A 72089-nucleotide genomic window follows, 5' to 3' on the forward strand; every position below is an offset into this window, starting at 1 on the left:
TTCTCCAGATTAGAAGCCACTGCTCTTAACCACTACACAAGAAGAGAGCACAGCCAGCTAGGGGAATATTATAAAAATGCAGTTAAGTGATTAAACATCTTTTTCCTTCAGTGGTAATTTCTCCAAGTTGCCTAAAGTCTATGGAAAACCAACAATAATGAATAATAGATTTCCACTAAAATTCCCAGCACTATAAATCCATGCGGCTCTCATCCTCTCCTGGCTTATCAGAAAACATGATGCTGAAAAAATTGAGACAGTGTAGAAAATGACATGACAAAGTGTATATTGACTCTTGCAACACTTTATTGCATTCTACATTTTTTTTAAATAACATGGACACAAAATATGGGTTGGATGGCAAAATACCACAATGTAACCACCCCACCTGCCAGCAAAGATGACCAGCATGCAGCCTGGCAATTGATACGCCCAAAATTCACACCCAGAGGTATTGGTGTGGAGTAAGTCAAAGGAGGAGTAAAAATAATGATTTGCCAGCAAATGAGCCAATTTCCAAGCGAGCAGTACTAGAACCAGCTATTGTAAAAAAAATTCTGTTGTTATCCAATCAACAGGGTTGGAGTAAAACACTAGGTGAGAACAAGGATTAAATTCCAGAAGTCCCCGATTCATAAAACAAAAGAGGCTTAAAAATACAATGCATTCCCCCCCCCCCTTATGAGTAGCTGGACTTCTTGCCAAACATTGATTTCACAGTGAACACTTTCTTTGAATGAGAATGTTGAAAATTAATGGTATATAAAGAAATTGCACTTGGAAGAATTCAGTGGAGATTACTTCTGAGTAAACATGGTTAGCAGTGTTTCACCAAAAATTAAAATTGGTCCCCAGTTCATCAGTGGGTCACCACAATAAATACCATTCTTCTCTTGTCAAAAAACAAACTTTTTACATGGGACCTCCCTTCCAGATTCTGTTAAATATCAGCAGATAGTCTGCATTCTATCCAAGATGAAATGACAGCTTAATAATTTTGTAACAATAAGAAACAAAGAACTCCAACTGACAGTGCAGAGATGAAACCAGTTGACTTATCTTTTAAATCTGGATCTTCAACAACAGTGAAAAGATTTGTACTTATTTTTAAAGCATTTTGTTCTAGTTATTATAAGCATTCCATTCTTCAGACCCTTATACTTATTAAAGTGGGGTTTTCCTTGTAATAAGTGGTAGTTAATTGTTTTGTGTCTTATGAGAAATTATTCCCTATCAGCAGTGTCTTCAGAAAGGCACTTATCTAAGGGGGGACTTTGGTTTTATAGTTGTATTAAAATTTGAAGAATTAAAAGCTAAATGATCAGTCTGAATGTCAAATGACAGCCCCAGAAATTACATAATCTTTTAGAACCATAAGTATCATTCATTTTCTTGTACACCTAAGCATGGCCCAGCAGTTCATTTTCACTTGAGAAGAACTGGGTCAGGGCTTGTGCACAGCTGCATCTGAATAGTGGGTATCCCGTCAGGATGTCTATAGCAGTAGGATTACACTGCTTCATTTAACGTTCATTGTTTTGTCTGAACTTACAATATGAAACAAAGTGCCTAGTAACCTTTACTAATGCTAAATGTACAGTTATTCCATTTTCCCTCTCACACCTTCAATCCCACCCTCTTAAGGATACCTTCCTGTGGTGACAGAGGGACCATGAAACGAACCTTTGATTTTGAGACTCTTCATAAACATGCAAATTAACACTTTCTTGTTAATCCATTCATTCCAGTGTTGTTAACACCATTTCCTACCTTTTGTTTGCATACAGATTTATAGGAAAGGCCTCTAAAGAATTTCAAAACGTTTTAAAACTTTGTAAAATAATAATATGGAAGATATTCATTTTGCAGAAATATACCCCCCACCACTCCCGAAATTCAGTTAATACTGCACCAATAGATCCCTGAAATGTTCCTTCGGATAACTCCACATTTTTTCAAGTTTTGAGATCGTTCAAAGATATGAACAGGCAGAACTTCTGTAGAAATGGAGGATTTTTATTTAAAAAATGGGGGGGGGATACTGCAAAAATACTTCATCATAGATCTCCGAGCATCCTGGTCAGACCATGAACAGGTTAGGGAGTCAAACTTGAAGCCTGACTTCCTCAGGTTTGATCTGGTCCTAGATTAAGTCAGGAACACAGATTCACCAAAGACAGGGGAAAGGAAATGCTCATCATCACAATCATATGGGAAGATCATGCACAGGATTTTTGTCATTGTTGCACATATATGTAAAGGGAACTCATCACTATTCACGGTTTCCTAATGTGTGTACAAACTGCAAAAGTGGCATGTCTGTGATAGTCACAAATGTGCATAAATACAGACCCATTTTTCTATACCCATACAAGAATAATGTCTTGTGTGAAGCAAACTTGATTGTAAAGTTCAATGCCTACAGCACAAATACTTTAAAAATGTTCCTCAGCTGACTAACCGTGATGACAGGCAGTGAGATGCTGGGGGGCATTTCAGACTGTCACAGGAGGGGGGGAGGGGAAAGAATATTGCATTCTGCAAGAGGAAATCCTTCCACCTGTGGAAAAACTCATGGAGTATCTTACCCAATGTTTCTACATTTAAACACTTCAATCCACTTGTAACCAACATCTTCCTTAAATAAATACATTATTCTTTAACTCCATTAAGCATCTTGCCATACTCTTCTCCAATGTGTTCTAATGGTGGTGGTTTTCCTCTGGTATAAGCAGCCTTCTACCAATCCAAGAGTCTCTTCTGCCAAAGGAAAGTGCCTTGCACCAGAGGAAAGCACTTTTAATAGAATGGTTCTGTAGAATCCAAACATCAGTAGCTAAAGGAAGGTTCATTTGAATATAGTTATGGCAAGAGTGATCTTGAAAAGTTTAGCCTGAGCCAGGCAAAATAGTACATAGGAAGAAGTGGCCGGGTCACATGGATGGAAGTTCTGACCACCACTTATTTTAAAAAAAAATTAGAACATCTTTTAATTCTAACAAGACATTCTGTTTTTTAAATGCTAGTGGGACTTACTGTCTCACATACAAAAGCCAGTTTTTAAAAAGAAAAATCTCAGGAGGGGCAAACTGCAATGGTACAATGTGTCCCCCATTTGGCCTTGGGCACTCTCCAAAAAACATTGCCCCTAAACAGCATGAATGGAGACACTTTGTGGAAGAACCTTGAACATAATGTTTGTACTCAGGAATCTGGATACAGAAAAATGTGATAGATTTTGGTAATTTAGAGTTCTCTAACATAAATGGAATTTACTGACTCCTGTACCTTATCTATGGAAGTCCAAGAGAACAATTTATTTCTTCCTAAAATGTAATAAAAGCTTTATGTCCTAAGGCTATTTGGTTACATATTGCTCTTCAAGGCAATACTGAAAGAAAATACTTGCCATGAACACTTGAAGATGAAAAATAGCAGACAACTAGACCAGCAAGGCTGGTATTGTCTACTTGGAATACCAGCAGTTCTCCAGAGGGTCTCAGGTGGAGGTATTTCACTGCCTTACTTTTTTCCTCTACTGCCTTTCTGTTATCTAGAACTGCTGAGCATCGGATCCAGAGCCTTCTGCAAGAAAAACAATGTTCTATCATGGAGCATGGCCCCACCCAAAATCACTCCATGATATCTTGAAAGTTCAAACCCCAATTGCAGGCAACAAGATAACCCTCCTTTGTGGGGAAAATAAGTCCCATTAAATATATTGCTTTTTATAGTCTGCACTATTGTCTACCTGAAATTTTCTCAACAGAATATGATTAAGGCTGGGCCCATCCAAAATACTGGTCTTGTTATCTGGCTTCATGTCTGGGGAAGCAATATGCTTGTCCTTGAGTGAGGCATATGACAGCCATGTCATCTTTAGTGGCATAAAAAATTAACAGTGGGAAATGATTTGGCCGAAGAACAGATTGGTTAATATGGAAGAGAAGAGGGGAAATTGCCAGGGTCTACTAGCATTCCTGGAAAGTGACAGCACATGGAGGAAAATATATGCACAGCAAGAACAAAGAAGGTGCTCTGACACAATGCTGCTGGAGATATTGATGAAGGGAATGTGTTTATAAACATAGTGTTTACATTACATATTCTGATGGAAACAAAGATATTGTTGCTAAGCGTGATTTGGTTTTTACCACCTAGAACAGAAAAGTTACAAAGTGAATGTTTTCAAGAGGAGTGCATAACATGATCCACCAGTTGAATTTAATCAAACCAGCCAGGTACAGTGGCCCATTAGGGATTCAATGAACCTCCTGGTTTGGTGGTTTTCCTGCCATAGCCGAGAACTGGAAAGTAGCTTTCAGGCCACAATATATGACTTGACTGAGTTCAGCTGAGTAAGTCGCAAATTCTTCATGTCTGCTCTAGAATGGGAAAATCAGTGCTCAGCCGTTACTCATCCTGTCTGCGTACACAATACAATAGATGGAGGAAAGCTTAAGCAGCTAGGACTGAAGCTATCTTTGCTCTGATTATACCCAAAAGAACAGAAGTACACAAACATCTGGCCTGCAGTGTGAATGTGACTTGATAGCATGGAAGTTAAGAGCCCTGTTTTAATACATCTTCACAGTGCATCTGCCCAAAGGGTAATTCTTTAGGATTGTGTAGGAATAGCAACCGGCATATCCCCCCTGAAAACCCTTTTCACTGCCCCAGCCAATCTAAGAATTGGGCTGCAATACTAAACACACGTTCTCATAGATTCAAAAACAACCGTGATTAGGTTTATCCAATGGTACAATCCCTAGCCCCATTAATGCTTATGAGAAATTTAATCACAGCTTGATTTAAGATTGTATCCCATGTAATCTAATTGGCTAAAGTCATCCGCCATGCATTCACGAGTCTAAAAAACATGAAGCTGGATTCTCATGTTTCACTTCTGTCATTCAATGTGTGGCTGGTGGAAGATCAAGTTTTGTTTTTGTTTTGTTTGTTTTTTAAAAAAAGGATTTTTGGCATTTAGTTTGTCATCAACTTTTCCAAAAGTTTAAAAATTTCGATGGGAACTGAAGGGACGTTTTCTGATAAAATAAAGTCCCCCATCACCAAAAAAAAAAAAAAAGACTACAGAGACCCATTTGATTTTAGAAAAAGGATGCTTTTCACAAACTAGTAGACAGCTGCACAATTGCTTCTGCCCCTGTCCTGGGGCTCTGAAAGGCCAAGCAATGGAACCACTGCTGCTGCTTGACTTCAGCTATGTGGATCAAATCCAGGCAGTTTTATGGCAAGTGGGAGGCTTATCCTTTTCAGAAATTAATGATACAAGACAGTTAAGCCAATAGTCTGTATAGCAAAGTGACCAGGCAACCCATCAAAGGCCCCACATTGAGCATAACAAAATTGGTGCTCAGCAAATACATAGTTCAATATTTTCCATTCCAGGTTGCCATCTGCAGTCTGCCACCAAAGTTCCTTCCTGTTGAACCAGAATATTTAAATAAAGTGCAAATATAAGAGTTAGGTTTCCCCAACTATTTTGAATGTTTAGTATCTTTTAATTCCAGTAAGGCGAAAGGCCAGTTGGTCAACAGTAGCAGGAGGGCTTGGTGATCTTCTTCACCATCTAAAATTTCTAGTGGCATTCTTCTGTGAAAGCCAAGTAGAAAACACAGGTGTTTTTATGCTGGACAGGTATGATAGGAAGTGGCCATGAGTACCATAAGTATAATATGCAAACACTAAACAGTGCTCAAAATAGTGCATATCTGCGGGTAAGAAGAGCATCCAGTAATCACTAAAAACAGACCATGTCATCTTTGGATCTTATTGCTTGCAAAGAGTCCCAAAAACATCGCTACAAAAGAACTGCATTGGGAAATCACTGCTCAGTCTTAATTAAGAACTGCTTCTGTCTTCCCTCCATCTGTAAGGTTGAAGAAAGAGAGGACATAGTTAATGAGCAGATCTATGCAATACAAACCAAACAATGTACCACCTTGGTATGTATATATACCACCCTTTTTCCACCTACAATAAACCACCCTTTTTCCTTGAGAAAGTTCTGGCATCTTGGATGTTAATGTGAGCTTTGCTTTTTATTTCAATGAGAATATGATTCTTTTATCAGGGTGGCTTACAGAGAAATTTTAATAAAATCAGTAAAATCTATTGAAAACAATGCAGTTTTAAAATTATCTATTGCTATTCCCTTCCCATACCTCCCCAGGCATTCTATATCAGTTTTTCAAGCCTGTGGCAGAAAGTCCTTCTGTGTGGGGGAAAGTCTCTCATACTTGGAAAAGCTGAAATGGTGGAAGGCAGAGGGAGACCCATAGTTGTTCTTGTTCTGTCCTGGCCTCAACCACAGGTCTGGTGAAAGAGCACCATTTTGCAGGCCCTGCAGAACTTAATGCAAACTGGAGCAATCTTAGTGCGCTATTTCTTTGTTCAGAAATTCACTTCCATGTGCAGGCTGCTTTTGCAGGATCAAGTCACAGGTGTGCATCCCTCACACATTAATTCTAATAAGCCACTGATATCTCAACACAGTATTATTATAATTGTACAAATGTGATAATACTGTAAATAACTGATCATACCAACTAAATTCCTGAATTTCTTTTTGGCTTCTGCTCTTTCTTCAGCATCAAAATACCATACAGTCATGGCATATCTGTAAAGGAAAGGAAATCGATTTACATCTTTGAAAGCTACCCGACTGAGAGCGGAACACTAGAATTTTCCCTCTTATACAAATATAATAATGGAACAGGGATTTGCTGCAACATTTGGAATACATTACTAAGCAACCGGATGAGTCCTTAGGTGACAGTCTAGACTTGCACAGCATAGCTCTATTCACACCAGGCATATAAATAATAGGCAAACAAAGCTGGCTTTCTGGATCTGTCTCCCTCAGGTTTTAGATCTCTACAGATATCAAGGTAGCACCAAACAGCTTACTTAAATTGGATTTATGAGATATTACCTAGCAATATTCTAAGAGCCAACCTACAGTCAAATTGAGCCTCCCAATTACCCAGGCATCATTTGTGTATAAGATAAATGTGCCACTGGGAAGTGCCACATGGGCAGCACTCTTTATACTTGCCCTGATCCAAGGGGGAGAAAATAAGAGCTAGCAGCAACCATGATGGTAGAAGGACATGTAAAAGAGGTTTAAAACTTGATTTACACAAGCCAGCAACACAAACACTTGTTGAGGTTTGCAATGACATACTGGCTGCAAAGTAATCTATTGCCTGCAAATAATTTGCTGCACGACAGTGTTGCATTTAAAGCATCCACTATGCTAAAGCTTGTTTGAGTGTAAAAGGATGGGGTTAGAAAAATATGCAGGCATTCGGAGTCTTTTTGTACAGGATTAGATAAGATTCAGCATCCTGAAGCACAATGGCTGAGACTGGGCCAACTCCGAAGTGCTATGGGTCTCCCTCATCTCCTCTCCATGTTCTTCTCCCACCCCATATGTGGCTCCCTCTGTAGGGGATAGTCTCACTTCCATCAGAATCATTCAAGTTGCCAGCTATACTTTGGTGGCTACAGAACAAATTGGATTTTATCATGTTTTTATAGTTTTATATGTACACCATTGGCTGGATGGAGTCACTGAAGCAGTCAGTGCGAACTTAAATGGACTCTGGGGAATGGTGGAGGACAGGAAGGCCTGGAGGATCATTGTCCATAGGGTCGCAATGGGTCGGACTAAATTAATTAAATCATAAATAATATAAATAAATTAAAAGATGAGCGATAGGGATGTGAGTGTTCTGCATAGTGTAGGGGGTTGGACTAGATGGCCCATGAGGTCCCATCCAACTCTATTATTCTATGATTCTATGATTCTATGAAAACACTGAGAGCCATCAGACCAACCATTTGTATGTTATTTCACAAAAAGCCACGTTTTTCACTGCATCTAACACTAAAGTGGTTAGCTCGTTTGGTCCCCAAAGCATAAAAACTAGTCAATATAAGTGTTTCAATCTCATTTAGAGGAGATCCCAGTTCTGCAGAAAAATATGATTTTACAATAGTCAAATAAACCCCAACCAAACTGGCCAGATTAGGACCAAGAGTACTATGGGAAGACAAGATTGTTTAGGAAGACGGGGATCAGCCATAATCCTGGGGCGTGTGATTCAGGAGTTCAGTCTGGGAAAGGAATTTTCCAAAGTATTTCCCCCTCCCCTCCTTGTGCACTTCCTCACAAACTGCAGCTTGTTCCATTTAAAAGCAAACTTAATTATGGCAAAGTTTAAATGGCTTTCTCAACCCCTCAAGGCCCATCATTGGCTGTTTTGGGAGGGGGCAGTTCAACCTGCCCAAATAAGGATAGAATTAAAAAAAAAACATGTAAAAGCCTTTTCTTTCACAGGCTCTCTCCAACTGACATTTTGAAAAACTCCATGCTACAATGTCATCAAGGGGCCTTTGCAACACCGTATGCTACCTTGGTAATGTGGGTGGGAAACCCTGCTTTAGGGAACCAATATTATTGGGCAAGAAATCTGATTGGAGAGTGGGAAAGTTCCTCCTGTTTCCTTGCATGTCTCCTTGCAGAGGAGCTGTGGCTAAACAGTAAAGTGCCTGCTATGTATGCAAAAATCCCAGGTTCAGTCCCTGGCCCCCCCCAATTAAAAACTATTAGGTATTACATGTGACAGGCCTTTACCTAAGACCTTGGAGAACAATGGCCAGTCAGAGTAGACAATAGCAATCATGGTCATACTCCGTGTGTATTTGTTTCATATAGTCATTGCTATCATATGCATTATGAATAGCAATCAGAAGTACAACACAATTAGTCTTTGATATATTGATTTCGAATTTTTAACCTTAAATGAGAAAAACAATGACAAACTACAAAAACAGCAAAATCAGATCACCCACAGAAAAGTTACATTCTTGCATATTGCATGTATTTTGCAGCTATCAGACATATCATGCACGGCTTTTGTTGAACATGTGGTCAAGTTTTTGAAAAGTCAGTTGTATTTCTAAAAGGCCTAATTTGGGCCTTTTATGAACATAAGAAATGATGTGGAGGCAGATTCCCCTGATCCATTTAGTTTTGTGAGTGTCACTTTGACAGGTAGAAGCTCTCCACAGCCTCCAGACATAAATCTTTCTCAGTTCTGCTACGTGAAATCCTGTAACTGAGCTGCCTGGGACTGAACAGGCACCAAATGCTTTCAGATCATATGGTCTGTTTCTCTGGATCCGAAAACCCAAAACCACACGTTTATTACCTTGTTGCATAGGAAGGCTGCACTTCATGTGGGTTCCTTCGATCTGACCAGAAGAAAAGTAGTCTGTCAAAAATAGGTTCCACGTCTGCTACATAGGACTTCCCTTCGGGGAATATTCGGAGAATCCCACCATGAAGCTTTTGGGAAAAGAACGAGAGAAATAAAAAAACTGTTTATTTAATACTTTTATTGGGTCATTCACAAGCCGGCCTTAAAAATCAATTTTCTTCTTAAATGCACAAGAAATGGGATAGAATGTTTAATTTAACAAGCAAAAATACTAACAGCAAAATGCAGCAGAGGGATATTCAGCACGCCCAACTTCCCCTCACCTGTTAAGATTAATAGAATTAGGTTTGGCTGCCAATGAAAGAAACAAGAGATTGTTTCTCAAAGAATAGTGGTGCTGATGGCATGACCTTCAGTGCCATCTTAAGAAAACATTCTGGGGAGTAAGTCCCACTGAATGGACTGAAGTGGAATTCTAAGCAGATTTGCTTAAGATGGTTCTCAAAGACAAGAAACAAATCTGGCTCCAGAAAAGGTTTTTTTGTTAATACTTTCTTATTTAATTTAACATGTATGTAAAATATATAATTTTATGCTTTACCTTCATTTGTGTATTGCAGAGATTGTGCTCTACAATTTGTACTGTCCATAAAACAAATAAGCTATTCACAGTGTGCATGGGGGGTGGGGAGAGAAAGCACCTTTTGCCAAGACTTTAGTACTTGATGTTTCCATGCACAGAAACAAAGGAAATATTAATGATGGTAAACGTCCGTGTGAGTGACAAGATGTTATGTTTTCACTGCATAGTGACAATAGTTCCTCATTCTTCTGTTACCGGCACACTTTGATGCAGAGTTAGTCCCGATTTACGCAAAGATTTCAATGGACTGACTGTAGTAACTCTGCTTGAGACTGAATATAAATAACTTGGATATATTTGCATTGTTTAATGCTGCTTGTTTAGTGTTCTTCACTACTTCCATTAGCACCTACATAAGTGCTGTTAGAAACCTTGAGATATGTTTACACGGCAGCAGCTGATGATTTCTGCTCAGTACCTTTTCTTCAGTAGAAGCACAGCAGAAAAAGAAAAAGACTTGTTTTCTCCTAGGAAATCATATGCTGAGGCCAAAAATCTAGTCTTTTATACTTCACTTTTCTCCAAAGAATCTTGAAGTGGTTTACAAACAGTTTCCCTTCCTCTTCCCACAACAGTCACCTTGTGAGGTGGGTGGGGCTGAGAGAATTCTGAGAGAACTGTGACTGGCCCAAGGTCACCCAGCAGGCTTCATGTGAAGGTGTGGGGAATCAATTCTGGCTATCCAGATAGATTCCACTGTTCCTGCTGTCTCTGGAAAGGAACAAGTCTTCAAAGCCAGCTTTGGTCCCACAGTCTCCCAAGCCAGCTATGTATATGGGGAACTGAAGCTGGCTAAGGTCTTGAGGTGCAGGCTGACAATACCATAAATGTGTGTATCTTGCATACTTGAAAGTGCTAAGATGCACATGTCTTGTATTGCTTTACATTATTCTGTAAGATGCCATGTTCCAACGCCATTGCTATCACTATTGAGTACAACTACCACTGATATAGTTTGTATTTGGGTATTACCCAATAAAAAAACCTCTGGTAACAAGCCACACTTAGATGATTCTTAAATTGCAAAAGAAGAAGCACATGGGAGTCAGTAATACTGCCAAAGGAATAAAGCTGAGGGTGATCATACAGATAAACCCTGGTTTACACATTCAATAGAGTAGTGGTCCCCACCCCCGGTCCAGAGACCGATGCCGGTCCATGGATCAGTTGGTACCGGGCCGTGGCTCCTCCTTGTCCTCCTGCCCAGCTGCTGCCTCAGGGGCTGCCCTGCCGCTCTGCCATCGGCTCACCTTTGATACTCTCCAGCGGCCACCATGGCTGCGGCTCCCCCTCGGCGTGACAATGCGCAGCTGCTGCTGGCAAGAGCCCCCCAGTGGGAGGTGGGAAGTGAGGGGCACTGGCGGGAAAGCAAGTGGAGCAGGGGCTCAGGAAGTGGCAACGTCCCTCAACAAAAGACTACCCTCCCCCCAGGCCTCAGTAAAATTGTCAAGCGTTGACCGGTCCCTGGTGATAAAAAGGTTGGGGACCACTGCAATAGAGCACCGTAACCAGTCCTGACTCCCTAAGGACTGTATCTGGAAAATGCACCAGTTCGTAACATTCACACTTTAAGAAGGTTTAGACCAGGGGTAGTCAAACTGCGGCCCTCCAGATATCCATGGACTACAATTCCCATGAGCCCCTGACAGCATTTGCCGCAGTTTGACTACCCCTGGTTTAGACAAACATTTGAAAATTGAGATATGCAGATAAAAATAAAATGTGCAAAATGACATGACTGATATGGAAGTTTACACAAGGAACTGTCCAACCAACAGAAACTAGTTTGAAAAACCCAAAGAGAAAATATCACTGCTCTACTTTCCGTTCCAAAACTTTAACCTGATTTCTTCTCTTGTACTTCAAGCAGATGCTAAGACCTCCCTAGCATACAAAAGGGCTGGACATTACTATTGTTTAAAAAATGTAAATAAGGCTTTTCTTTCAGATTCAGGGTTTTGAAAGTTAGTATGCTTTTGATAGTTAGTAACCCCAAGGACACAATGCCAACTTTTTCTGTTATATTACCTGCCTCCAAGCCCCTAAAAATGTATTTTATCAAATGTATTCATTTTGTTATGAGGATACAGTATGCGGGATCATTCAATGAAAAAGATTTCCATTATTGTTTATACATAGTACAAGACCCAAAAATAAGCACAAATGTTTTAAATGTTACTTTAAAAACTGCTGTGCATGGAATAATTCAAAGGACATGGGACCACAACCACCCTTATCGTTCATTATTTAATCTTTTTCAGCAGTCCCATATCTTTGTGGGTGTAATTTTTTCCCCCATCCAAGGTAACCTCTACATTCAGAGGCATTAAAGTCCAGTGCTAGGAGACAATATTAGGGGAAGGCTTCAGTGTCAATGCTTTGTTGTTGGCCCCCTAGAGTAGCGATCCCTAAACTGTGGTCCGCGGACCACATGTGGTCCTTCAACTAATTGGAGGTGGGCCCCGAAGGACGCCTTCTCCCCCCCCCCCCGGCCCTTTACAACACACTTCGGGTGTCATTGTCTCCTATCACTCCCAGATGGGACTATCTCGTTGCAGAGAAACAAGCTCAGGGTTCCCATTGATTTGTCATTGCCATGAGTTAAAATTTGCATGAAAATAAAATGTTCCTTATGTTCATTGTTGTGGCGTGTCTGTATCTTATTTTGAAGGGATGTTTAAACATTACCATAGTGATCAGAGAGCCTTAGGGAAGTGGTTGAGAGTAGAGGAGTAAACTACCCCCCCCCCCACCGGGCCTCAGTAAAAGGCGTTGAGTGGTCCCCGGTGAGTGGTCCCCAGCGTTGAGTGGTCCCCGGTGATAAAAAGGTTGGGGACCACTGCCCTAGAGGTAAGCAGTTGGCTGTTGTGTGAGATAAAGCTAGATGGACTCCCAAGCCTGATCCCACCAGGACCTTTATGTTCTTCCTTATCAATTTCTGTAAACAATGACATGTTCTTATTCTGCAAAACTTACAATCTGACACAGACAGCGTGATATAAGTAAGGGGCTGGGGGTTCAGCTTGGACTGGGGAAATCAAATTCAAGTCTTCAGTAAACCTGACCTACTTCACAGAGTTGTGAGGTAGAGGGGAAGAGAACCATATACGCTGCTTGAAATTCAGTGAAGAAAAGATAACCAAGTAACAGATAAATGGGCAAAATATAAGCTGCTTTGAGAGTAGCCTTCTTTTCATGTGCATTTTAACTGATCAGCTTACCTTTGAATCCCAATTCTTATTCAGGTAGTAAATGCATGTGATGCAGCGTCCATCTCCATTGGGGTTGTCTACATGACGCACATACCCAGTTCCATTCCCAGGGTAGCAAGCTACCATAGCCTAAGAGATAAAAATAGAGAGAGATTATTTTTCATAAATTAACCCAGTTTTCTATAAACTCTGCTGTGGTGATTCAGTAAGTAGTCCCAAATTTTCCAAATCATCCAATTAATGAATTTATTTACACAAAACACTTTTACAAACACAATCCCTACTCTAGTGAAACTGAATGCAATAGGGTCTGAAGAACATTGATCCTAGTGAAGAATGTGAAATAATGTTTCATGAACAAGTTAGCAATTTGAAGCTCATGCAACTCAATAATAATAGCAGCAAAGAACTTATATTTTTTGTTGGTTTTCTAAAGCAGGATTCATGTAGGTGCAACTGGCACTATCTTGGGTGAAATTCTCTTGTAAAAATCCTATAGAAATGAGTGAGCACTAAGCAAGTGCCAACTGAGTGCCCCTTACAGCACCAGTAGCAAAGACCAACTAGCGCCCTCTGTCTCCCCACCCTCTAGGATGGGTTACTTGGGGGCGGTATAGATAGGTTTGAGTTCTTTGCCGCATCTTGTTTTATTGTGCTTGTTTTATTATGTTTGTTAATTGTATGTATTTTATAGATTTAACTGTATGTTTTTTACTGGGTTTTTATGTCTTGTAACTCGCCTCCGGGTTTGAGGTGAGTAAGAAATCCAAATAAATAAACAAATAAATAAATAAATATGGTTGCATTAAGTAACCTTCTTATCCATTCCAGTTCTATTCAAATGAGATATTACAAGAAAGCACATCTGTATTTATCACATTTTCACCTCACCCTTCCTTCACTTACCTTTAGGTTGTATACACAGTTGTCAATTCCACACCCCCTACACATACACACAACCACTTTGCGAAAAAGGTTTGGGTGATATAAAATAACCAGCCCAAAGACACCCAATGAGATTCATGTCTGGGTGGGATGTCTTACATTCTAGTCCAGGGGTCCCTAGCTCATTCCAGCTTTTGGGAACACTGCAATTTTAGGGGGGGAGCCACCCCAAAATGACTGGCATAGGAGAAAAAGCCTCCTCCCCCCCCCCCATACACACTGCTTTGCAAAGGAACTGCAGAGCAATTATGCAGAACTCAGGAAGGTGCCTTATTCAGAGTCTGGCTACTGATTTGTCAAGATAATACTGTGCTTTGGTTGGAAGCATGGTCCAACCTCTGGGAGGACAGCAAGCCTGGGACAGGGTGCAATTCTGATGCTCAAACAATCTGCTAGTTTGCTTCATTTTCCATGAGAAGTCTGCTCTTATTAGAAGGAGCATCTCTGATGTTGTAGTAACACTTTTCACTACAGTGTCATTTATTTTAGGTATCAAACACCTGAGTAATTCTCTCTCTCTCTCTCTCTCACCCTCTTTTCAAAAAGTGCTCAAGCAATTCTGGTTTCCTCCTTCAAGCAGCCTTGTATCTTATGTCTGAAAGCGCCAGCAACTGCTAATGCCTTAAAGGAAGGGAAACTTCACTGACTTCAGACCAAGATCTCTGTAAAGATATACAAATTGTGCTTCCATAAGGTGGGTACGTGTCTGCTGGCAGGACTGCACTTTAGAAGTCACCAAGCACTTTTCAGAAGCAATACTTTTTGCTCAGACAGATTACACACCACCAATTTTCGTTTTGGGTAATCCAACAGAAAACCAAATATAAAACACCCTTAAAACCACAAGGCACAGCTGAAGATTAGAAAAAACGACACACATTTAGAAGTGGGAGGGAAAAGATCTTTCTTACAGCACGTACTCATTTAGCCTGTTTTTACAACTAGGGAGATACTAAAAGAGGCATGAGGCCACAATTTATAGTGATAGTGATTGTAATCCAATATTTAAGGGTATGTACACAAGGAGTTACCATCACTGTCTATTTTCCTGGGAAGTCCTCATCTGAGACAGGAAAGTGAGAGACAGGTCTTGTGCCACAATGTGTTGAAGAGGATGTGACGAAAGCTGTAGTGTTAGTGTAATGCAACTAGTTAGTGTAATACGACTAATTATTCCCAATCTTCTTTGCACAAACCAAAGGACTGACATTGCAATCTGCATAGCCATCAGAAAGGGAGATCTGAATGAACAAGAAAAATACCAGGTCCCAGATGCAAGCTTTAATCAGTGAGATAACCCATCATGTCGGTGGACTGCTCTTGCTGAAATATGGTGAAACTAGCTTTAAGGCCCATTGTACTTGTAAACACAACAGGCACTAGAAAGGGTGGATGGGAGAGTGTCTTGCCTGATAGTGGGTTTGTGGCAGGGGTATTGTAAGTTTTTTGGCAGAAGGGATGGGAGAGATTTAGGAAAGTATAGAGATAATAGGGGGGAATGTGCAGTAGTGGTTTGTGAAGGAGGGATTAAGTTGTTTGTTGTGTAGAAAAAATAGTGCATTCCCGTATGGTGAAGAGGATGAGTTGGAGGGGGGAAATTGTACGGAGTTTGCTGGGCCTCTTCGAGGCCCTGGGTGCGCTTCTGGGCCTGGGGGGGAAGGCCTCCCCCTTCCTCCTTTGCGCCTTCCGGCTGGGCCCTCACCCGGCCCAGCCCTGCCCGCTCTCCACCCACTTAGCCCTTAACCATTTATACCATTCCCCTAGCAGTTTAAAGATAGTTCAGGCAGAATTTGAGCTGCTTGGAGCAAAAAAAAGAGAGAGGGTGCAATCCTCTTGAATCCTACTGATTTTTGTTCTATAATCATTATGCCTGTTTGCAGAATTCTCACTAGATTATTGGCTTGAATAGAATCTGGATGTTTTCTCAAAATCTTCCAAAATGCTGTTCCAAATTATTTTGGTAGTTTGTTAGGAGTTGGGATTTTAGCACTTTTTAAAAAGCGTTTTATATTGAGGTTTGTCCAGGATGCTTTCCTTTTGTTTTCCATTTGTACTGTTATTTTTCTTGACACTATGGGAAAAGTGATTTATATATTTAAATGCACATATATTTTTTGTATAAGATATATTGCTTCTCAAAGGCTCAATCACCTTTTTATGAGAAAAACCCCCAGAGAGACAGGATAAATGGCAGCACAATGTAGGCAAGAAAAGAAGTGTTGAAACATTTTATAATTTCCCCATCACTATCACTGCTTGGGTGAAAGCTTGAACAATGAAGGGAAATCATTGCAGCCCTCCTAGAGCTTGTGGAAATAATATCAAGTTTTATCAGAACTTCAGCAGGTATGATTCCAGCACAGATTAACCTGGCCTCTTCAGGGCTTCTAACTATTGGGACTACATTTGGATTCACTCAAGTGCCAACAAGAAAACAAAATTAACATTTGAGCAACCCAGATTTAATGTTCATAAATTGCCATACATATCTGCCACTTTGGATGGCTGCAAAGGAAACCCCATCTCCACCCCAAACATGCACACACTGTTCAGGTGTACTGATAAATCACAGTTTGCCAATACTTGAAGGAGTATTTCCTCTTTTTCCTGCATGTGGTTCAGTAGTTTCACTTACATAGTAAACCATAGATTGCCTTAAATCTGAACCACAGACTATAGTTTCTTCTCCCTCCAAACCGAGATTAAACTATGGTTTAGAATAGTTTCTCCCAACCATGGTACCCTCAATGTTGGAGTTTGCAAAATGGTGCCTGCTCTTTCTGGCTCTGAGCGAAGAAGCAAGGAAAAGGTTTTATTTCTTTTTTTTAATTTTTCTCTTATTGACCCACCCCCTCGCAGAATGGCTAATGATGGGCCTGAAGGGGGTGGGAAGGGGAGAGGCCCTGGCCATTTAAACCTTTGCTGGCTGAGGCTTCTCTCAGTGGCAGCTGATATCACTTCCTAGTACCTTGAAGCCTGAAAAATATTTCCATGGTACCTTCATGGTCAAAAGGCGGGAAAAGGCTGATTTAGAGTCAGAGTTTGGAGGAAGAACAAGCCACAATCTGTGGTTTGCATAACCCTTTAAATCATGGACTCATTATGAATGTGGACATATTTTTATTGATGGAAGGGGATAAAGAGATAAGGAGGGGCCAATACTAGTCTGAGGACAGCCCAGATTCATTTATAATGAATGTTTTGCTGTTACAACCATACCACAGACAAAATCGTAAAGCAAAAATTATGGTCTTTTGACAGTTGTAATACAGGTGCAATAAAATGGGTGTTACCAGGCAGATAGGATTACCCTTATTCAAACAAACTTTGTTAACTTTAAAATGGGTTTAAAATAGATGGCAATCATTAGTTTTATTTTAAATCAACACAGACAAAAAATTATCTCAGAAAATTTTATTGTTTTAACTTGGTTTCAAGGCTAGACAAATGTGCACAGAAGCAAAGATTTCCACCTGCAGAGAGCAATTTCCCCATATCTCCAACCTCCAGTTAGAGCCTGGAGATCTCTCAGAATGACAACTGATCTCCCAAGAACAGCAGTAAGTACTCTGGGAGAGAATGGCTACTTTGGAGGATGGTCTCAATGACTGTATACCTGCTGAAGTCCCTCCCAACCCAGAACCTTGCCTGCCTCCAAATCTCCAGGAATGTCCCAACCCTGAGCTGGCTACCCTCCTCCCCTCCCATGGCAATCTGAAATGCCCTCCTCAGTCCTCCTCACAACTGTAGAAATGTTCCTATCTAGGTTTCCCTGAGTCTTCACTTAGTGTCAATTAAAACTGCATTGTCTTAGCATGACATAATAGGAAAATGAAAAGAGTGATTTTAGCAGAGTTAGCATACCCCAAACTGGGGTCCATCCGCAAGGCTAACAGCAGTTTATTTCATGGCATGTGTATGCCTTTGCAAAGTCTCTTAGTTCATCTCCGGCATCTCCAGTGACAAAGATCTAAAAGATCACAGCTGGAAAAGGTCTTCGCCTGAGATATCGGACAGCCACCGACAGACAGAATAGATAAGACGGGACCAGTGATCTGAGTTGGCATAAAGTAACCTCATACGTTTTCTTATTTAAACGTTTTATAGCCGCCTTTCTGTCAAAAGTGGCACTCTGGGCAGCTTACACACATCTATTCGCCCCATCTGAAAATCTTTTCCAGAAGGCCTTTTAGACTGATGGATTGTTTTAGAGCACTGAGGGCCGGTAGTGCTGGTAAGATTTTCAGGGTGTTGCTGTGAAACTGCAAGCTGATTTTACTCTATATTATTAATCTTTCTCTTGCTGCTAAATATTTTACTTTAAAATAAGTTTTAGCTGTTACACTCACAGTGCAATCTGAAACAGCATGATAGCTTGTGACAGCTTGTGAACCATTAGGGTTAAAAGATAATTTAGTTTAGGATGCCACTGTGAAACTATTATTTATTTATTTATTTATTATATTTATATACCGCCCTCCCCGGGGGCTCAGGGCGGTTTACACAATAACATAAGAACAATACATGGAACAATACAATTACAATTTGCTGTATGCTTGCTTTTAGCATTTTCAGCATTAATTATAGATTTGAGTATTTGTGGTTGCATTGACTAAGATGGCATTCTAATTATTTATTGCACTTTGCGCTGGTTATTTGGTGGAACATTCAGTCATAGTATTAGTCAGTAAACTTGCTACTCCCATGAGATCTCCAGACCACTGATCAAGAGTCTAGACATTTGACCAGTAAGCAATGTGAATGAAAGTAGGGATTCAAAATTCCCTCCTTCACTAATAAATGACTGGTTGAGGGCTGCGGAAGGAGAGACTTGGAAGTAGGAGATTATACCTTTAGATGGCAGTATCCCCTGGCCCAATTCATGGATGGCACCACCATTCTAAAGTTAAATCAACTGGTTTAAAAATGTCATGAAGGCCTGCAGGACAGGTGGATTAGGTAGTCCCCATCTTTTCAAGGGCTGGAACAGCTGTGTGGGGGTCGTGCCCATTTCAGCACGAGAAGGGGGGACGGATGATGAGCACTTCATTCCACCATGCTGCAGGCCTGATCAGTCACCTTACTAGGCTTTAAAATGGCATTCGAATCCACAGGGCCTGGCAACACCATCACATCTGGTCTGGCCCTCAGCAAGTACTCAGGACAAACATGTCCTCTTGAGAATTATAAAATTAATGGCTTGATTTTGTCTTATGCTTCTAGGCTTTGCAAATACATAAAACAAACAAATAAATCTATCCTGCAACCCCACCAATATCAAAATCTTTCCAAATTGCCTGCATTTGACACCTTACATTTCCATCACAACGCAAAAAGCTGAGGCTAAGAAAATAAACTGAGGTTGAATGGAATTGTCTGGCAATATAATCATAACTTCGCCAGCTACGAACACCCCAGTCTCATCTAATTACTGAAACAATCTTCATCCTTGTATAAGAAGGGTGCTGGCTGGTTCTTCAGCCACATGCCCTATTTAGGATGAATATTTAACTCCAAGCACTCATATTCTGCTGTTACAGTTTTGCTGCAATCCTGAATGTTAAAATTCTTTTTTAAAAAATTCAAATGGAATGCAGCAATCCTTCCCCTCTTTATGTTCACAGAAGCGCACATCATTTTGAAAACCTATTCGCAGCAGGTAGTGCACTGCCTTGCCATTGCAAACTGGAATATGAGGCTGTTAGAAATTAATTATTTTTCCTTCGGGATAGTCAAGAGCTAGCCTCCAATTAGCAGCTGTAAACACACTTGGTACAGCAACTGATACACATGCGTGTGCACACACAGACACACACATATATCAGCAAAAGCTGTTTCAGTTTAGGAAGACTTCCTCAGAGCTGTTGTGAGATCTGGCTCCTTGCCAGCAAGATGATGGCTTAATGACAGTGCTACGTGCAGAGCGTGAGGCTATCAGCAATCAAACACAAACTTCACTCCAGAGTACACTTCACAGCGAAACTGTTGAGGGAAGGAAAAGCACATACAAAACATACAGCGTTTCTTGTCTGATTCTTGCTGAAAGCTCCCTTTTTATTATCTCTTTCTCTCTCTCTCTCTCTCTCTCTCTCTCTCTCTCTCTCTCTCACACACACACACACACACACACACACCTTCCTTTCTTTTGTATTTCTCACATCCTTTCAAATGTTTTACTTAAACAAAAAACACTTAGATTGGCTGTTTTATTTTTGGGGGGAGGGGGGGGAGGAGATTCGAAGAACAGGTTTGTGAAATTCTAAATCCATGTTTTTAACATTACAACTATGGTTACAGCTTGTAATTCCAGTAGGAAAGGATGCTGTTCTCTTTGTAGATGCAGGATAGTTTTTTCCCTTCACTGCTCTTCCAGGGCACGAATAGCTGCTCCTGTTATATTTCTGGCTGTTGTGCAAGTACTAGAGGAAGTGTAGACTTGCCAGGAAAATAAGTGGCAACTTTTATTCAAATGCAACACTGCTGTTTCTCTGGGCTGAGATGAAGAATAAAGATAAGGTTTGGGCATGGGGATTTTCAGCTGTGGCAGCTGGGACACTTCCTTTCCAGGAAATGTCCAGTCTTGCTTTTATCCCAGCCTTATTTCCCCAACATTTTCTACTTCAAAAAATAAATCCTCAACTCACCCTTCAAAATAACAAATATACAAATGACACAGAAGGGTTCCCCAGATGCATACAGCACTGGGGCTTCCACATGGCTACCCATAGTTTCCCTGCCCCCGTCCCTTGTCAGTGGCCAGATAGCCACACCACTAGGCTGTGTTTTTATTTTAATCAACATAATTAAATGTTGTTATAGCAAAGTGCACTATTGTTATCCCAATATGAGTATCAGGTTCTCTCAATTCCCAGCTTTCATTAAAAGGCAACAACCTCTAGACCCTTTTGTCAAGGATAACTTTTTATTTTTTAATTTAAATTTTTAAAAGGGCGGCAGACGATATATACATAGTAATAATACAGATTAGCCACATTAAGACCATGCTAAAAATGATACAATCTGAAAAATCTAAAACCAGAAGTCTAAAGCCAAAACCCTAGGATCCTGTGGATAGGGTGCACTGTAAGAGGGAAGCCACATTAGATGTTAGCTATTTTACTAGCCTCAACTATAGGCCTGGTGGAAGAGCGCCATTTTACAGGCTCGGTGAGCTCCAACAGGGCCCTGATGTTTACTGGGAGCTCATTCTGTTCAAGGCCAGCCACATTTCTTTAGGGCCAGGGACCACTAGCTTGTTCCTGTTAGCTGAATGCAAGGCTCTTCTGGGGACACTCCCATTCCCTTATAGCTCTGCAACTAACAAGGCTAGAGAAGTAAAAAGCAAAACAGGATTCACAAGACCTTATCATTGTAATGTTGCATTCCTGTTTTTGAGTTTAAAAATTAAACACTTACTGGTGGCACAATTGATCACTGTGAGAAAAACAGTGGGCTTGTGGAGAAGATCAAGAAAACCTGAACTTTCCCACCTACACGGCAGCCATCCAGGATTTGTTACTGTCCTTCCCAAAATTCTGGAGCGAAGCAATTTTGTGCAGAAGCGAGAGATAGCTAGGAAATCTCCAGAAGGCATACACATGAATGACAATGCTGTGGGGAAGCAGGAAACAAACTCACAGCTTCCATCCCAATAACACAGAGCCCAGTGCAAATAATCTGTGTGGAAATGGCCAGAGTATTACTTATCAAGGGATGAACACAATGAGTAAGAAGAGGCACACATGAAAATATGGATTTAAATAAAGTGTGAAAAAGCCTTGAAATAACACTGTAATGTCATATGCTTATAAATACTTAACACAGAAAAATAAAACACTAAACTTGTTCCCTGATAACTGATGTGAGACATCTGCACTTTATAGGGGAGAGAAGAAAAAGAAGTGTGGCATTATTACCACAGTGTAACTGACCCAACAAATACAGTAATTTTAGAAGAGAGCCCAATTCACAGATTGGTGCACCAGGCCAGTATTGGATTTTTAAGTAGAGTGCGGAAGGAGAGAAAATCTTATTTCATTTGTTTTTCCACTTGTATGTAGCCCTTTCCCAGATGTCTCAGGGCAGCTCTCAACAGTCACTGATTACATAAAATCACAACACAAAACCAATAAAATTGCCAGTCTTAAAATCACAAACATTAAAAGTAAATCTCAATTTCAGATGGGCCACCTCTTTCTGAGAGAGGGGTACATAAAGTGCATTCATATCATTGGAGATGGATGTTAACTTGTAAGTAGGGAGGCCACACTTATTTCCTGGACTCAACTTTAGGCCTGGCAGAACAGCTCTGTCTTATAGACTCTTCTCATCTTCTTCCCCTAGATCAGTGGTACCCAACCTTTTTATCACCGGGGACCGGTCAACGCTTGACAATTTTGCTGAGGGCCAGGGGGGGGTAGTCTTTTGCTGAGGGACGTTGCCACCACCTGAGCCCCTGCTCCACTTGCTTTCCTGCCGGCGCCCCTGACTTCCCGCTGCTCACTGGGGGCACTGCCAGCAGTAGCTGGGCAGTGCCATGTCGAGGCAGCTGCTGGAGAGCACCAAAGGTGCACTGGCGGCAGAGTGGCAGGGCAGCCCCCGAGGCAGCAGCCGAGAAGGAGGACGAGCCGTGGCCTGATACCGACTGATCCATGGACCGGTCCCGGTCCCCAGACCGGGGGTTGGGGACAGCAGCCCTAGATGATAGAACAGCTGAAAGGGGGAGCAGAGAGATGAAGAGGGCACCATGTACTTCCTTCCCAGACAGATGTAAATGGGGTGGGGGTGGGGGGCTCCTTCCCAAACAAAGTGGCCCACCAGAGTCACTTGAAAAAGGCAGTTGAAAATCCTCTAGTTAGGCAGATAGTTATATAATGGTGACATTCATAGTTACATAATAGTTACATAGTTCCATCATCTTCGGAACCTCTTTAAGGACTGGAGATGTCCCGGAGGACTGGAAAAGAGCAAACGTTATTCTGATCTTCAAAAAAGGGAGGAAGGATGACCCAGGAAACTACAGACCAGTGAGTCTGACCTCTGTTGTGGGGAAGATAATGGAGCAGATATTAAAGGGAGCGATCTGCAAACATCTGGAGGACAATTTGGTGATCCAAGGAAGTCAGCATGGATTTGTCTCCAACAGGTCCTGCCAGACCAACCTAGTTTCCTTTTTTGACCAAGTAACGGGTTTGCTGGATCGGGGAAATTCGGTTGATGTCATTTACTTGGATTTTAGTAAAGCTTTTGACAAGGTTCCCCATGATGTTCTGATGGATAAGTTGAAGGACTGCAATCTGGATTTTCAGATAGTTAGGTGGATAGGGAATTGGTTAGAGAACCGCACGCAAAGAGTTGTTGTCAATGGTGTTTCATCAGACTGGAGAGAGGTGAGTAGCGGGGTACCTCAGGGCTCGGCGCTCAGCCCGGTACTTTTTAACGTATTTATTACTGATCTAGATGAGGGGGTGGAGGGACTACTCATCAAGTTTGCAGATGACACCAAATTGGGAGGACTGGCAAATACTCCGGAAGATAGAGACAGAGTTCAACGAGATCTGAATACAATGGAAAAATGGGCAAATGAGAACAAGATGCAATTTAATAAAGGTAAGTGTAAAGTTCTGCATCTGGGTCAGAAAAATGAAAAGCATGCCTACTGGATGGGGGATACACTTCTAGGTAACACTGTGTGTGAACGAGACCTTAGGGTACTTGTGGATTGTAAACTAAACATGAGCAGGCAGTGTGATGCAGCGGTAAAAAAGGCAAATGCCATTTTGGGCTGTATCAACAGGGGCATCACATCAAAATCACAAGATGTCATAGGCCCATTGTATACGGCACTGGTCAGACCACACCTGGAGTACTGTGTGCAGTTCTGGAGGCCTCACTTCAAGAAGGACGTTGATAAAATTGAAAGGGTACAGAGGAGAGCGACGAAGATGATCTGGGGCCAAGGGACCAAGCCCTATGAAGATAGGTTGAGGGACTTGGGAATGTTCCGCCTGGAGAAAAGGAGGTTGAGCGGGGACATGATAGCCCTCTTTAAGTATTTGAAAGGTTGTCACTTGGAGGAGGGCAGGATGCTGTTCTGCTGGCTGCAGAGGAGAGGACACGCAGTAATGGGTTTAAACTTCAAGTACAACGATATAGGCTAGATATCAGGAAAAAGTTTTTCACAGTCAGAGTAGTTCAGCAGTGAAATAGGCTGCCTAAGGAGGTGGTGAGCTCCCCCTCACTGGAAGTCTTCAAGCAAAGGTTGGATACACACTTTTCTTGGATGCTTTAGGATGCTTAGGGCTAATCCTGCATTGAGCAGGGGGTTGGACTAGATGGCCTGTATGGCCCCTTCCAACTCTATGATTCTATGATTCTATAATGTAAAACAAACGTTTTCCCACTGTATTTTACAAATAACTTTTAATAGATTGTAAGCAGTATTATTTTTAAGGGAAAAGGTTGGATTACAAACATTCAGAGTATACGTAATCCACACATCCCCAGCCGTGAAACTTCCATTCTTGACAATAGGGCTTATGTAGGGAAATTTCCTAGCAGGCTATGCCTGGTGCATTGTGAGCGGAAGTCACTGTATGCACAGAGAAAGTCTCTTGATAATTACATGAGATACAAAGAGCAAGAGTTCAAACTTGCAGGAAAATAATTGTACATGAGCTCATTAAAGCAACCTGAAGCAGATTTTCCCCATTAAGGGTTTCAGTAGGAAGCAGAGGCATGAAAACCTTAAAACGAATCTGCTTGAAGGTATTTTAAATAGCCCTATATCAATATGGCAGAACAACATGCAGTGCCTGAGATACTCTGAACTCTATGATCCCTGAAAGCACTTAATTGTTTTATTAATTACTCACTAGAATACTCGTAGAGAGAACATATTGAAGAATGCTTTAAAGTTAAGTATACATATTTTAAGGTAGTTTTCTAGAGAGAATTACAGCTGGAAACAAATAACAGTGAGCCCAGTCGCATTCCAGCATTGCAACTGGTGGTTTCAGGTGGAGAGCACTAACTCAAGCCAATCCAAGAGACTGCGAATGAGCATTGGGATATTTATTTAGTTACATATATTCTGGTTTTCTTCCCCATGACAATCCAAAACAGTTTACAACTCTCTCCTTAATTTTGCACTCATAATATTATGTCATTTTGGGAGGTAAAGGGGGCTCAGAGAAAGTAGCCTAGAATTAACCAGCAAATTTCTACAGCAGAGTGGAGATTTGAACCTGTCTCTCCCAGATCCCAGTCTGACTCTTGAACCACTAATTTCCTCCAGTTCAGGCTGGATTCTGGAGAGTTTTGGTGGAGGGATAACTTGGGCATGAAATTGGGGTCACTGTGGGCAGGCAGTTAGTTGTGAGTTCCTGCACTTTGCAGGGGGTTGGACTAGATGACCCTAGAGATCTTTACTCTATGATTTAAATGAGCATTTCTCAACCAGAATTTCCTGGAATCTCATGGTTACAGAAGAATGCCTTAAGGGTTCTGCCACCTGGGGGAAATTTAATTTTTTAAAAATATTTTTCCCCCAGCTAAGCATTTTCCTTATTTGGGCAGATCAACCTGCCCCCTCCCAAAATGGCCAATGATAGATCTGGAGGGGTAAGAAGGGGAGAAGTCCTGACCAGTCAACCTTTCTTTGGCCAAGGTTCCTCTCACTTGGCCAATCTGTGTTGTTGATTGAACAGAATATAAATTCATATAAAAGGTGTAATTTTGGCTTCCTCCTCCCTTCTTGTTGCACCCCTCCGTGCTACATGACATATTGTTCTGCAACTTCCTCCTTTGAGGGAACATAGGAGGCTGCCAAGGGAAGGGGGTAAAATTTGGTTGCTTTGATCTAACCCATCACAGTGAAGACACACATTTTTCTACTAACAAGGTACACCATGAGATTAAGGTGCAGGCTATAAGGCTCCCACCTGACTGTGCTCCACTTACAAACACTCCAACCTCCTGCCTACACCACATTCATGCATTTTTCCTGATAGCACTGGCTGGTGCATACAGCTAGTATCACTTACTGCTATAACCCCCAGGCATACCACTATTGTGCACCAACCACATACATTTCCCCATTAACACTGGGAGCATCAGTTGTGCTTGCAAGTGAATGGGCACATCGACCGGTGGCAAGGAGTTGCATGTGAGAGTAGGTAAGCAACAGTGAAACCCTCTGCCCCAGAAGCCCTGGCAACTGCCCCACCTCCAGGGATACTGATGCTTGCCCTGACCTGTACCAAGGCTATCCAAGGAAAAACAACTGCTGTGGATACCTCCCTAGCTGATACTGTATGGATTTTAAAAATTGCTGTTATAAGATCCTTCTGAGTCAATAACATAAAATGCATGCAATGTTCTAGACACACAGCTATGCTCATGAAAGGGAATCAACACAGAAAAGACAGGGATTAAGAATGTCGAGGGGTCTATCAGTCCCTCTGCTATTTCCTAGCCTTACACAGATACAACAGTGAATAGTCAGATCGTGCTCAGAGCCACACATAAGACCAGTGTGCAAGCATCAGAATTCTAGAGAGAGAAAAGTACACTTGGCCATCTTACTGTACTTTGTATTTATACTGCATCCTGAATCTGAAGACTTCAAAGTGATTCCCAAAAGCTGCTCATGATTGATCATCGTTAATCACTTCAGAGGGGAATGCACAGCGAAAGTAAGCAATTTTTCAACCAGCTAGTGACAGAGCCTAAAGCCAAGATCTGCTGAATCTTGAAACCACTGATTCTTGGCCAAAATTACTGAACCTACTAAAATTGGTGCCCAATCTTGTATAAAGTGCCCCTCCGCCCTACAAAAATCACGTTAGCTACAGGGAGTTAGACGTAATTGCCATTAATATTTAGACACCATCCATATGTACTAAATACACATGGCTGTGCACCATAAGAGCAGAGTGTATTGCAAAGGCAGATACAGCTAAAGTTTTAACTGTGATAGACATGTCCACCTGCCAACATGAATCCTGCATTTGCAATTAAACTAAGAAGCCACAATCAGGAAAGGACAAGGACTCAGGAAGGAAATTTAGATGCATAGGTGCCATTGAAACCTGACAGTGCTATGTGGTTGGTTTTCCCTTTCATATTTATTTTAAAAACCCTAATTTAAATGAAAATTAAGAAAACAGAATCTGGGGTGATGCTAAACAAACTAAGGAACATGATTATTCTCAGAGAAACAAGATTTTAAACAGTATGGCAGGGGACAGAAATGGGAACAAGATGTAGCATTGGTTTCAATAGTGTCTCTGAACAGAAGTGAACAGGATAGAGTACAGCTCTTAGAGATGGTGTTCCAATGAGGACAAACCAGTCCAGCTCTGAATTATTCAAAAATGAAAACTATGCATGCTCCCTACACATGAATGCACATATACCCCACAATGACAGGCATATTGCTAATTAACAATGCACCTCTCCTACTTCAATTATAAGTCAAGTTAACTGTGCTAAAGCCACCCTATAAAATCCAGCTCTAGACCAGAGGGGGGTCAGGTCTGTTGCTAATGCAACGAGATTTATATCAATGGCTCATTGGTGTTACCTGGGTAATCAATGAGAAATAAATGTCTGAAGATGTATAACCTACCATGGAAAACCCTGATTATTTCCTAGTTCATCGATCACACTGGAAACCGCTACATGAAGAAAGCAAGAGTATTAATCTCTCAACCCAAGCAGCAATTCTCCCCGGGAAATTTTTTTTCCAATGGACATATACATGTTTTGTCCTATGGATGCTAACTCTGGAGAGATGCTGCCACCACCTGACAGCAAAGACTGTATTTGGTATCATCAAGTTCCATACTTGATAACAACAACGCACATTCAGTTAACAAGAGAAGAGGTGAGAGTATTTGGGGGGGGGGGGGGGAGAGGCCAGCCAAGCAAAGTTTCCACACAAACAAAATCAATGAAGTAAAAGATTCTTCTTCACTGTAAAAGGCAATTCAGATAATCTGTTTGTGAGGCTAAGTGGATACACTGAAATACAGATGTTGGAAAACCCACCCTGAAGCCTCCATATTGGCCGGCAGACTAGAAGCATGGTAGTAACAGACTCATGCAGCTGGCTGGGCTCTGAAACCTGCATTGCCATGGTACTCCAGCTGCTGTTTCCAAACCATCCTTCTCAACAGGGGAAAAGGTTTGTCATGAAGACACTTCAATGTAAGCAGTTCTGAGCTGAGATGGGAGGGTGATATATAAATATAATAAATAAAAAATAAAGGACAAATGCTTCTTGCCCTCCCCTGGGAACTGAACATACAAAGCTGAATAGACTTTCCCATCATTTGAAAACACAAGGATGAAGCAATGTGTACAATGGCTGCCCTTGTTTCCTTGGATCATTTAAGGCCACACTTCACAGTATAGCTCTCTGGAGGCCTATGGAAACTTTCAGAAAGCTTTGATAGTTCTTCACAGGCAAAGGTTCTTCCAGGATAGAACATTTTCTTCACATCAAGACATTGCTTCCTATTTAAGTGTTTGACCACTGTTTATATGTTTATAGAACCAAATAGACAGCATATAGCATGTCTACATCCCCCTCATATAGCATGTCTACCTCCCCCTCACATGAGCTCCCCCTCACTGGCAGTCTTCAAGCAAAGGTTGGATGCACACTTTTCCTGGATGCTTTAGGATGCTTTGGGCTGATCCTGCATTGAGCAGGGGGTTGGACTAGATGGCCTGTATGGCCCCTTCCAACTCTATGATTCTTGATTCTATACCTATCTCTATGAGCAGTGCTCAAAAAAGAGCAATCCCCAACCTGGTGGAATGAGCTCCCGGAAGAGCTAAGCGCCCTGCCGGAATTAACAGCTTTCTGCAGGGCCTGCAAGACGGAGCTCTTCCGCCAGGCATATGGTTGTGGTCAGGGCGGGCGGTCCTGACATTAGATCTGGGCTCCCTGGGTTCATCTGAATGATCTGATTGCCTCACTCCCATATTACATTATTATAGTATTAGCAACCTGATGTCCCTCGGCTAACATGGGACCTTTCAATGTTCCGCAGGGCCTGCAAGACGGAGCTCTTCCGCCATGTCTACGGTTGAGGCTGGGGCTGCCGTGGTACATTGACTGCTCTCTCCCGGGCTTCTTCTTGAACACTGTTGACCTCTTTCTCCTCTGCCCCCCCCTTTTAGGAAGGGGGGTAGGAAGGGGATCTTATTATTGCACCACCATGTTGTGATGGTTTTAAGTCTTTTAATGGGGAGTTTTAATGGGGTTTTAAGACACTGTAACCCGCCACGAGCCATTTGGGAGTGGCAGGAAATAAATTGAAATCATCATTATCATCATGTATCAGCAAAGACTAGGCTGCATGATACATGACTAGAGGCAGGGGGAGAACCCCAACAAGGAAATAATTGAGAGGCAATAGGAGAGCCATCTTCAAGTATCTGAAGGGCTGTCATATACAGAATCGAACGCAATTGTTTTCTGTTGCCCCAGAAATTCAGACTAGAACTCCAACAAATTAAACCAAAATAACCTTTGGCTACTTAGGAAGAACTACCTAAAAGAGCAGTTCTTCAGTGGAACAGGTTTCCTCCAGAGGTGGCAGAGTTTTCTTTTGGGGTTTTTTAAAGCAGAGGTTAGATGGCCATCTGACTTTTTTCTGATTCACTAAGAATTTAGGAAGATAGGGTGAAGGAAGCTCAGTACTCTGGCTCCTGGCCCTTTCTTATATCCCCAGAGTAATGCCTGACTTTGGAGTCAGGAAAGAAATTTTCAGCCTGGCCCAAGGAACCCAGAGGTTTTTGCCTTCCTTTGGGCATAGAGCAGGGCTAACTTAGGGAGGTAACTGTGAATTTTCTACACTATGCAGGCATTGGACTAGGTAACCCTTGGAGTTCCTTCCAGCTCTATGTGTTTCAGGGTTACCAGTCCACAGTGATGAAAGTAAGGTGGTGCCAAAAGTCTAGACCAACTACCAGTTGCTTTACTTCATCAGCAACAATGGGTATGAAAACAGACAAATGGCTTTTTACCCTAGTGAATTTCACCTGGCCATAATGTACCACCTCTCATTCCTATCTGACCAAGGTGCATAAACCAGGGCTCCCAGGTAGTTTGCTCTTGCCACACAAGCTTGTGAAGAAAGAACAACATTTATCAAAGCAGCTCATTGTGGAAGTAAATAAAGATACCAAAGTAAATTGTTAACTCAATAAGACACCTGGAATTTCTTCTGCAAACAAATAGGTTTGCCTTTTAGCACATGCACTTGCTGGGTAATGAGCATCAATATTTTTCAGTTCATGAGGAATACATTTAATTCACTATTCATTCCAAAACATTTGGGGGTGGGAAATAATTGCATTAAAATATATGTTAAGCTACTTTATTTTTGGCTGGCTTCTGATACTCTAAACAGAGGCTGTTGAGATTAGGAAAATTCAGTACTTCTTATGGTCCTGTTTAAGCTTTGACAAAATTCATTCAGAGGAGTGGCCTCTGAAAAGGTGTCACATGATACAGAGGTCTTACCCTTACAGATACACTACTCATCAAATGCTGTTGGTGATAGCTTTAGGAAAGCCACTAACTTTCAGAGCCAAACGACATTTCATGGTGGAAGACCATTTTGTCACTTGTTCACAGAAGCTTGTTCACATAAAATGGGATGGAGGCCATTTATTTCTGGGGGAGAGGGGTGGTAGAAAAAGGGACGTGAAGCCTCTCATGCCATTTTCCTTCAAGATGTTGCTCCAGTCTCTTTTTTTCCATTCATTCCCAAGCATTGGTGCAAAGCAGAAAAAAGGCTGGCAGAGAGGTTCAATGCTCCCTTCTGTGTGATCTTTCTATTGGAAGGCATCCCCTCCAATACATGCATGTATTTCCTCTGCTGAATAGATGAGGAGAACAGCAACATGACAGAGAATGCCAATATGACTCTTTTTGCTTGAACTCACTGAGGTTATTATAAAAGGACTGTAAAAGTGCTCTGTACATAGGAAAATGTTTCTGAAATCATGAATAAGGAAGCCCTTCAAAAAGGAGCAAAGAAGATCAGAAACTAATGAAACACAGGTTCAAACTGAACACATTTGCACAAGAAAAGCAACGAACCCTAATGGAAATTTTTACCTGATGCTGTTAAGCATCAATTAAAAGCATGTCTGGTATGTATTACAGGGAAAAAACTGGATTTTTTTTCAAGCTTGCATCACATGAACAGAGTTTACAAATGTCACCATGTCACTGGCTTTGATCCAGACATGTGTACCATATTCAAGGTTTGGAATACAGAATGTGAAGGGAGCAGAGATACATACATCAAAGGCAGACAGCTTTTCGCTACCTGAGAATATCCATGAGTTGCTGAAAAGAGCAAAGCTTTTCACCGCCTTTGGAGGTGAAGCAATGGGTCTGCTGTTTCCATTCACGCAAGATGTTCTGGTTGTACACACTCAATGGACACCCATGTTGAGCTACATGGGCCAAAGACAATTCTGAGGGGGGGGGTCTTCCTTTTTCCAGCAGGCAACAGAACTCAACTTGTGTTATAGCTCTTTTTGTCTGTAAAAATGAGTTTTTGGTTAGATACAATGGAATAAAATAAAATGACTCGTAGTGAAATGACACATCCCTCAACCCATGTTTGCCTCATTACTCCAAAGAAGGACCAATTGCAGGAAGAAAACGATGGGGGGAAGGAAAGCTTAACCCTGTATCCTGATACCAATTTTACCTTTGAGTCTTCTGGCCCCTTAAAGACATAAGGATCCTATTCATGGCTTCTGAAAGCGACAGTTCTGTTCCACAACAAAGAACAGTAGAATAAAATATTGTTAGCCTTTAAGATGCCAAAAGTTTATTTCTGCTATGACAAACTCAGCCAGACCTACAGAATTACAATACTCCCTCATAACCCCTTTCCTCCAAATAGTTTTCATACATATCTTCACTTAGCCTGATTTTGAGGCCAGAAACAACTCTGGCAAGGGGAAAAGCAGCCAGAAAAAGAGAGAGATTGTAGGAGGGAATCAACAGCCAGAGAAAGTACCTTCCTTTCTTCTCCCGATTCTCCCCTGCAACAACACATAGCCCTGAATTCACATATGTTCAGCAAATATAGATTTTAAAATCCATATCTGTCAAGGTAATGTGAACCTCTCTCCATATACTTGAATTCTCAAAGGTATCCTAAAAATTCTATTCCTAGGAATCTGCTAATACCTTTTTCTCTTATGACTTTCAAACTGCCATCCACCATGACTAAGATCATGTCCAGTTCATCTCCCAGGAAAGGTCACTCAGAGTTTATGCACTTTATACAATTACTTTTACAGGAAGAAGGGAGGTGAGAGGAGAAGCACCCACAGCAATTTGACTGATCAGGTTGCTGATTAACAATCTGATCAAACACCAGGGATGGAAGTAAACTGAAACTGTCTGATGACTTCATGCTCTGGTTTAGGCTCTGGACAATCTAAATTTTTCATTTAATCATAAAATGCAGTGAGATTTTCAAACTTTTTAATAACTCAGCTCAGAACCTAGAGACTAAATAGTCATTTATTTTATTTATAGCCTCTCATTTATACAGGGGTCCAAGACAGATTACATGATGTAAAACAATGCAGAAGAACCAAGTGGAATGAGAAAGGGGTTTTTTTTAATGCTTTGGGGGGAACTCAGGATGTTGGGGCAGCCAGCGAGCTGCTTTCTAACTAACACTGCATAGGTATGGAGCAACTTGAAAGTCAGTTGGAAGAGTTGGATAAAGGAGATTCACTTACACCACCATCAACCGACAGGATTGCAATCCATTGTATTTCACATCACTATTCTTGGAATAGTATACTCCATCAAACTCTGTATGCTAGTAATTCATATTAGTTATTATGCATAATGTATATAGCAAATGCCATTGTGCTTTGCCATTAGAATATGGTATCTGTCAGCAACCTTGTGGGATGGGTTGAGTCAGACGTATACCCCCACCCTGCCAAGATCTAACCATTTAGCCCAACATTCTTTATACAAACTGAGCCTTCACAACATTAAAATGCATTTGCACAATATTCCCATTACCTAAGATTTTGTCTTTCTTTCATCCCCCCGCCACACTGATGCCTTCCCAGTTTTTCTAAAACTGAGACTGCATGTGCCTCGCAGGAAGGAACCTATCTTATTGTTTATTTTACTTTGTGACGCATCAGCAACACTTACAGTGCAACATGTTATTGAGTATTTTTATAATTCACAGCAACTTCTTTGTGTGGTCTTTCAGGAAATACTGGATGCCACACATACCCCAGAGTACTACTCATGCTTCAAATTTTACAAGTTTGGAAAGTTGTATTTTACACTAAGAGACTCAAACTGCACATAGGTTTAATGTCTCAGCCATTACAACACATACCCAGAGCCTACACACAAAATCCTATCCCTGCATACAATCAGCTATACTAAGTAATCTGGCTTGACAAACACTGATATAAACATCAGCTCTGACACAGAGCAATGGCAATTGCTCCAGGATCTCTGCCAAACAGGAATTCTTCCATCTGATATCATAAAATGACTTGTCTGTTGTATTTACTGTTCTGATGGCTCTGGACCCAGTCTGATGAACATTGGGCATCCTGGCAGATGGCCAGGAGAACAGATTTAAACCCAACCGCTACACCAGAACATGTGCATTTGATTAGGAAAAAAAGAGACAAATTATGCAGATTTATCCAGGATGGCAGTTTTCATCAGACCTTCCATTGTAAGCTAATTGTAAAGCATGCTGCTTTGGAAGTATCATCACAATCCTTTGTAACCTATAATAAACAATTATATTTCCATAGGCACTGCTCTTCAGTAACCCAATAATAAATCTCTCACACACTGCTGCTTAGGTTTCATGCCCAGAACAGAATAAGTTTGCAGTGGTACAGTTTATATTTTTATGTGACTAAAAACATTGATTCCCCTACCTCCATAATTATGATGAATATAACCATCAAAGTGGGCAGAAGAAAATATATGGATTCATTAATTTTCCTTTGCTTTGATAACAGCAAAAGACCCATTTTAGCACAAAATTGCTATTAGAAATAGACTACTTCATGGTCATGGGATTGCAGGAAAAATCAAAAAAAGCTTTCAATCCATCTGTGCTTCAGTTTTCATGCGTATCAGACATTTATGGATGCATAACTATATGGAAGAAGAAGAAGAAGCTTGTGCACTGGGTCCACTTTATATCCAGCATTGAGGATGAGGCTCAGTAGAATGACACCTGCTTTTCATGCAGAAAGACCCAACGTTAATCATGGGCATCTCCAGTTACAAAAGATCAGGAAGTAGCTGATGTGAAAGACCCCTACCTGAAACATTCAGAGCTGCTGGCAGTCAGACTAGGCAATGCTGACCTTGATAAACCCATGATGTGACCAGCTCCAGATGTTCATCTTCCACCACCACCAGGATTTGGCTCCAAACCAAACAAGACACACAAGCACAGTGCGGACAGATGCCGTCAACGAGTTCATTCACAGCACATTTAGTACACACCACCGACCACCATGCCTTTTCAACAGCAAAGGTAGCACATTACAGAAAACACTACTGCTCAACGTTCTCTCAGAGGGCTCGATAACACCTTACAGTTTCCTCTTGATTTTGTTTTTATATACAATAAGCAACTGGAATTTCTTTATCAAGGAAGAGAAGCACATAAGGAAAATCATCCTTTCCTCTGTTGCGGCTCTCTCACTCTGAAAACAGCCACAATTGATGGGTTCCTAAGCCTGCTGGAGAAAGTATAAGGAGTGGTTGTGCCCCGAAAACTGTGTGTGGGGGGTTAAAGTGTTCCCCACTCTCACCCTGCCACTCTCCTTGATAAAGCAGTTCAACAGAGAGATTTGCAAGGGGGGGGGGGTCATTCAAAATTAACTTGAGAATTCAGCTTCAAATATTCACAGATGTTCTCTGCCGTACCTCCATTCATTTTTGTTGGGCTGCTTTCTAATTATAGGAGGGTTCTTTCGCCAATCCCGCTTGCTAAATAATGGGAATAAATTTTCACCCAAGAATGTACTTGTGTATCTTTGAAATGGTGCACTAGTGAGGAGGCCCATTTCATGCACTCTGATGATTTTGCTGTCAAATTTGCTAAGCCAGCACATAAATGTCTAGGGTAGGGTGCGTGAATAAGCAACACAACGCAATGTCACAGAACATGAACATTACCACCACTACAATGTTACTGCCATGTTATTATAAGGTTATTGCTGTTGAATGCCAATGCAATAAGGCAAATATTTAAAAGCTTTAGGCCAGGGGTAGTCAAAGTGCAGCCCTCCAGATGTCCATGGACTAAAATTCCCATGAGCCCTTGCCAGCATTTGCTGGCAGGGGTTCATGGGAATTGTAGTCCATGGACATCTGGAGGGCCACAGTTTGACTACCCCTGCTTTAGACCATTAGAGGGGATGTACAACTATTTCTCTGCAAGCTAAGCTTCCTGGTGCTATCAAGACATTTCTAGCATACAAGAACTTTGCACAGCAGTGGAGATGTTGCAAGTCCTATAAACTGGCACATTCTCCTGTACAATGCTAGAGAAATGAATAGCAGCAATGTGATGAACATACATGAAGCTGCCTTACACCAAGCCAAAACTCTTACCTATCTAACCTAGTGATGTATACTCTGACTCGTAGGCAACCCTCTGGAGACTCAGGCAGAAAAATGTATTTCTCAGCCTTTCGACCAGAGAACTTTTTAAACCAAAGGTGCAGGGCATGAAACTCAGGATGTGCACAAAACTTGTGCTCTTCCTCAACAGCAGGGTATGTTCCCAGTCCATCAACCCATGGTCTGACTTGGCAGTGACACCTAAACAGAGATGTACCTTCTAATGCAATTGAAGTAAATGGGTTTTGAAGAGTGCAGCTCTACTTTAGGATGGCACTGTGGCTGTGGAACTCTGTGGCTGTGGAACTCTGAAATGGCAACATAAAACTATACAATACCAGTTGGCAAATTTAATAACATGTAAACGAGGTGAACCTTAGGAATAGGCAAGCAAATGCAAAGAAAGTTATTTAACAAATTTCTAGACTGTCTTTTGACCCAAATTTCTAGACTGTCTTTTGACAGTCTTTTGACCGTCTTTTGACCCTTGTTCATAATACACATTTAAAACTGAATGACATAAAATCACAAATCTGCAAAATCCAAATTAATTCCTCTCAGTCTAACCTAAAGATTTTACAGAACTGACAAGCTTTAAATCAATCCAGCAGAGACGTGGTCACTCTCAATTTCTGATGCATCATATACCCAGGGACAGGGGAGTCCCAGTCAGACAGGAGCATCTAGTTAAAGTATTCCACTTTGGGTTGTGGTAGGAGATGGGATTTTAAAAGTCCGTTCTGAGACCCTGCCAATGGGAATTAAATAAGTTACTGTACTCATTTTATTGCAATTTTGAACGGCAGTATTATTTAAATTTACAGCATTAAGTTTAACACATCCTGTTCCCACAATCAATACGTAATGGCTGAAACCAAATCTATATAGAAATAACGTTCATAAATCTTGCACAAGCAGATATTAGTGTTAAGGTCAGTCCTATGCCTTGTATAAATGCAAAGCTGGGGTGGGCTTTGCTCTTTGTCTGGTTTGGGTTTACTAAGTGTTGATGTATTATTTTCTCAACAAGGTACAAAGAAGTTGAAGTTAAGCCCATCCAACAATACCGTCGCTCTGGAACTGCCAATTTTTTTTTCAGAATTCATTCATTAATTTATTCCATTTTGATACACTGATGTCGCTTATAAAACTGGGGATTAACCTATTTCTTAATTTTATTAGATGTTTATAATAAGTTTTCAATTTAGGATACATTTCTCAATTTGAAGGCTTAAGTCAGCTCTGAATACAGAAACCAGCTACACTGAGTACATTTAAAATTCAGTTTATCTTAAATTCTTACCCCCACAACAAAATCCATACATAACAAAAAGCATAAGAGAAGCTCAACTGCTAAAAGCCTTCAGTTGCAGTAACTGGGAGTAGACTGACCACTAAAATAATGGAAGTTTTTCACAGTCTTGTTCAACAAGCCTCAAAGCTAGGCCCAGTGCAGAAATGAACTCTTGCCTATTCATGCTCCAGAGATCAGGAATGCCCATTGGTCATTCATTTTCTCCGCATTTCCAACATGCTCTCTCACATATATATAAAATATATACCGATTCCTCTCCTTTCAAATTGGATGCCAGATCTGCACTATGCACTACCATTCACATAGGTCTTCAATCCAGTTAGAAGCAGATTGACAGCTGAGGTTTGTGAAATTGGTCATGCAGACACAAGATTATGACACAGATAGCTCAAAAGGGAATGACCTGAATTTATTGTAATAGTTATACCTAGCTCTGAACCAGCTTAGGAAAACTTAAGGACATGGAGACTGATTAACAAATTGGTATTGTAGAATTCAGCTTTGATTATTTGTCTTCCCTGGTTGTTCACCCACCCCACCTATTTCAACACAATGACCTGAGGAAAAACACCATGCACAACATGTTTTATGACAATGGAAATCCTGAAAAGCTGATAAGCAACTAAGTAGCTGGACCCAATGGATGTACTGTAGCAACAACTGTGAATGCAATCCAGTGAGCACTTGCTTACTCAGGAACGAGCCCCACTGAACTTAGTGGGATTTACTTTCTGAATAAACCTGCACAGGACTGGGCTGCCTAACAGCTGTATTTGCACAAGCAACCACAGATCAATCTTGTAGCTAGCTACCTGCTCACCCAAGTACTTAAAGTTTCTGCCAGGTGAGAAGCTAAATGCAAACTACTTGAAACAGGGAACAGAAATATCTTTTGATGTGCTGAGGAAAAAACTGTAATGTGCAAGGCTGCTGCACACTGATCCGCCATCTCCTGAGCTGCATGATCCTATGCATGTTTCCTCAGAAGCAAGTTCTCCTTATTGCAGTGGGATTTATTCTTAGGAAACATGCTTATAATTTCCCATACAGCTGAAAACACATATATTAAATTTAAAGTCACTGAAAACTATTCTGACTAAAGAAGGCTTTACCTCAATTTACCATCCTAAGAGTACCCAGCTTGCTGGGGGGTAAACGGTAATGACTGGAGAAGGCACTGGCAAACCACCCCGTATTGAGTCTGCCATGAAAACGCTAGAGGGCGTCACCTCAAGGGTCAGACATGACTCGGTGCTTGCACAGGGGATACCTTTACCTTTTTAAACAGGCATAGTAAAAGAACTTTAGCATAAGGAACGATACCTTAAATATCCTTTGTTCATGCAGGAATAAGGAACAAACCTGCAACTGTCTTCCAACTATCAAATGTAACTATCAAATGTAACTTGCTTTTTCTCCAGCTTAATATACACATGAAATTATTGGGCTGCAATCCTATAGGCATGGCACAGTGGCACCTTTAAGACTAACAAAGTTTAATTCTGGTTATAAGCTTTCATGTGCACACACACATCTTTGGATACCATTTACTATTCCCACTGAACTCGATGGGACTAACTTTTGATTACACTTACACAGAAATGAGGTGTAAATTTTCTATCTTCAGGGCAAGGAAAAGGAAATGTGTTAAACATTCTTTGGCTGCGGCCCCACAGACACTTAACTTGGGAACAAGCCCACTGTGCTAAAAGGCATTTAATTCTGAGTAAATATGCAAAGAATCAGGCTGCCAGAAAGGAGAACAGATGACACAAGACTAAAACCTTTCTGCAGTACCTTGAGCACCAGAAGGAATTCATGATTGGACCCACTCTTCTGTCACTTTTCAGAAGAAATTAGTTTATTAATTGCAATAGGTTTTGTTTATTTATGCAGCTGTTCAATAGTCTTTGCTAGTAGGTATGTACATAAATGAGGGATTAACTTTATTAGCTCTCAAAAGATGAACAAAGCTGCTAGAGAAGCACAATGAACCAATCGTACTGGAAAGTAACCTGTTAACATTGTTGTGAAACAGACTCTGGCATCCCTTCCCAACTCATTTTGCTTTCAGTTTTTGCATCCACATCCTGCACTTTGGTGCCTGGAAAACCAAATGCTCTATTCTCATTGAAAACCACCTGACAGACCTCAATGCAGAGAAGTTAAAAACTTAGTTCAATTTACAAGTGTGTGCTGTCTTTGAAAGATTCTTACAATGCAATCCTGTGCATCTATTTCAGTATAAGCAATCAACATGCTTAGACTGAAGTTAACTCTGTGCAGGATTACACTGGTAAACTTCTAGGCACATTCCCTCAGAAGTAAGTCCTATGAGTTACAATATGACAAGAAATTCTTTAGAATCATGGCTTTAGAGAAACACACAAGAGATCACTGTTGTGACTCCTGGTATCCACATCTTGCAGTTTAGGATGGAAAGGTTAATTCCAGCTGTAATATTAATGCAAATAAACACATTAGTCTCTTCTGATACGCCAGAAAAACTAAGTGCAGAGAGAGAAAAAAACTTTATCAAACTTCTTGGAATTCCATAAAAGCAATCTATAACAAGAAATCTTCTTCTGTAACCATAAATGGCTATCAGTATCAGCTCTTACCTTGGACCTTTCTTTCACATAATATTTGCCCAGCCTACTGCCACAGTACATCACTAGCCTGTCTGTCAGCGACAAGAGGAAGTTGATGGCCTCGCATCCTTCTTCAGTGCCTGTGATCCACTTGATTTGATCTCCCCTCAAGTGTCGTTTGGAGATGCCGTTGCTCTGGCCAGCAAGTTGACCATCCTGAAGTTCTCCATCATCATGCATCTGCTTGACTCGTTCCAGGACACAGTCCCCTACTAACTCGCCCAAAAAATTGTCCAGGTAGCAGAAACCGATGTTGTGCAAACAGGGCACAATATAGTCCAGGGCTACTTTCTCCAGATCTAATCTCATGATATGTCCCAAAGGCATTTTAGCAAGGCCAGTAACCCCCACCTTCCTTCTATAAAACCAGCAGCCTAATCACAAAGTTCACAGTACAATAATTGTAAGAAAACAAATCATTCAACAACTCTATCAAACTGAATTAACCACACACCCATTTCAAACTCATTGATTTAAAAAAGGAGTCTATCTAGCTATATATACTGATACTGAAAAGGGAAAAAAACTATGTAAGGATAGCAAAAGAGTTTGGTGCCTCCCGAAGTTTTGCCAAGTAAGAACTTTGTCTTCAGAGCAGCCGCAAATCAGCTTCTGGGCTCTTCTCAGTGACTTGATAACATGATCGGTAGGTGCGCTCCTACCTCGGCCTGACCTTAAGAGAGACACCTTGGCACATACGGATAGTAGCTCAAGGCGGCAGCGGCTGGAGCCCTTTCCCCTCCGCTTTGCGGGAGATCAGCGTTTTAAGTGAACACCCCCGGTCTGTGATCACTCCCCCTTTTAGGAAGCTGGGTCCGGCAAACTCCTTTCCATTTATTTACCAAGGCGGCAGATGGCCCCTTTCTGATTAATACGTCTGCTACGTGCAGAATGTGTTCTTACTTCGGCGGCGAGCGGCCACGTGGGTGGAGCCCCGACCCAGGGCCAATCTTTCCCCGCGCCTACCCCCATATATGTGGAACATGAATCCAGCCAATCAAGCGGACGACTGGGCGTGGCCTGGCTCAGACCGCCCAACCCCAGCAGGGTTCGCGGCTGGAATCAGAGCCGAGGACTGGGGGGGAGAGAAAGCCGCGTGTCTGGAGGAGGCGTGTCTGATTGCCGGCCAGGCACCGCCCACGCCCGGCGGGGGCGTGGTCTCCGCCATTGAGGAATTCTCCCGCAGCATGTACGCTTTCTACTACGGTCACATACTACCAGCCAATGTAAACAAATGGTGAGGGAGAGGGTATAAGCGAATGCCAGCGAAGTTTGCCTTGGCAACTTAATTCCTCCGAGAGTTTACAGCTACTTTATCATGGTTTGTTTTCGGAAGGCGTCCTTCCCCGCACCTTTCGCTGACAAATCATCATTAGACGGCTGGAAATTGCTTCGCAAACAGCATAATCCGTCCCAAGTGCCCGGGCTCGACTGAAAGGAAACGCTCCCATCGCAAAAGATTTCGCCTAAATAATCCGTCTAAATGCAAGTCTTATTTGTACCGCCTTCAAAACACAGAAAGAGTAAACCACGGTTTTGTAACATAAAAACACAAAACTTAAGCCAAAATTATTTACATAAAAAACCCCAAAACGACCATTTCAGACTACTCCGGAAATTATATAAATAGTTTCTGATCCTCACTCTCGGGGTGCGTTTTTGGTATGGGTTTTTTTGTGTTTTTTGGAGGGGGGGGGCGGAATCCAAACGCACTGCGTTCGCTTTCGTGCTTGGCGATTCACCACTTCTTCCCAGCATACAGCCCTGAAACCACGTTACCTGCGCCTCGTCACTGTAATTCAAAACGATGAACTGGGAATGTACAAAACGGGCGCGCGCGGAGAAAGTGAATAAAAGGGGACAGTAATGCAACAAGAACTCCCAGCAAGTGCAGGCAACGCTCAGTTAAGACCTTGAGCGGCAAAGGGACGAGAAGCTTTGGGGTCGGCCGAGAGCCCCCGCCACTGAAGTCACTAACCTTATGTCTTCCTCTAATTCTGTAATGCCCCAGCTTCCCATCTGCATACATGATGAGTTTGTCCATTCTTTTCAGGAGGTAGCCTATGTTTTCACAGCCCGGCTCACTGCCCTCTACCCACAAAATCTTGTCCCCGCGAATAGCTTTGCTGCTGCCCGGCTTCTGACTCGCCAGGGCTCCGTCCTGAAGTTTGTCACTCAGGTGCAAAGCCAGGACTTCTTGCAAGATTTTCTCGGCCATCCTGTGGCCCAGGAAGCGGTCGACTATGCACAAGCCATAGGCGTCCATGCAAGGCACGATGTAGTGTAAGCATCTCTGAGCATCTCTGCGGTGCTCTCTGTGAGGCGCCTTCTTAGGCGGAGGGCTGGGGGGCAAGGCGGCCGCGACCTCCCCGGAGTTCCTGGGCCATGGGAGGGCTCCCGGGGCGGCCGCCGCTGCCGGGCCCTCGGGCCGCTCCTCTCGGCCGCCCTGGCCATCCTCCTCGCGGAGGAAAACCCGCCTCATGCTTTCTACTGAGTCCCCCCTGAGCTTGGCGGCCGGGGGCTGCCCCGCTTCCCAACCGGTGGCCATCGGCAGGCGGCTCAGCGCGCCGTCCCGGCCACGAGGCATCCCCTCTCAGCGCAGCCGTGTGCCGCCTGCGGCCCGGCCGGGGCTCCACGCGGGAAATGCCACGTTCCCTCCCCCCACGCCGCCGGATACTACAGAGGACATGCCGCACGGGAGCGTGCACACGTACCAATGGGAGCGAGCGCGGCGCGTCCCCCGGCCTGCTTCCCTCCCTTCCTCCCATGCCGCCGCCGCCGCCTCCCCCAGCCATCCCTCGGGGACACAGGCTGGGAACACGCGAGAGCACGAAAAGGCTCCCGGGCGGTGCTGGACGTGCAGGGGACGACTGGAGTCTGGGATTGGGACGTGCCTCAGCCCGCTGGGAACGGCGAGTCACCAAGACGCGTTTTTTAAAAAAAGCAGCTGACTCGCCATTCATTCACCTGGATGGACCCGGTCTTTGTCCTGGAATTTCCCCCAGCCGCCCCGTCTCGCCGTTTCTGGAAGTCAAGGAAAGGTGGTTAGAAGAACCAGACTGTTCTTTGACTGTTCTGCATGGGACAAACATTGTTGTGCAGTACTTTAGCACTTTCGAAGTATCCAGATGTAGGCAATCGTTGCATGCTTTGTCTTTGCAATAATCCGGCCCTCAACTTTTGGTAGGGGAAAAACACTGGGGGTTTATGGGCGCCTAGAAGTCGTAAATCCCTGATCCTGGTAGGCTTCCCCACTGAATTTAGTGGCGAGAAGAAGGCAGTGGTGTGGCTGCTTGTTATCTGTACAGGCACAAAGCGTTCTCTCCTCTGTGACCTCAGATGTACCCATCAAGTGTATCAGGATGTTCTTGGCATTCAAACTCATACCAGCAATCTCAAATAATCCATCCTATTTGCTAATTCTGCTTCACAGAAAACAAACCCAAGCCCTGACACATCCAGCATGTGATCAAATCAAAAAACACAGAGTGTATCTTGTTGGACATCAGAACACTGGATATAAGCCTTAAACGCAACTGTGTCTATGTAGATATTCCATTCTTGGAAACATCAGTCATGTACAAATCTTCCCCTTCCCACTAAAACTTTAAAAATATAGAGAAACTAGGAAGGCATCACCCATTTCTTTTTGCATCTAATCAATATTCAGTACTGGATGATTTTCAAATTTCTTCAATGATTAAAAGACTGTGGTTGTAGGCAAGCTTGATGTACAGACCAAAAAACTCTGCATCTAAGTCTCTAAACCTAAGTACCCCTACTTGGCAGTAAGCCCTCTGATTTCATCATAACATGCACAGAACTGGGCTGTAAATGTATAATGCTCCTTTTAAAGAACTTCATTTTAAATACAGTACCAAATTCATAGTAATAAGTTTCCTCTAAAGTATATTTTATTGACAGTGTCGGGAATGAACATTGCAACTAAAATAATAGTTATAAAGAATAATCAAGGCATAATCCAGAATGTCCAATGAACCATATATATAATCTAATATGATAAATTGCGTTGTGTACTTCTGACTGAGGCAAGGGATATGTTTCCAAGATCAACACACTCCTTTTGAGGGAGGAAAGCTTTCCCCTTCTGCCTAATGGTTGGTGACTGGGAGGCCACGGAAAAGCCCCTTCTCACAATACTGCTGAGGCCAGCCTCACTGCTGGAGGGAAGACACAGCCAAGCCACGCTTGTCTCTTCTCCACCACTCTGAACTTTTGAGGTCTACTGTGCAAGGTTGTGCAGATGAAACTGGATGCTGTTGCAGATCTGCACATCAGCCCTGTGCAGTAGGCCTCAAGTGTTTCATCTCCACACAACAACCTGTGTGGGAGGTCTCTAATGTTTCTTCTGTGCAACAACCCTGTCCACCCTCCAAAGCAGCCCAGGGAGCTGATCTTTATACTCTGAGGATGAGCTGCAATTCCAGGAGATCTCCAGGTCCCACCTGGAAGTTAGTTACCCCTGGGTTGGAAATATCCCCTGAAGTTTGTAGGCGGGGGATCAAAATGGTACAATGCCTGAGAGTCCACCCTCCAATTCAGCCATTTTCATCTGGGGAGTTGATCTTTATAATTTGAAGATTAGCTGTAATTCCTGGAGTTCTCCAGCCTTCCCCCCACCGGAGGTTGGCTATCCCTGGGGTGGAAATATTCCTTGAGGATTGGAAGTGGGGCCTTAAACCACTACAATGCCTCAGAGTCCACCCTCCAAACTAGCCATTTTTGCCTGCAGAGCTGATATGTATAATCTGGAGATGAACAGTGATAGTAGAGACAATGGTAGAGATTTGCAGGCTGAGGTTGGGGTGGAGTAATGAGGGTGTGTCCTGCCTGGGCTCTGGCCAGCCCTTACCAGCAACAGTTTGTATTTTGGGGCACAACAGACAGGCAGACTAGAAGGGTCTGACGAGTTCGGAAAGTGAAGGAAGATCTAAATAAAGAACATTTAGGCATTCTAACTGTAATTGGTGAACAAACAACTGGCTGGAGAGACATAGGGGCTGAAGTGACTTCGCTCAAGCCTGGCCTGATAAATAAAAATCAGAATTTGCCAGGAAGGCTATACGAAATCAAAGGCATTAAAGGTAAAGGTAAAGGTATCCCCTGTGCAAGCACTGAGTCATGTCTGACCCTTGGGGTGACGCCCTCTAGCGTTTTCATGGCAGACTCAATACGGGGTGGTTTGCCAGTGCCTTCCCCAGTCATTACCGTTTACCCCCCAGCAAGCTGGGTACTCATTTTACCGACCTCGGAAGGATGGAAGGCTGAGTCAACCTTGAGCCGGCTGCTGGGATTGAACTCCCAGCCTTATGGGCAAAGCTGTCAGACGGCTGCCTTACCACTCTGCGCCACAAGAGGCTCATAAAAGGCATTAGTGGCCCAGAATTTCAAGTGAGGTAGCTTTACAGAAACATTCAGATATGACATCTTTTCACAAGTAGACAGTGAAAGTTTGGGGGGGAACTAGATGATTCACTTTTATTGGGCAATGACTTGGCCCTGTAGAAAACAACAGGAACTGCAGTTTCCAGCACTAGGTCTCAGGCTTCAGAAGGGCAGACATCACCAGCCAACCAACAGACTGTACAAGCCGAGGGGTGTCTGTGGCCACATGCATTCCTTTTGAAGGGACGCACATGAGTAGGGAGAGGTATCCCCTTCAACCTGAAGATGAGCTGTACTTCCGGGGGATCCTCAGATCCCACTGGAGGCTGGCATCCCTAAACTTCAATGGGGTGTAATGCTACAGAGTCTCCCCTCCAAAGCAGCAAATTTTTGGCTGGGGAACTGATCTTTATTACTGGAGATGAGCAGTAATTCCAGGAGATCTCCAGGCCCCACATGGAGGAAATCATACCTCCACATAGTGTCCCCTGGCCAATTCCAGGTCAAGAAAACATTGCAGAGAGGAGGTAAGGTTGCCAGATAAGTTCATATTCTGGAATTCCACATTTCCTAGGTGCTCTTGGAGCCTCTTGTGGTGCAGAGTGGTAAGGCAGCAGAAATGCAGTCTGAAGCTCTGCCCATGAGGCTGGGAGTTCAATCCCAGCAGCTGGCTCAAGGTTGACTCAGCCTTCCATCCTTCCGAGGTCAGTAAAATGAGTACCCAGCTTGCTGGGGGGTAAACGGTAATGACTGGGGAAGGCACTGGCAAACCACCCCATATTGAGTCTGCCATGAAAACACTAGAGGGCGTCACCCCAAGGGTCACACATGACCTGGTGCTTGCACAGGGGATACCGTTACCTTTACCTTAGGTGCTCTTGAAGCTGACTTGGACTGCTGTGCACAAATAGACCTCCTCTCTGCCAGCTTCCAAGTGAGGCACTAAACCCACACCAAACCATAAGATTGAGGCTGTTGCATTACAGCTCACAGCGGGATTTACTACTAGTAATAATGTAATTTTGAGACTAAGGTCTTGTCTCAAGCACACAACAAATGCACTCTGTTTTATTTCCCCTCAAGTAACCTATATGTAACTACAGGGGTCAAGTCCTCAGTAGAATATGTATACCTGGAATTTTTCTCTATTTTCCTGGATAAAAAGTGGTATTGTCAAAACCCTGTATTCACATGCTTTATTTGTTGTTTCTGCCTCTGGTCTGTATTCACACTTTTATCATTTGTTGCCTTTGATTAGTGTAGGTGCAAAGCTGTATTTGGGAATCCAGCCATAAATTGTTTGATGTTTTTGGAATAGCTGTCTCTCCCTGATGAGGTACTGTGTCTAACTTTCATTTTCAGGCCTAACTATGGGGGGGGGGTGGCATCTGGAGTGTTTCATGCCCAAATGGGTGCACAGGTAGGGGGAGCTGCAGGAACTAGACATTGATAAAGGGTAATTGTTCCAAGGGGTGTCAGTCATAGCAAGGACTTTGAGATACTTGACTCACTATATATCAATAAAGGGATTTCCTACAACAAAGTCTGTTTATTGGCAGCAATTGACTGCACTTTCATAGGTATTTGTTACCTCTTTAGTTCTTCATGTATGATTGGCACACACATGCATATTTCTTATAGGCAGAAATAATATATATGCAATGAGTACTTGGAGAGATTATTTTCTTTAACAATGATAAAAGGGTTTCATGCATTATTGGTACTACGTGACTATGATCCTTCACCACCTGGACTTTCCTGACTGGCCAGGAAAATCTGGAAGTTTAATGACTAGAATAGTACTCTAATGACCAATAAGTATGTTCCCTCCCTTACTCTCCAAGTGCCTTCTGGATCCTCTATGCCTTGGTTCCGTTTAGGACTGTGTTGCCACAAATGATGCTTAACAGAATTGCACATGAAATAAGGAAATCTCATACCATCTGGGGTGCAAGTGGTCTTACTCACAGCCCTTGTTTTTCAGATTTGACAAGTTACATATTAAAGTGGGGGTGGGGGAATCAACTATTAATAAATCATGCCTTGAGTGTTAATAGTGTCAGTTTGGAAACTGAACAACTGAAGTTCAATAAATGTATTTCCTTGTCTTAGAAGGGCTTTGCCTGTCTTCCTTGATTTATAGTGGCAACTTAAGAACAGCTCCCAGCACTGGTGCTTAAATTTAAAACAGAGAAAAAAAGATTTACTATAAATCACATTTGATTGTGTTAAGATCCAGTTTCTTTTTAAATATGTTTTTCTTTGGCTCCCTTCTCTTCCACACGGTGCCCTGGTATTTCAAAATCTGAACACTAAATCCTGATGATAGATATACAGCTCTGTGTGCAATCCCTCTGTTGTAATGCATACTTCACCAATAAAAGCCTATATTTATAAGTGTCACAGATGGAGTATTGAGCTCAAGATCACTTCAGGCATTAAAGCGTGATTGTTATAATTATTAGGAATGTCAGTTTAAAAATTGTGTGGATCTTTAATTTTTCAAACTTGTTTAAGATCAAATGCTGGCACACAAGCACAATCTATACAACACACCGTATATTTAGCAATACTCCATTCTATATTAATTGTCTCATATTTTAAGAATATGTCTTAAATTGTAATCTTCAAATAAAATTCAATTGATTGTTAATCTGGTAACCATATATTACAGAGTTTTGTAATAATAGGATTCCCCAGGTGAAGAGAAAAAATGTTCAGGGCTCTTGTAGAAGCTTGAGCCTATAAATCCCCATGAACACATGAAGCAGTCTTATACGGAACCAGACCATTGGTCTTGGTACTGGAAAATACTGCTGAGTCCCAGCTGACTTATGGTGATCTCGTAGACAAGGATCTGACAGGTAGGTTGCTATAAGTTGCCTCTGCATAGAAACCCTGAACCTCCTTGGTGGTCTCCCCATCCAAATGCTAAGCAGGACTGACTCAGCTTAACTTAAAAAAATTGATAATATCAGGCTGGCCTGGGCCATCCAGGTCAGGGCCATTTGAGCCATCTAAGTCATTATCTGGCAAGCAGCTCCCCAGTATCTCAGGCACAGGTATTACACCTCGCTTACTATCTGACATTTTAAGCTGTACATATCAGGGACTGATCCTGGAACCTTCTGAATTCAAAGCAGATGTTTTACAACTGAGCTGAGCCACAGTCCCACTTCAGCTGCCAAAGCATGAACAATGGCAGCCATGTAAATAAAACAGGATCCTGAGTTTGGTAAACAGAGCATAGCCACCGTACCATTAAAATGTCATACACATTAATTTGCTCCTGGGACACTTGGGGTGAAGACAGTCAGGTTTGGATGCACTAGACCATTTTGGGATATGGAAGGATTTTGTTTGCAGAATTCTCATCTCCATTTGCCAAATTCCCATAGGACCCCCCCCGGGGGGGGGCTGTTCCTGAGTAGATACCTATATATTCCTGAGTGGTTGAAGTGGTTTAGGGCAATGTCTACTAGAATAAGCCTTCAGAAGCCCAGCAGTGGGAATCTTGCTGATTCCTAGAGAATTTCATTCATGCCCATGCTGTGCAAATAGACGACAGTGAGTGAGTGAGTGAGTGAGTGAGTGAGTGAGTGAGTGAGTGAGTGAGTGCGTGAGTGAGTGAGTGAGTGAGTGAGATGGACGGACAGACGGACGGACGGACAGACAGATGGACAGACAGATGGACAGATGGACAGACAAATAGCCTAATTATGGTTAGGACCGAGCCACGGATTCATTACAAGGGACCCCATTCATGCCTAATTTCCATCCCTCTCCTATAGTGTTAGATAATGAAGCAGCAAATCCCAGGACTCTAGATGCAGGGGCCAAAGAATGATTTTCAACTAGTTGTCTTGTCTATAAATTATACTCCACTTTTTCACCAGATTGGCTTCTAAAGCAGTGGTCCCCAACCTGCGGGCCGCGGCCCGGTGCCGGGCCGCAAAGGCCATGGCGCCGGGCCGCGGCTCCCTCTCCCCGCCCCCCCCGCAGTAAAAAACTTCCCAGGCCGCAAGCTTGCGGCCCGGGAAGCTACTTACTGCGGGAGGGCGGGGAGGGAATCAGGGCTGGGCCGCGCCCGTGCAGGCCGCGCCCGCTCGGCCCGATCCGTGGGCGCGGCCCGCGGGTGCGGCCCGATCCGTGGGTGCGGCCCGCGGGTGCGGCCGGGCGCGGCCCGATCAGCGGGTGCGGCTCGCGGGCGCGGCCGGGCGCGGCTCGCGGGCGCGGCCCAAAGCATGGGCGTGGCCCGCGTGGGCGCGGTCCCTGCGGGCGCGACCCAATGCCCTGCCGGTCCCCAGCCTAATAAAGGTTGGGGACCACTGTTCTAAAGCATCTTACAAATAAAATCAGAAAAAAATTAAAGAATGTATAGGCTTGCTTAAGGATAGTCACAAATAAAAATAATACCACAAAGCCACAAATACAGCAACATAAATTATCAATATTATAAACAAGCATAAAATAATTGAAAAAGCAAAATAAAAATTAATTAAAACATGCACAAAAGCCACATGCAGTTCATGCAATGGTTACCGAGTGGCCAACCTAAAAGTCATATTAAAAAAGAAAACCTGGGCCCATATTAGGAACTAGAAGAAGAAGAATTGGTTCTTATATGCTGCTTTTCTCTACCTGAAAGAGTCTCAAAGAGAAGGCAAGTCCTAGACATTGATAGGTCCATATTTCAGCATGCACTGTCAAAGTAATGAGTCCAGTGGCACCTTTAAGACCAAAACCAAGGGGGGGGGGGGGAGACTAGAACTGGAACATAAAAACCCAACTGGTTTTAACACACACCAGTTCTTAACACATATAAAAGGTGTACAGCAGCCAATAGAAGCTCCAAAGAAAGTTGTCAAGTATCAGGGTTACTTAATGAAAGATGTCTAGTTTTCAGTCATTAGCTCTCTTCCAAAGGCTGCCCAACATTGTCAATGGTATGTCTCCTTATTAGTGCTTGTATCGCAATGAGTGAAGTCTGTATCACATGAAGTATGCATACACACAAAAACCCATACATTGAATAAAACTTCGTAGGACTTAAAAGTGCCACTGGACTCCAACTTAGTTCTGCTGTTTCAGATCAACATGGCTACCCACCTGAATCTTCTGTCAAAATAATGTGAGTTTTCTTTACCACCACTTTTTTAACTTTACAAACTTAAAAAAAATCTTTTTGTTTTGTGCCATATTTTTATGCCTTATATATGCATGTCTGGTATGTTTGGCCTCATAATCACTACATGCACAATTGAACTGTTACCATGCCTAATCATAGTAATTAAATACAAAGTATAGTCATCCAAATACGTGCTTCTCTGCACAGAGAAAGTTCTGAGACAGGGAGAAAAAATGCTGCATCGTAAATTCTTCCTTCAATGTACACGCACACACAAAAAAATACTGTTGTGTTTTTTTTTAACCCTCCAGAGATTGTCTGCTCCATACTAGGGAGGCAAAAATATTTCTATTTGATTCTTTGCATTTACACAGTCTCTCATTTAAACTGGGTTGCTACTCATGCATGTTAACCAATATGTGTAGCTTCTTTGCATAGGTAGCAGCTCAGTTTTAGTAAGATGCTCACATGGGACACTTTTCATCTTGCCAAAGTGATGTTTAAATCACTTACTTCAGAGTTCTGTTTGGCCACTTGAATCTTCTTCTCGGGTCACTTGCAGAACCTCAATAGAATGACACTAGAAAATGACTTAAGTAATACTGTGATTTTATATGCAGAAGAACTTTTCTCCTGCTACTTTATTCTCCCCACACTCCAGCCAACCTACCTTTCTTTACCCTCTGTCTTCAGCTTTCCTTTCTTCCCTCCTCCTGCCAGCCTCTATCCAGGAAAAGTATGGCCCAGTTCAATGGTGCCAGGCCCAATTGCTCAGTTGGGAACCCACAAGAAATTGTGGGGTTACCTCATTTCCCTTTCTATCCCCTTCCCACACTATTTCCTCTTTTTCTCTTCCTGGAAACCTTCATATCCTCATATTTTCATACTTCCTTCCCACCCAACAACCAAGCTAGCTTTTATTTGACCCATCATCTTCAGCTAAGCTGCTCATCCTTCTCAAAAAACGTGGGACACTCAAGCTTTCCTGGTCTATGTCCCGGGTCCCGCCCGGGTCCTTAAAATCCTGCCAGCCGGAGCCCCCTCCTCGCCTCCCTCCCTCCCTGCCCCCCGGCCAGCAGGATGGCCAGCAGCGGTGCTCTGCCCTGGCTAGCCTGCACAGGCGCACCAGGTGGAGGCCCGCCCTTGGCCCCCACCTAGCCTGTGCCAGCGCCGCACAAGCGCACAAGATGGGAGAGGCACGCATGAGAGGCAAGGTGAGCCCATGGGAGGGAAGGAGGGAGGGAGGCCGCTGCTATGCCATGCCCCCACCACCATGGCGGCGGTGTGTCCTGCCATACCGTTTTTAAATTCTGGTCACCTTATCTTCAGCTATCTTTATTATTTAATTTATACTTCACCCATTAATACCCAACCTTTACACCAAAGTGAAGAGCAAAGGTAGCGTACATCATTCTTCTTTTCTCCATTTTACTCTCACAACAACCCTGTGAAGTAAGTTAGGCTGGGAATGTGCCAATAGCCAAAGATCACCCAGTGAGTTTCTACAGCAGAATAGTAATTCCAGCTTAGGTCTGCCAAATCCTGGTTTGAAACTCTAACCACTATACCACACTGGCTTTTGTGGGGTGTCTCCTGTTAAATAATAACAAGTAGCCAGAACTGGTTGAATTATGCATGTTGCTCACTGGTTGCTGATGACACTGGTCCTTCTGCATTCTTCTTCAAAGAATACATCAACCCTGGAAAAGGCCCTGCTCACTCCTTCACCTTTTACTGACAGAAACCAAGGCTTTAATGCTGGCAATACTGTATAGTTTCCTAGCAGCAGTCACTGAACGCATTTATTTCTTAAAGTTACAGTTGCTGTCTCTATTACTTAGGGAGGTTTTAACCCCCAATGTATTTTGGGGTAAGATTTCAGATATTTCTGCAAACCTGGGGCTTTCCAGGTTTCTGTCTTGTCTATTCATGGCTCTAGTAATTGGATATAAGTATCCTCAGATTTGGCTGACTTGGATATTACATTGAACAAGGAGGAACCCACAAGAACTTTTGAGGGAGCATTTCATTTCCCCTTCCTCCAATATTTCTTCATTCCCTTTCCTAAAAGTCCCCACATCTTTTTTCTGTTTCCTTCTCCTTCCCATCCAACAGCCAACTTTCCTTTATCTGACCCTCTGTCTTCAACTCCTCCTCACCCCCAGCAGCCTGTACCAGCACTCAAGGACTTGTGGGGAGGACCCACTCTCCTGTGTACACCCCAGTATTTCCTCTTTCCCTCCTCAAGGCAACCCCCCATATTTTCTTCCCTTTCCCTGCCTCTTTCTCTCCTTCCAAGCCATGCATAAGCCTGCCTTTTATTTGCCACATTTGTCTACAGTGAGAGAAAGCAGTTTACATCATTCTATTCCTTTTTATCTGTACAACAACCCTGTGAGGTAGGTTAGGTGGCAATTATGTGACTTGCCAATATGACTTAGTGAACTTCCATGGAAAACTGGTAATTTGAACCTGGGTCTCCCAGATGCTACTCTGAAGCTCTAATTGACATATCACACTGACTTTCATAGGGTAGCTGCTGTCTGAAAGCAGCAAGTAGCAGGCCTGGGAGAATCATACAAATAAGGTGGCATCAAGTCACCCAGAGATTGCCGCTAGGCATAGCCCTATAAGTCTTCCCTCAAATGCCAAAAAAGACCTAAAAGAGCCTTGCCCCCTTCCCTGACTTTAACTGAGAGAAATAATTTAGATTATTACAATGATTTGAAAGCATGTGCCGCTCCTAAACACTAGGATGTGTAAGCAGCCTGGCTTCCAGTCCTGTAAATGGGCTTGAAAGAGAGTTGGGAATATATTGGTTTATGTTGCTGCATCTGAAACAGAATTGCACATTAACCTATGCAGATCTTGTGTTGTTGTATGTGTCCTCAGACTCTTACACTGAATCTTTTCAGCACAGTAGTTCTGTCTATCAGCCTATTATTTTCACCTGTTGCAAGCTGGGGATAAATAAGTTAGGGATACCAAGATTCACTGTGTGTTAAGTGCTGTCAGTTCATTTCCACTTTATGGTGGCCCTATAAATTAATTATCTCCCAAATGTCCTGTGCTTTATATCCTTGCTTAGGGCTTCCAAACTGAGGCCTGTGGCTTCCTTTCTTGAGTCAATCCACCTCATGATGGGGCTTCCTTTTCTCCTGTTACCTGCAGCTTTTTCTAGCATTATTGTCTTTTTCATTGAGGTTTGTCTTCTTCACAAAAATATAATGCCATCAGTTTAGCCATTTTAGCTTCTAGTTCAGGCTTGATTTGATACGACTTTGTTTGTTTGTTTGGTTTGGTTGTTTGGCAGCTCCTGGTATCTCTAAAACTTTCCACAAATGCCACATTTCAAGTGAATCAACTTTTTTCCTGTCAGCTTTCTTCATCCAACTTTGACATCCATACATAGTACTGGGCAATACTAGGGTATTAATTATCTTGATCTCAGTTGCCAACAACACATCCTTACACTTAAGAATTTATTCTAGCTCCTTCATGGCTGCCTTTCCCGTCTTAGTCTCCTTTTGATTTCTTGCTTGCAGTATCCCTTTTGGTTAATGTCTGAGCCGAGGAATGGAAAATATTTAGCAATTTCAGTTTCCTCATCATCAACCTTAAAGTTGTCTAATTTCTCAGTACTCTTTACTTTTGTCTTCCTTATGTTCATCTGTAATCCTGCTTTAACAATTTATGCTTTAACATTAATCAAGTAGACATTTTGAACCTTTGCTATGTTCTGCCATGTAATGTCATGTCATCTGTATATCTCAAATTGTTAATGTTTCTTCCACAATTTTCATTCCACATGCTTCTATATCTAATCCATTTTTCCTTATGATATGTTCTATGTAAAGATTGAAGAGACCAATACACCCTTGTCTGACACCTAAGCCTAACTGGAAACCATTCTGTTTCTCCATATTCTGCCTCACAGTAGCCTCTTCTCCAGAGTGCAAGTTGTGTATCAAAACAATGAGATGTTGTGGCACACCTATTTCTCTTAAAAACAACCATAAACTTTCATGATCCACAGTGTCAAAAGCTTTGATGTAATCCATGAAATGTTTTCATGTGCTCCAGTAAACAATATAAATTTGCAATACGGTCTTCTAGTGCCTCTTCCTTTTCTGAATCCAACTTGAACATCTGGCATTGCTCATACCATATATGGTAACAGTCTGGGCCTTTTCGCACGGGGATCTTTGTTGCAAATTGTTTGCGGAATGAAAAATCGCCATTTAAAATAGTGGAATTCGTCGTTATGCATACCTGCCTTTGTAGTGGAATCAGTTGCGTTTTTTAGCGTTTCCCACAGGCTTCCGGTCTCGGCAGAAATCGCTAGAAAGGAAGCGCTATTGCCAAGCTCGTCCCGCCCCTGGCCGTCAAGCAGCCAATGGGCAGCCGTTAGCATGCTCCCAAACAGCCCCTTTCCCTTTAAGAAAGGTTTTTAAAAAAAAACCGACCCATAGCAACGAATCTAGGTAGATTCGTTGCTACGGAGAGACCCATCCAGCTGCCTAACGTGAGCTGTCGTTTGATTGTATGATCGTTGGCACGCTGCCTCGAGTGATAAAAAAAAAATCCCCCCCCCCTCTCACGGGCCCGATTTTCGGCTGAATTTATGTGTAAAAAATAAAGGGACTTTATTTCAGCAAACGGGCTTTTATGTGGTTTGTGCTTAGTGACTAAAGGTGATTGACTGAAGCCAGGGAAGCCTCTAAACAGAAAGAGGCTCGCTGGTGCGTTTATCCCCGCTCGCTCGGAGAAAAAAAAAGAGCCAGGGGGAGGGACTTTGAAGAACCAGCAACAATGGTAACGCACAGGTCTTTAGCGCTACTGTTGCAGATTGGTTGCAGGAGTGTATCGCTATCTGGAGGGTGAATCCACTTTTCTGGATTCCCCCGAAAGCGCTACAACGAAGCGCTTTTTGCGGGTCGGTTTCAGGATTGTTGCAGATTGTCTACGACGTCGTGGGTTATGGCAAATTAGTAGCGTTTCCAATTAGCAACCATTGTGCTATTTTGAAGCCGTGCGAAATGGCCCTCTCTGTTGTAAGATTTTGACCATCACTTTACTTGCATGAAAAATGATTGCACTGGTCTAATAATTGCTGCAGTCTTTAGCATTTCCTTTTTTTCTAAATGGAATGAAGATCAAACATTTTCAGCCTAAGAAGCATTGTTTTGTGGTCTACATTCGTTGACATATTCTTGTTAAGATTTTGATGTTCTTCATTTTTGTAACCAAGAGTCCCTACCTTTCTTTTAGATGGAGTGCCTGTGTATGAATAACAGCAGTGTCACAACAATTCCACATAACAAAAAGCTTTATGACCTCACTCCATAATTAGAACACTGCAATGTGTCAAAATTTCCTGGTTAGTAAATGAAGCTTCATTTTTGCACTTCAGAAAATTGTATCGATAGCCACCCTACTGTTTGTAAATGTGATTTCCCAATAGCCACAGGCTTGTTCTACTTCTTTTAATCTTTTCTTGTCTCAAGAGCTTTTACAAATTGTCCTATTAGCAACAAAAATCAATTGGTTATTAGGTAATTACCATCAGTAAAAAGTTAGTAGCAAGCAAGCACAGCAGCTATCACACTTACATAGCTGTCAACTCATGCTGGGCAAATATTATACTTTAAAAAACCCTTAAATTCCTTATCCTAATGTTTAAACACTTTGGAAGCTGCATTAGAGTCTCTGACATTTGGTTTGCAAGCTATTGACTTTTGAAATGATGTCACCTTTCAGCTTGTCGGCTGCAGTGTATATCAATACTAATTGCAATCCAGCTTTTCAAATAAATCCCATGGTTCATATATACTAAGAAATGCCACCATCAAGAGAACTTCTCAAAAAGAAAATCCACTCCTATTAGTGCAGATTATCACAATGATCACATACCTTATTCAACTTGTCACTGTCAAGTGTTTTTTTATTTTTTGCACATGTTAGAACTTTTTTATTTATTGTGATGTTCTCTGATAGAATCATAGAATCATAGAGTTGGAAGGGGCCATACAGGCCATCTAGTCCAACCCCCTGCTCAACACAGGATTAGCCCTAAGCATCCTAAAGCATCCAAGAAAAGTGTGTATCCAACCTTTGCTTGAAGACTTCCAGTGAGGGGGCGCTCACCACCTCCTTAGGCAGCCTATTCCACTGCTGAACTACTCTGACTGTGAAAAACTTTTTCCTGATATCTAGCCTATATCGTTGTACTTGAAGTTTAAACCCATTACTGCGTGTCCTCTCCTCTGCAGCCAGCAGAAACAGCATCCTGCCCTCCTCCAAGTGACAACCTTTCAAATACTTAAAGAGGGCTATCATGTCACCTCTCAACCTCCTTTTCTCCAGACTGAACATTCCCAAGTCCCTCAACCTATCTTCATAGGGCTTGGTCCCTTGGCCCCAGATCATCTTCGTCGCTCTCCTCTGTACCCTTTCAATTTTATCTACGTCCTTCTTGAAGTGAGGCCTCCTGAACTGCACACAGTACTCCAGGTGTGGTCTGACCAGTGCCGTATACAATGGGACTATGACATCTTGTGATATTTATTCATTAATTTTATTTCCTCCATTTTAATGACGATGCTGAAAGCAGCTGATAAAACTGAGAAAATGAATGACCTTAAATCATCAATAAAGAAAATTAGAAACCAGCTCCTCCTTCTTCTGATGAAAGCAAGTTGCTCATTGTGTCAGACCAAGGATGTCAACTGAAGACAGCCCTTGATGCCCTTCTGTTCTGGTGACTGGTCTTCTTAATGATTACAAAGGGATAGCCATGTTAGTCTTCTTCTAGCAGCATAAAACAAAAGTCTAGTAGCACCTTCAAGACTTACAAAAGGACATAGTGAATTAAATATTGTTCGTCTTGAAAGAGTCAATGAACATTTGGCATTGGTAAGGCAGCAGCAGAGATTGCATATGAAGGAAGTGGTCCCTTCTTCTGTTACTGGCAATAATTAGGAAAACCTGATGTAGTATCTAAAAGCTACACGCAAGCGTACTATAACTAAGAAGTTCAAAAGTCAGACTTTTAAGAGGAAAGAGTTAATGGTAAACTATAGTTTGTCATTATATCCAAACCAAACTGTAATGTTCACAGATTTCCAAGAATACTCTTGAGGTTCAGGGAAAGGGAGATGTATGACCCATTTAGCAGAAATTATCAGGGCAAATTTTGATCTACTTTAGAAGAACAGTTGGTTCTTATATGCCACTTTTCTTTATCCAAAGGAGTTTCAAAGTTGCTTACATTCACCTTCCCTTTCCTCTCCTCACAACAGACACCCTGTGAGGTAGGTTAGGCTGAGAGAGCCCAGATATTACTGCTTGGTCAGAACAGCTGTATCAGTGCTGTGGCAAGACCAAGGTCACCCAGCGGGGTGCATGTGGAGGAGTGCATGTGGGGGACTCAAACCCAGCTCACCAGATTAGAAGTCCGCACTCCTAACCACTACACCAGGCTAGCTCTCCTCACCCTACAGAACTTTCCTTGAGGGATGTAACACCTAACTGGAGACAATATATGAATTGATTTGTGGTGGCATTTGAGGGTTTGGTGGATGCAATATGTTTCTGTCACCCAAATACTCCTGAATATTGCTTTTCACTATTCCACAGTTCAGTTTCCTTGACCTGGATAGCTCAGGCTAAACAAAGTCAGCCCTAGTAAGGAATTCCAGGGTTGCTATTAGGGATAGATACAAACTGGGGGCATTTCCACACATCAGTTAAAAAAGCATTATGCCAGTTGAATGGCAAGGCTCTAAATTTTTCTGAGCACTCCTCACCTTTTCTGCTTTTTCGCCTTTGTCTGCGCCTTTTTGTGCATCTCACCCTCCACAACTGCTGCTGGCAGTGGCAGAAGAGAGCAACGTGCCTTATACGTGTTGCACTTCCACCTGTCGAACAATGCAGGCAACCAATCCCCTTTCTCCATATTTTAAAGGTCCCGCATACTTCTCCATTGAAACACCTATGCATAGAATCATAGATGCATACTGCTTTTTGAACACCACCCCTTCTGGGATCACGGGTCCTTCGAGACATTTAAAAATTAATATAATTCCTGATTTGGGGGTGGCAGGAAACTTTAGAGATGCACGCTTTGTGTTAAAACTTTGGGGGAAATTTTTTTTTATTTCTTTCATCGCCTGACGCTTGTCCGCCTATTCGTTGGTCCAGGAAGTTAGCCATTTTTAAAAAGAAATTCCCATCCCCAGAACAAGGGAGAGGGGTGTGAGGGCGAGATGAAGCAGGCCCCTTTAGCGCATTTGAGCCTTCATACCTTCCCTTTGCTGTTTGCCTGCTGGTTGCTCTCTGGCAGTTAACACTTTTTAGGTTAGTGAATCCACTTTATGCAATTCCCAAACTCATGCTTTAAAATGGCAGATGTAGCCAGCCGGTTACTGCCCAGACACTGCATGTTGGCAACGTCTTTTGGAGGGGCCAGAATATAACAACTATGCAAGATAAGCATTTCACTACATTTAATGAGTGCAGAAATGCCCCAGCTCATGAACTAAAGTTCATCACATATTTTGGCCCATGTGTAGTTTGAAGTGACATTCACAAACCAAAGAACCACTACAGACTTCCACATATGTTGATGCAGTTCATGGTGGTTCTTGAGCAGCAGAAAGCAGCGGTTTAAATGCTCCCAGCTGCTTTTCATGGGGAGCGGAAAGCAGGGATTTAATCTTTAAATGGTTCTTGAACTGATACAAACTGGTTTGGCTTGCAAGCTGGCATATCAGTTCATGGTTGAGCCACAAACCAAACCACAAAAATACTGTTCATACCTATCAATAGTCACTATGCAAAGGAAGACAATGACAAATCACCTCTGTATGATAGGATGGCACTTTACACACACATACACAATCAGAATTCAATAAGTGCCTTCAGTCTATCAATTTTGTTGGTATATAAATCTACCACAAGTACTATAAAACAGAGCCAGTTTTCATAAGTAAAGTAAAGGTATCCCCTGTGCAAGCATCAGGTCATGTCTGACCCTTGGGGTGACGTTTTCATGGCAGACTCAATACGGGGTGGTTTGCCAGTGCCATCCCCAGTTATTACTGTTTACCCCCCAGCAAGCTGGGTACTCATTTCACTGACCTTGGAAGGATGGAAGGCTGAGTCAACCTTGAGCCGGCTGCTGGGATTGAACTCCCAGTCTCATGGGCAGAGCTTTCAGACTGCATGTCTGCTGCCTTACCACTCTGAGCCACAAGAGGCTCTTTTCATAAGTACATAGTTAATAAAGTTTGGATATACCATGTGTCTGGATAATTAATATACATTGATAAAAATTTAGCTAAACTACTTTCTTAATGAAACTTGAATTTCCATTGAACATCAATACATTAACCACTAGAATCCAAACAAGAAAGGAATTTGGGCTCCTGCTATTCGTGATAACTATATGTGATATAGTTTGACCAGTTTGACTTGTTCTCAGCAAAAGTTTGAGAACATTCATTCTACTAGGCTCTTAATAACACGTTCTATCTTAGAACGTATTTGGCATGACTTGCCTCACATTCACATTTGCAATTCCCAGAATCCCTAATGTCAGGTGGAAAACTGGGAAAACTAAGACAAATTTGCATCTAGTCCACAGCTGTTCTAACATGTATGAAAGATCAAAGTGTCTTCTGATGTACTTTCAGAAGAGACTGGGAGTGCAAAGATGACTTTGCCCTGCAGGCCTGTCATAAAGGCAGCTTGCCATGTTACTCTTAGAAGATTCATTTTGTGTATCACATTCTCTTGAGACATATGCAGAAGTGGAAGATAAATGTGTTTGCTTCATAGATGAGTACAAGGCTGACCTTTAGAAGAGTGTCTAAGAAGTCTTCTCTGGAAAATAGACATGTTCCTTTGTTTAGGCACATTAAGGCGTAGGCGTGCCAAGACTGTTTGGCATGCCAAGACTGCTAACTTTGTTTTGGAGTTATCTTTGAACAACCTTTTTATTATTTGTGCTAATCAGTGTTTTTTGGTTGCATTGATTATATACAATAGAACAGAATTACAATAACATTTTCAAAACTAAATTTCTGGATGCAGAATAGTATTGTTAGCATCTCCCATTTCTTATCACATTTCCACCCCTACCTCACTATGCTTCCAGTGATTTAGAAGAACTGACTAAAAGACCAAAATTGGCTGGACGGCCCAGTAGAATTCAATCTTGTTTGTAATGTAACATACACCAGAGAGAGGAACTGGACCACAGTTCATCTGATCAAACTAAACATTTATCTCTAGAGACCAAGAAAGGAAACATCTCAGTTACATCTAGACCATGTAAGCAACATCCTAGCTGTCCCATTACAAATGACAAAAATGTTCCTCAAACTTTTTCAGTACTTTGCTCTATTCAATATGTCTCTTTGTAATAATATAAAAATGACAAATTCCATGTGTCCTGAACTCAGCAGTTTGATGAACTCTTTTTAAATTTCAGAAAATATACTAAGTGATTTCAGCAGGAGACAGTTTAAAGTGCCATGGTATAAACCAGTAAACTATTGACTTCAATGGATTTACAGCGTAATCCTAAAAATGTTACTGCAGTCTAAGACCACTGATTTCAATGGGTTTAGACTGCAGTAACTATGCTTAGTATTGCATACTCTCCTTAGGATTACACTGTGAAATGTTGTGCTCAGTTGTCCCATGGAAACCAATGGGATTCAAATAAATTTAACTTTGGGTGGGTTATGATCTTTATTAATCAGTTATTGTAGTATAGTGTGATCAAATGTGCTTGCTTTGGCATGTAAAGATTAATTGAGTGATGTATAAACGTAGTTTTTGGATTATTTGAAAAATTATATATCTTTCAATGCTCAAAACTTATTTTAACATGTAAAATTGTACCTATACTGTAGAGATAACTAGTCATAGCAATTTATATCAGATGCTGCATATTAGAATGTTTGCAAGCTGCATGAAAGTACATACACAAACCTGTGCTTGAACATAATGAGAAAGAAGTCAATGTTGTGAAATGGCAGTGATCTGAAAGAACCTGTAACTCGAATACCCAGAGATGCATTAAAATAAAAGCTTCTTAGGACATAAACTCCGTTGGCCCCAAAACTGAATTTGCACTGAAACTATATTGGTTCTGAGAAGACAGAGAATAAGTGCGGTGACTCTAATTATTAGCTAGGACTTCTAACATGCTGATCCTGCTCCCAGGCACTGCTAGTGCCACAAAGCTTGTGTAGCTCTTTGTTCCTTGAATATAGCTGAAGTCACATGAGGAGAACATATGCCTTAATTCAAGGCAGAATTATTCATGTCCCTTCTTTGCTTATTTATAGAGGTTGCTCATCCAAGACTGATGGAAATAGAATGGGCAGGTTTATACATTCTATGTGCGACACATTGAGTCAACAAAGTGCATTATTTCATCTATAATATTAATTCTTGAATTATAAAATTGTCCAAAGCAATGAGATCTCTAGAGCTTCATAAATGGAGGGTGTGTGTGTGTGCGTGTGGAAATTTACTTTGGATAGTCATCTATCAAATGCCATAGCTTGTAGTAACTGACAATGGAACCATGATTGCTTTCTATTTTCTAAGGAATCTCTTTTCATCCTTTTGCCAGGAACTCTGCATTTGGTTTGCTTTGACCTATAGTTGCTTTAACCTATAGTGCAAGTCAGAAGAACCCATTCCCAGAGAAATATAGGCAGTCTTGCAAACCTAACAAACTAGTCCAATGCTCATACAATGTGAATTTATGCTTATTTTTGAGAGAGCTGGTTGTAATATTCCAGCATGTTCTGATGCCGTATATTCTCTTGCAGTCATTGTTCCTCATTATTATTCCATTGCTGAGGTGAGGAGTGCTGTGTAAACAGTGGCAGACTTAGCCTATTTGGTGCCCAGGTGGGCGGGGCTTGGTGATGTGTGGAGGGTGGGGGCTTGTTTCCACCTGAAAGCAGCCAGTCAATGCTACAATGTCCCCCTACTATACTGCCTGCCTCAGCATGGATGCACACCCCACTCAGGGGAATAAGCCCTGGCCAGATCAGCCCCCAAGTGAAAGGGACACAGCAGAAAGCAGGCTCTGGGCATTCTGGTCATTCACCCTCCACATGCCCAGAAGTGGCAGTAGCCAAGGGCCCTCATGGTCTGCAAACCCCACCCCTTCCTTGCAAGTGAGGACACTTGGATGGCTCGTGGCAGAGCAACAGCTAGGCCTCTTCAAGCTGCAAGTCTCTGGCTGTGCTCCCAGGGGTCAGAGGAAAACCTGGCTGAGTATGCCTGTGTCAGGAATCAGGCTGAGCCCAGCCAGTAGAGTCCGTGATAAAGATACATCCGAGATCCAACAGGCGGTTGAAAATCCAAAGAAGAACTTTATTGAACAGAATCTACAGATTTGCTAGACAGGGCCAAGATCTCCCAAGCAAAAGATCTTAGCAATAACAAAGAACAATAGACACCTCAGAACAGATACAGGTTATTCTCGATAAGGGAGGGGGGGCATAGGCATTTCGACGGGAGAGTAGAGGGCACCAAAGGTGCTGGAGTTCACAGACTACCAGATGGCCAGAATCTAATCTCTACAGCTATACTTCTGCCGAGTCTTTGCTGTCTATGCAAGGTTGCGGGAAGAATTTGATAATGTGAAAGGAAGAAGATGCCCTGCTGGGAAAGTAGGGGAGTCATGGAACCTGAGGACAGATTTACAGTTTTACATCACCCGGCCTTGCTAGGCTTCGGGAAACGAAACTAAACAGACATGAATCAAGGTTCATGACAGCCTGGTCCTACACAGCGCTCAGGCTTATCTAGTTTGGTGCCCCCATGGCTTAATCCTGGGACTCCTGGGATTCCTATCCAGAGTGCTTGGCTCAGGCTATGTCCCACTCATCAATGGGCACCCAGGTCACATTCCCTTAGATACACTACTGTGTGTAAAAGCAACTGTCCCACCACTAGTTCCAGGACTGGTTTTACAGTGCTGGCCTTTTCAATGTAAGCTATGTCCATTTTTTTTCTTTAGTAGGCATACTCTTACATCCCCAAACATTTCATTTTATAGTGCAAAAGAGTTTCCACTTTGAATTGCTCATTCCCTACATTTCAAAATATCTGAGCATATCTTCGAGGCTGAAAGAGGCAAAAAGGCTGAGCATATCTTCGAGGCTGAAAGAGGTATCATGAAGAGATACCAAGGGTGACTCATGAAAGCAAAACTTCTGTGTTTCTCCAGCAGGACTAAGCTTTGAAGTATGTAAATCTGCTTGGGATTCTGCTGTAAATCACCCAATCACACCAACTGCAGAGATCATTATCCATCCATGACAGGAGACATTAGAACAGAAACAAATTGTCCATTGACTCACGCAGAGATGCAGCAGATACCTTCTTCTGTAGACAGATGCTTTATGTTCACAGCAGTGTTTAATTACATAATTAATTCATTTCTCATGATGCATTAGCAAATTCTTTTGTAGTACCTCAATGTATCCCAATCACAGTTTGGGAACTGCGGTATTATGGAATGATTGTAGAAATTAACTGTTCTTAATAAGACTGCAAGTGTAAATTCTGTTTATTGTCCGGGCCATTCCTCACAAGGACCAATGTTGCCAATTGTTCACAGAATGCAGAAATGCTATATTAAATAGTGGAATTTCATCATTCCGCATACCTTTATTTTTAGTGGAATATAGAAGTCCCAGTAGTGTTTCCTTCATTCTCCACAGGTTTCCGGTCTCGCTGGAATCGCAACAAAAGAAGCGATTTTTTTCTGCGCTTCTTCCCGCCCCTGGCCGTCAATCAAACGGAGCAGCCAATTGGCTGTTGTGTTTATGCTCCCAAAAAGCCCCTTTCCCTTTAAGAACTGTTTTTTTTTTTAAACCAAACACACCCGTTGCAACGAATATGCGTTCAGTCATTGCATCGGAAAGACCTTTTTGCTAGCGTAGGAGCTGGCGATTAATTATTTACATGCTCCTCAAATAGAAAAAAAAATCCCCCCCACGGGTGTGATTTGTGGCCGAAATTATGGGCAGTGCTGAACAGGGGGCTGTGTTGTGCTTGGGAACTTAGGGAGCTTTGTTTTACTTTAAATCACTTCTGTGGAGGGATTTTAGTCAGTGAAGCCTTGCTCGTTCATTGCTTTCGCAGGTCTAAGGAGAAAAAATGGTGATCGCTTCTCTGGAAGTTCGGGGCAAGAGTGGGGGAGGGACTTTCTTTCTACCGCTACATTGAGGCACATGTCTTTCTCTGGTTTGTTGCAGCTTGTGCGTAGAAGTGTAGCGGTTTTTTCAGGGGGAATCCACTTTTCCAGATTCCCTGAAAAGCGCTATAACGAAGTGCTTTTTGCGGGAGAGTTGCAGGAGTGTTGCAGATTGTGTGCAACATCATGCGACATCATGCGATTGTGTGCGACATTGAATTTGTAGCGTTTACCAAAGGTAAGACTTCTGCTACATTTAAGTCGTGCGGAATGGCTTTCAGTGTTCTATTTAACTTGTTCTAGTGTGAAGCAAAATGGTTTCTTTCAGGTTGGGGCTACATATTGTATATACCAAGAAGATGCTAAAAGAAGCAGTCCACTGTCAAGGCCTTGTTCTATAACATATAGGAGAACTTACCCTGTGATATCATCAAACTCTATGAAAGCTTATGCTGGAATAAACAGCAGTTAGTGCCACATAACATGTCACACGCTCCTGTTTATTGTTGCAGCAATAGCATAACTACTGAAGGGTCTCTGCATTTTTCTTACTCAGTTTTGAATTTTACATAACTAGGGGCCAAGCCCGTTGCATTCAGGAATATCACGGGCACTAGATTGGGGAGGGAGGATGGAAGAACTCTTTGAATGGCCTCACCTCACCCCATGACCTGGAAAGGCTGAAGGCAGCTGTTATGGAACTCACCAGCAGGGGCAGCTCTCATGGGGCACGGATCTGCAGCCTCCAAACCTCAGAGCGAAGTGGAAGGAGGAGGGGGTGTTCAGGGTTGGGAGACGGAAGGCGGTTGGCTGGTCACTAGACAGACAGGCAAGCCGGTTAGAGGAAGAGACACTCAGGGGTGGGATAACCGCCCTGGGTGGGTGTTAAGCGCTGAGTAGCACTTAAACTATGAGACATGCTCCTCCTCCAAGCTCTTTCCAGAAATATTAAGTGGAATAGATTACATTTCATGCTATACATTTTGCATTTCATGGCTCCTTTACCCTGCTAATTTTTTTTCATCCTCCTACATAAAATATCTGTAAAGTGAAGATTCACTCATTGCATTGGAAGAAGTGAATTCTAATGTTCATCTTTTACTGAAATCATATTGTGAGTGTCTCTGCTCTTTCACTAATCATTAGTTGGTGCTGATAAAGGAAAGGAATCTCATATTGTCACGTCCCAAGTACACATTGTAAGGGACGGGGTAAACTTGACACATTTGGAGGGTATCCCTGTAGCATACATAACATGTAATACTGGTCTTTACTGAAAGTAATTTGTGATTCAGTTTAACAAATGTAATTTTATTCCTAGTATCGATGAAGCTCTGAGTGACTTGGCTCTCATTTTTAAAATTGATTTCTGGCTCTTATTCATTTTCTGTTGTTCCCTTGTTTTATCCATATTTTCTCTCAGTTTTGTAGAAACATGAAAGAGTGTAGTTTCAAACAAACTCACTGAAAAAGAAAATCATCTAGGAAGTGACTTAGAATTTGGGCTTTCAGTCTTACATATTCTACTTTCTTATCCCCTTGTTCTACGATAGAAGAAACGTTTTTATTCCTAACTTCAACAACAGAACATGCCTTGTCAAACAAATGTTGCCTATTGGAATCTCCCATCAAAGATCAACGGAGTATCCCATCCTAGGATGATGCACTCTATTGCAGAGGTAATATAGGAAATAAAATCTTGTTCCTTGTAGGCCTTCCTCTATCACATATCACCAGTCCTTCTGTAATGTATCCTGAAGCAAATAACTTCTTGCTCCATTAGTTCTCTTTATTAGATAGCCCTGTTTTCATACTTGGTTCTATAAATTTATATCATACATTGCAGTTAGAAATGCAAGGGGACCTCTACTACATCCCTTATTTAAGATTTGGGACTAGTTCCCATCCTCTTTGCTTAAGCAACAGCAGACTTTGGTTCTCATGTTCCAGGACTGTTGAAAAAACCCTCAGTGAAGGGAATTTTTTCAGAATGGAGGGCTGGGAGCAGAGGGTAAGTTGGGCCTTGAGTTCCTTGTACTACTTCCTGAGTTTTGATAGAGAGAGCCTGACCTATTAGTGGCAGCAAAGAGATCTACATGGCTTGGGGTATGAAGGACTAACATCTCCCATACATTACTACCAGAAATTAAGATTGCAGGCAGAAAATTGCCCCTGCCTGTCCCACCAATTAAAGAAGCTCCTTTGGAGATACCCAAGATATCCATGCCAGCACCACAATTATGGAACAACCTCCCCAGGGTACACCTGGCCCTTGGTACCAAGGTACACCTGGCCCTTTCATTGTCAGTCTTGAGGAGGTATCACAGACAATCACAGAATCATAGAGTTGAAAGGGGCCATACAGGCCATCTAGTCCAACCCCCTGCTCAACGCAGGATCAGCCCAAAGTAGTTGAAGGTAGTTGAAGACAGTTTTATTTAGGGCTGCATTTTGATAGGTTTAGCTTTTATTTTTGGCAGTCCTAACTAGAGTTTTTAAACTGTGACTTTAATAGGTTTGTAATTGTTGTTTTCAATGTGCTTTTAATAATATTCTTTTATATTGTTAGCCACCTTGAGTTCCACAGGGGGGAAAGGTGACTAATAAATGTTTTAAATTAATAAAGCTTTCTTCCTTAATAGCAAGTAGACAGAACTTCCAGTTGTCAAAAGTAGAGTTGCCAGCTCTGGGCTGAGAAATTCCTGGAGACTTTGGGGGTGGAGTTGGGATTGGGCAGGATTTGGGGCTGGGAGGGACCTACAGTAGCGGCAACATTTTTGGGGCCATTCCGCACCGGGATCCATGTTGCAAATTGTTTGCTGAACGAAAAATTGCCATTTTAAATAGTGGAATCGTTGTTATGCATACCTGCCTTTGTAGTGGAATCCAGTTGTGTTTCTATCATTTCCCACAGGGTTCCGGTCTCGGCAAAAATCGCTAGAAAGGAAGCGCTATTGCTGAGCTGTGTCCTGCCCCTGGCCTTCAAGTAGCCAATGGGCGGCCGTTATCATGCTCCCAAACGGCCCCTTTCCCTTTAAGGAAGGGTTTTTTAAAAAAACACACACACCCGTTGCAACGAATATGCGTTGATTCGTTGCAACGGAGAGACCCATCCAGCTAGCGCAGGTGATGTTTGAGCTGCCGTTTCATCGTTGCCATGCTCCCCCCGAGTGAAAAAAAATCCCCCCCCTCACGGGCGCGATTTTCGGCCGAAAACTGTGTGAAAAATAAAGTGAAAATAAACCAGCAAACGGGCCTCTGCGATGCTTGTGCTTGGTGACTTTAAACAGAGGGACTGCAGCCGGGGAAGCCTCACTGGGTAAACGAAGGCTTGCCGGTGCGTTGATCTCCGCTCACTCAGAGAAAAAAAAATGGCGATCGCTTCGCCGGAAGATCAGAGCAGAGAGCCAGGGGGAGGTTTCAGGAGTGTTGCAGATTGTCAACGACGTTGTGCATAACGGCAATATTGTAGCGATTTCAATTAGTAACCATTGTGCTATTTTGGACGAATGCAGAACGGCCCTTGGTTTCTTCTTCATGAAAAAGAAAGACGGAAATCTGGAGAAATTATTTCAAAATACCACTTGAAAACAAGTGTGCCAGGCACCAGAAGGAGTGTGCAAAACTCCTGTTTCCATCCTTACCTGCCCTTCCAACTCCAAGTCCATCCCACTTTATATCCTGGACTTACGCTCTGGGGTTTAAAATCTGTACTACTTTAGATCCTGGGGTTAGGGTCTGTACTACGTAAGTGGTCTTTACAAGACTTCCTTGTGCACTGGCTTTGATCCAGAGAAATGTTTCTGCAGGATTTCTGATTGAGGAGCCCAGTTTTCTTGTCTCATCTCCCCTATTGCTCCTGTCCCCCTAGAAGCTGTTAGCAAATCACATACTTACACTTCCCCATTTTATGTCTTCCATCCCTCTTTGCTTATCTACCTTCTCCTGCTCCAGAACCCTCATTTCTCCATACAGCAGTTCAGAATCTCTCCCTGCAGCAACTCCGGCTCTCCCCTGCCCTTGGGGATGTTGGACATCCTGCCTCTTGTATAGGAGAACCACGAGTGAAATATCCTTCCAGGTATGCAAGCCTCACTTTGTGTAATTTATACATGCTGTCTTTCTCCTGGGGATAAAATGAAAGATATGCTCGTTTAATGATGACATGTTGCCATACCTCAGTAATAGCTCTTTTCCTGGAAAAGCAAGTGAGTCCTGCCCTTTACAAAAAAGCTGAGGTAGCAAAGTACACCTCATATTGTGCGGACGTGTGAAACTGCCAGTACCAGCTTCAGGAGTAACTGAGCAGGAAGCAACCAGCATTATTTCAGTTTCACATTCCAGCACTCTGCCCAAAAAGAAGAATACGAAGCAGCAGCAGCAAACAGCTGCAAAAGAAATAAAAACGGCTATTCTATAAAGAAACTTCAGCTCTGGGAGAGACTATGAATTGTGTCGTAATATAAAAGGGAAATAGAAGGGGGAACAAGGTTATGAGACTGACTGACTGGGGCCATGGGTGCGCCAACCAAGTGATGGGCAGAGAGGACTAATAGAGGGCGGTAACGGTAGCTGTTTTTTGCGGCAACAAGAATTATCTCCCCACCTTAGCATTGCCCTGCACTTTGCCTATGTCTGTGTGCCAGCAGTGTCCCTCTTTCTCTCCTCACAGTGGAAAAAGAAGGGTAATCAGCCCTTCCTGATTGACTGGTTTCCTGCCAACATTTACAAGCCTTAAAACAAGGGCTTGCCTGTTGCTAAAACAATAGAAATCTCAAATCATTTGTGAAGCAGCATGGTTGGTGCAAGTTTAGAAACAGACCAACCCACCCCTACCTATAAAGAGATATGGCTTCATGCTACTTAGATCTGGGACCTGAGGGATCCAGTTTCAAATCCCCTCTCACAATATCGGGTAGCCTCAGGCCAGTTGCCTTTCCTTAGTCTGGCCTACCATTCAGGGCTCTTGTTGTGAAGATAAAAATGGGGCCGGAGGAAGAATCCTGCACACTACCTTGAGCTCTTTGGGAAAGGATAGGATTAAAATATACTAAATAAATAAGCAGCAGTATAAAATTCATAAGATATTGTGGTGAATAGATGAATACATGCATTTACATGAAGTCAGCAGACATATTTTGTAGCCAAGAACTGAAGGATATGTTTTGTGCCTCTTTGGAGGAAGTCACAGATGACTTATGGCAGCCCCGTGGGGTTTTCCAGGTAAGAAATGTGCAGAGATGGTTTGGCATTGCCTGCCTCCAGAACACAACCCTGGTATTTCCTGGAGATTTCCCATACTAGACAGGGCCAACACTGCTTAGCTTCCAAAATATCACAAAATCAGGCTAGCCTTGGTTATCCAGTTCGGGGTGTGTCTCTTTAAGATGTACTGAATTTTGCATGGGGGAAAAACCCTAAGATGCTAAATGCCGCTTAGGGAAAGAAACCAGGATAAGGTGCATACAGATTCCATCAGCAACTGAGAACAGGCTGCCACCCACACAGACATGCAGACACAAATAGTTTTGGGATTACATTCATCAGCAAAAGGAAGGCAATGGACTAATCTGAGACAAGACTGAAGTTGATGCAACTTTATGGGAAAAGGAGAGGGTTTTATCTACATTACCTGAGCAGCTTGGCATGATTAAATGGAGTCATCCCATTCTACTATCAGAAAAAAACCCTCCTAGATAAAATTGAAAGATGATAATTTGCCTATGGCCACCCACTGAGCCTGGGAGCTCAGCAGAGTTTTGAATCCATCTCTCCCCAGCTCAAGCACAGCACTCCGTATGTCACATTCATTTGCTGCTATGAATGTCTATAACAAGGATACTAAATAAAAGAAACAAATACCTTTATATTTTTTTTGCAAACTTAAAAGGACTCCAGGGAATGGTAGAGGACAGGAAGGCCTGGAGGATCATTGTCCATGGGGTCGCGATGGGTCGGACACGACTTCGCACATAACAACAACAACACCTTTATATTTTATTGCACAAATGTCTGAATGTCATTTTGGATATTATTTAGTGCATAAATACTCATTTCAATCAACATCTGCATAAAAGTGCATAAATTTAGGAGTACAGAGAACATCCAGCCTCACCTGATGCCATGTTGTGCAGTATGGGTTAATTTGCACTTCCACCCAAGAAGATTCATGAATTCACATTGGGCTACGGATCCTGTGGAAAGGCCACTGTCGTTCAAATCGCATTTGAACTTTGGAGTTGAAGCCACGCTGACAGGACAAGCAGTCATGAATGTTAAGCACAGCTCCTGCCTTCTATCGGTTGCTGTTTATTTCACAGTCTTGTACACCAGGTGATTCTGGTTCTGCCTGGTGTCAGGCTGAAACATTATCTGCCCTTTGGTAGAAAAAAAATAACAATCAAAAGCTTGCTTCAGTTCTCCAATACTTGTTAAGAGGGCAAGTGTTGGGGGAGGAACACATTAAAAGTGAAAAGAACTCACCTGGCATGGCTAAATACTTGGAATTCATACAGCCCAAACAGGAAACAGGGCTGCTTTTGCTAGTACTGCACAGGTAATCTCCATTTTTTTCTGCAATGGTTAGCACCAGGTGCTTTATTTGGTGTGTTCTGGAGGCAAGCAGGGAAGAAGTATGTTCAACGGAGCAGGAAGTCTCCAGTTGAGCCAGTTAGGATGCTGGTCGTGATTATTTGAAAAATATCATGAAGTTCCTGATCCAACTATGCTAAATACACATGTCCTCCTATGTCCTTTGGCAGCAAATAAATAAAGCGAAGACAAAAATTCTCTTTCAAGGAGTCACAGATTTAGAGGTGCAAAATATCAAAGAAAACACTGGCTGTGAAGTTAATCCTAAATGGGTAAAATATCAGGGTATCTATCTAGACAAAGACTATAGAGACCTTTTTACTGGCAATTATGAAAGACTTATTCAATTAGATATCAAGAGATGGAAGAGGAATGAAATTATCATGGTCTGCTAGAATAGCAAAAGCCAAGATGAGCATATTACCAAAAATTAATGTTTTATTCCAAATGTTACCAGTAGAGATTGCGGAAAGAGTATTGGAAAAATGGTATTAACAAATTTATATGGAGCGGGAAAAGACCAAGAATTGCCTTTAAGATATTGCAAGATGAGAAAAAGAGAGGAGGACAAGGAGTACCAAACCTAAAGTTGTACCATCACGCAACGGCACTCACGTATATAGTGGACTGGATACGAGAGCCACAATTAAGAGAATTGATATTTGAAAAAAAGGCCTTAGGCAATAGTTTCCATGAAAGACTTTGGCCAATAGGAACACAAAACTAAAAGACAACTGGGAACACTTTGATTGATGCACTGTTAAAAATCTGGACAAAGTATGGCAGAAAATTATCCCCGACGCCATCTGTACTAAAATCGCCAATCGAAGCTCATTTCAGCAAAGCACAACAAAAAAGACTGACTTTTTTGCGATATAAAGATCTTTTAACTAAATCTGGCAAGCTTAAAGAAAGACATGTTTTAGGAAAAGGAGGAGTAGAAATCCAATGGTTGGAATATAACCAACTTCTATCCAGGTTCAAAGCAGAATTTCAGCATCCATTAAATCTAGAAGCCTCAAT

General features: G+C 42.3%; 1 protein-coding gene across 2 annotated transcripts; it reads right to left on the bottom strand.

The window, feature by feature from the left end:
• Positions 1-288: 288 nt before the first annotated feature.
• On the bottom strand, positions 289-42375 carry EGLN3 (egl-9 family hypoxia inducible factor 3). Of its 2 annotated transcripts, none has more exons than XM_077323070.1 (5): positions 41684-42375; positions 13116-13235; positions 9243-9379; positions 6570-6643; positions 289-5893 (listed from the first exon to the last, which is right to left on the bottom strand). In XM_077323070.1, exons 1-5 carry the CDS (start codon positions 42290-42292, stop codon positions 5862-5864), a joined length of 972 nt encoding a protein of 323 aa, XP_077179185.1. In that variant the 5' UTR covers positions 42293-42375; the 3' UTR covers positions 289-5861. The 2 variants fall into 2 exon arrangements, with proteins under 2 accessions (XP_077179185.1, XP_077179186.1); XM_077323071.1 differs by lacking the exon at positions 41684-42375 and adding an exon at positions 39676-40650.
• Positions 42376-72089: the final 29714 nt, after the last annotated feature.

Source organism: Paroedura picta, chromosome 2 (genome assembly GCF_049243985.1).
Source record: "Paroedura picta isolate Pp20150507F chromosome 2, Ppicta_v3.0, whole genome shotgun sequence".
Classification (NCBI taxonomy): Eukaryota; Metazoa; Chordata; class Lepidosauria; order Squamata; family Gekkonidae; genus Paroedura; species Paroedura picta.

Excerpts from the sequence above, each read along its gene's own strand:
- EGLN3 (XM_077323070.1), bottom strand. The coding sequence starts at position 42,292 with ATGCCTCGTGGCCGGGACGGCGCGCTGAGCCGCCTGCCGATGGCCACC. Across the intron at positions 13,236-41,683 it reads GAATTAGAGGAAGACATAAG|GCTATGGTAGCTTGCTACCC; the intron begins GTTAGTGACTTC and ends TTTATCTCTTAG. Across the intron at positions 9,380-13,115 it reads ATAAGAATTGGGATTCAAAG|CTTCATGGTGGGATTCTCCG; the intron begins GTAAGCTGATCA and ends TTTTCCCAAAAG.